This window comes from Hyperoodon ampullatus, assembly GCF_949752795.1.
Source record: "Hyperoodon ampullatus genome assembly, chromosome: 7".
Lineage (NCBI taxonomy): Eukaryota > Metazoa > Chordata > Mammalia > Artiodactyla > Ziphiidae > Hyperoodon > Hyperoodon ampullatus.
Genome location: NC_136920.1, coordinates 13,558,465 through 13,628,477, shown reverse-complemented (window position 1 = coordinate 13,628,477; position 70,013 = coordinate 13,558,465). Strand labels below are relative to the sequence as shown.

General features: G+C 40.3%; 2 protein-coding genes across 2 annotated transcripts; both read right to left on the bottom strand.

The window, feature by feature from the left end:
- Nucleotides 1-9,896: 9,896 nt before the first annotated feature.
- On the bottom strand, nt 9,897-24,743 carry CBLIF (cobalamin binding intrinsic factor; the record flags this gene model as incomplete). Its single annotated transcript, XM_079707742.1, has 9 exons — nt 9,897-9,958; nt 12,243-12,361; nt 14,512-14,713; nt 16,085-16,262; nt 20,365-20,546; nt 22,402-22,542; nt 22,929-23,066; nt 23,791-23,967; nt 24,665-24,743. The coding sequence occupies 9 exons, from the start codon at nt 24,741-24,743 to the stop codon at nt 9,897-9,899; spliced, it is 1,278 nt and encodes a 425-aa protein (XP_079563868.1).
- A 12,125-nt stretch (nt 24,744-36,868) lies between these two features.
- TCN1 (transcobalamin 1) lies at nt 36,869-50,544 on the bottom strand (the record flags this gene model as incomplete). The annotated part of the gene is made up of 9 exons (XM_079708364.1): nt 36,869-37,074; nt 37,244-37,362; nt 39,275-39,461; nt 40,768-40,954; nt 43,325-43,512; nt 44,792-44,947; nt 46,317-46,457; nt 47,481-47,660; nt 50,433-50,544. The coding sequence occupies 9 exons, from the start codon at nt 50,542-50,544 to the stop codon at nt 37,013-37,015; spliced, it is 1,332 nt and encodes a 443-aa protein (XP_079564490.1). The 3' UTR covers nt 36,869-37,012.
- Between the last annotated feature and the right edge of the window lie 19,469 nt (nt 50,545-70,013).

Sequence of the window (70,013 nt, the reverse complement as noted above, 5' to 3'; positions counted from 1 at the left end):
TGGGCTCTTGCACTGTGTCGGGCGATGAGTACCTTATCCTTGCGTCTAGTGTTCCCAACGAATCCATATGATAAGTAAGTCATTACACCCACTTTGCAGATTCCATCTCGAAGGTCAAAGGATTTAACTTTCCTAGGGTCACACAGCAGGAAAACAGTACAATCAGTATTTGAGCACAGTCGGTGTGGCTCCACAGACCCCAGTGAACGGACAGTATGACTCGATATCAAGTTAAAATGAAAAAAGGTATAATTATTCTGGGAGAATGTTGGGCAAATCATTTTTATGGGCATGAAGCTTTTTAATATTTAGAAAGAGAGAGTGTCTTTTTCCAAGCTTCTAGGATACCGATGGGATTACCAATTGAGGCTGATGTCTATTGTATTTAAATCATGCTAAATCTGTGCGTGGTCTTTCTCCAAGGGTTAATATCGTAAATGGCAACAAATAAAACCTGTAATCTCGCAAAGCTACTGGAAGAACTCTCCCTGTCCACAGTTTTATGTACTTCTTGATTATTTACACACCGAATCTGTATCAAAAAAGTTAGTGAATTTTATTACAGCCAATCATTTCTGTCCCAAGAGCAGTTTTAAAAGGTTAAACTGCCCCCGCCCCCTCAGCCCGTGTCGGATTCTGGGCAGCTCTTCAGTGCTCCCCTCTCTCTTCCACCGAAAGTGGGAGATTCAAATGTACTCAGGTATTTAAAAATCTCAAGCTGAATATTGTATAAGATTGGACGGAGAAGAAAGCTGCAGTACAATCACTCTTTGATTGGTCTCTAAGTCTTTTGGTGCCCTAAAACTTCTACCTCATTGCTTATTTTAAAATAACTAAAAATTAACTCATAATTCTACGTTTAAGGAGTACTGTAATGTCTATTTTTCTTTGTAAGAGTTGTGTTAAGTACAATGGAGGATACAAATATGAAAAATCGGTGATCCTTTTATGAATTTATGTAGGGATGATATGATGAGAATACAAATGGCTAACGTTGAGATATGAGAAGTTTAAATAAAGGGTTGTGAAAAATCGAAGGATGGACCTGAGGTCTTCCCTGATCACAGAAAATCATTTTTCCCTTTGAGTTTTCACAGCTCTTTATTTACTCTTCTCTTCTGATAGTTCTATGGCAGTTATTTGTAGGAAACCGAAGTTCAGGGATTAAACGATTTGCTACACAGCTAGTATGATGCAAAGTAGGATTAAGAACCTTGATGAACTTACTTTTATTGGAATGCATTTGCTAACATCTCCAAAAGTTGGTCTTTGGACTTTCCTGAGGCCTCTGTTAAAAAGGTAAATATCTGGTCCCCACTTACTAAGAAACTCTAAAGGTGGGGTTCAGGAAGTATTATTGTGAACTAGCCCCATGGGTGATTCTAATGCCCAATCAAGTTTGGGAATCAGTGCTCTATGAGCACTTTGAAAATTTAAAAAGTAGAGTATAGGTACCAGGCATTGTTTCTGGACTATACAGGCCAGTACTCACTGGGATGTATATTTTTCCCACCTTTATAAAAATTATCTAACACCTCAGTTTTTAATCTTCTTATTTAAACATCCAGAGATAACAGAAACTTGTAGCCCAGTCCCAGGCCCGGTTGTTGACTTAAATGACACACACACACACACACACACATACACATACACACCTTACTGCCATGAGAAAAATGAATGTGTCTACACATATTCCAGAGCTTTCCAGCTAAGTTAGAGACAGTCCCAACTTGGGGAGTTAATAGAGTTTTACACGAGAGCTATTTCCAGCATTTCTCAGGGAGTAAGTCAACAGGCACGAAGAATGGATCTAGTCCTAATTGTTTGGCCAAGAAGAGGTAACAGTGCCAACTACTGTTCATGCTTTTGTCTTGGCGTTTACAGACTAGATCCATGGTATTCCTATGAATTTTTTCACCATAATAAATGATTCCCTATTGTGGCTTAGTCAAGTTATTTACAAGTCTGTTATTATAGGCCATGCTGTAATAAACATCCTTATACATACCATTTTGGTACTGTTTTGGTATTTCTTTTGAGCAATTTCCAAAGAAGAATCACTGGATCAAAGGGATGTTCATTTAAAATCATTTTACCTCATAAAATTGCGTGAAACTGGCCTTCACCAACAATGTCTCAGCGTGACTGTTTATATACACCCTTTCTGAGGAAGGATATGAAAGTTCTTTTAGAGCTTTGCCAATATGAAAGGTGAAAAACCACACTCAATGTTATGTTTATAACAGGGTTTTAAAGCAGAATTGCTTCTGACTTAGTATTGCCTGAGGTCCCAAGGTATGTGGTAATCCCCGTATTCCAAAGTGAGGAGCTGGGCCTCCTAGGCTGGACTTATAAAGGAGCTGGTTGGAAGTGGCTTTGCTTTTCTTAGCTACCCACTCTCCTTCAGCCTGTAAAAAGCACTGGAAAAATCAAGAAAGGAAGTGGAAACTGGCAATGACAATAAAGATTTCTTTGGACAGAGTTGATATACTGTGAGTTTCACTTCCCCTCTCCAATGGTTAGGGATGAGGTGATCCATCAAGCTTAGTGAGAGACACTTCAGGATCACACAGAGAGCTTGATATGAGGCCTCTGCAGTTTGAATGGGGTTGGTGTTGACACAGGCTTGGGAAAGTCTATGTTTGGAGGCTGATCAAAGCAGCCTGTGACATCAGAGTAGAGAGAAGTAGCCACATTACTATTGATGGCAGGTCAAAGGTGTGAATATCCTGTTGACCAGCTGCAGACCCCAGTGTAGTGTGTGGGTTTACGGTTTTCTTATATCCTGTCCAACGGGACCCCATGGAGAGACAAGGAGAAAGAAGGTGGAAGAGGTGTTAAGGATAGATGTCCAGGGCCCGTGAGAAGAATTATATGCAAACAGCCAACCGTTTAGCAGAGATGAATTTGCCTGCATCAAGGGAACTGAGATATCCTCAGCAGTTAGGGTTAGGGTGTGTGTGTGTCCTCTGAAGACCCCATAAAGCACCTTAAGAGAAAGAGTATACTTTAAACTATACCCGGACCCGAGTCAGTACTGTTGGGTCCTGTAACAAAGTACCCCAGACTGGGTGGCTTAAACAATAGAATTTTATTGCCTCCCAGTTCTGGAGGCTTGAAATGTGAAATCAAGGTGTCAGCCGGGTTGGTTTCTTCTGAGGACTGTAGGGAAGGATCTCTGCTTGGCTGGTAGATGGCCGTCTTCTCCCTGTGTCTCTTCATATCATTTTCCCTCTATGTTTGTCTGTCATGTGTCCACATTCCCCCTTTTTATAAGAACACTAGTCTTATTGGATTAGGGCCCACCTTAATTACCTCACTATAACTTGATTTCCTCAGTAAAGATCCTTTCTCCAAAGAAGGCCACATTTTGAGGTGCTGGGGGTTAGGACTCCAACTTATGTTGTTTTCAGGGGAGAGGAGGATACAAGTCAACTCATAACAGGTGCCATGACGGTAAGCCATCCCAAAGGGGTCAGAGATGAGGAGTCAGGGGCAGAAAAGATCTTAAGTGATTGGTAAATGTGCAGAAGTGAGGAAATAGAGACCTCTTCCCTTGCCTCCATTTTTGTTTTCACCACTTTCTATCTGGAGTTGGGCTGAGCTGGGAGCGGGGAGCAGCTTTACCTTCAAATGCAATTCAGAGTTTTGATTTTTACATAGTTTTGGACATTTTAGTTACTGAAATCAATATGTTTTCTGTGGCTAGAAGTGACAACAACTTTTTTTTTTAATGTCAAAGAGTAATGAGAAAATGCAAAAAAAAAAAACACCCCAGCCTTACAGAGTTGATTTGGATAAATAGTAGCAAGGTAAGCTAAAGTTGATTTCTGATAGCCTTCTCTGAGTTCTCCTTAGTGATCTAACTTACATCTGGTTATACTTAGTTTGCTTTTTAGTTTTTAGTTTTTATTTTTTTGGCCAAACAACAAGTGGGATCTTAACTCCCAGACCAGGGATCGAACCCGCAGTCCCTGCATTGGAAGCATGGAGTCTTAACCAGTGGACCACCAGGGAAGTTCCTTAGTTTGCAATAACTAGCAATAAAAATTGTAAAAAATAACTAGCAATGCTGAACTTTTTCTCATTCTTTGGTTTCATTTGTTTTTGTCTGTTTTACTGTATGTGTGATTTGCTTGCTTGTGTAGTTTTCAATCATACTGTTCATTTTTTTTATCGATTCAAAACTGCTTGTTATATATAAGTACATTAACTCCTCTTCAGTTGTATATGTTTTGATTTTTTTTCATTTTTCAGTATGTCCTTTAATTTTTTTTTGAGGCATGACCATTATGATTTTTTTTTTTTTTTTTTTTTTTTTGCCTGTGCTGCGCAGCTTGCGGGATCTTAGTTCCCTGACCAGGGATTGAACTTGGGCCCTTGGCAGTGAAAGCGAGGAGTCTGACCACTGGACCGCCAGGGAATTCCCCATTACGTTTTTTTTTAAGCAGTAAAATCTGACAGTAATTTTCTTAAGAGTTTTTGACTTTGATCACATGCTTATAAGGGCCAGAGGTAGGGATCTAACATAATTCTTTTCCAAGTTGAAAATCCTCATTTAATATGTGACTTTATAACGTACTAAATTCCCACGTAATTTTTTTGATTCCTTTTGACAATTTATTCCCTTCTTATGTTCTCTCTGTTCTGAAACCAGTGATACACTGTTTCAATCATTGTTACTTTATTACACATTTTTATATATGTCTTGTCAAGGTCTCCATTTTTTGCATTTTACTTTGCAAAAAAACATTATGGCACGTTTTGCACATTTGGTCTTCAAGATAAAATTTAAAACTTTTTGTTAAGTTCCATTTTCTCTCCCTTTCCATTTTTATTTCCTTGGCCAGAATCCTTGTTCTTCATATCTTTGTGTGTGTGTGTTCATTTTAATCTCAGAATCATTTGCACTTCTGAGCAAGACTCAAGGCTTTTGCTATTTCAAAGAACTACAGGCTCTCAGCTGGGAGGGGCTCGAGGAGTCAAGTATTTAGTTCTACCTCCTCATCAGCATGTTATCCTCAATCATGAACTTGCTACAAGTCATTCAGATAGCTGGTTAAAGGCACGTACAGTTGCATATTGTTTTTATTTTATTTTTTATTAAAAATTTATTTATTTATTTATGTATTTAATGGTATTTCAGGAAATTGATTTATTAGCATAGGTTTCAGAGGTTAAAGCTGGCATCACTGAGACAACTCTAAAGAGTGTACCTGCAAACAAAGTCAAGGACTTGGTTCCAGAAGCAGGCAACTGTATGAAAGCTGATTGGCAAACCCAGACCCAAAGGAACAAGAATCATTTACTTGTGAAATTTAATTGTAGTCAGTTGTTTTGGAATATTTTTGGTTTTTTAAAAAATTTTTATTGAAGTATAGGTGATTTGCAATGTTGTGTTAGTTTCAGGTGTACAGTAAAGTTAATCAGTTATACATATACATGTATCCACTCTTTTTTAGATTATTTTCCCATATAGGCCATTACAGAGTATTGAGTAGAGTTCCTGTGCTGTACAGTAAGTCCATATTAGTTATCTATTTTATATATAGTAGTGTGTATATGTCAATCCCAATCTTCCAATTTATCCCTCCCCACCCTTACTCCCTGGTAACCATAGGTTTGTTTTCTACATCTGTGACTCTGTTTCTGTTTTGTAGATAAATTCATTTGTACCTTTTAAAACTTGTATTAATTGAAATATAGTTGACATACAATATTATGTTAGTTTCAGGTGTACTACATAATGACTTGACATTTGCATACATTATGAAATGTTCCCCACAAGATAAGTCTTGTAACCATCTGGACCCATAAAAAGTTATTACGATATTATTGACCACATTCCTTATGCTATATATTCCCTTGACTTTTTTATTATATAACTGAGGTTTGTACCTCTTAACCCCCTTCACCTATTTCACTGCTCCCCTTCTGTCAATCACCTGTTTGTTCTCTGTATCTGTGAATCTGTTTTCATTTTGTTTTGTTTGTTTGTTTGTTTTTAGATTCCACATATAAGTGAGATCATGCGATATTTGTCTTTCTTTGTCTGACTTATTTCACTTAGCACAATACCCTCTAGATCCATCTTGATTGTCACAAATGGTAAGATTTCTATTGATAGACACTTAGGTTGCTTCCATACCTTGGCTATTGTAAATAGTGCTACAATAAACATTGCAGTGTTTATATCTTTTTGAATTATATATTTTTATATCTTCATCAGGTCAATACTCAGAAGTGAAATTGCTGGATCGTATGGCAGTTCTATTTAAATTTTTAAAGGAGACTTCATACGGTTTTTCATAGTGGCTGCATCAATTTACAATCCTACCAACAGTACACGAGGGTTCTAATTTCTCCACATCCTTGCCAACACTTGTTATTTGTTGTCTTTTTGATGATAGCCATTCTGACAGGTGTGAGGTTGTATCTCATTGTGGTTTTGATTTGCTGATTAACAATATTGAGCATCTTTTCATGTACCTGTTGGTTTCTGTATTGTTTTCTTTGAAAAAAAAATGTCTATTCAGGTCCTCTGCCCATTTTAAAATCAGGTGGTTTTTTTTTTCATGTTGAGTTGTATGAGTTCTTTGTGTATTTTGGATATTAATCTCTTATCAGATACATCATTTGCAAATATCTTCTTACACTTAGTAGGCTGCCTTTTCACTTGATTGATAGTTTCCTTTGCTGTACAAAAGCTTTCTAGTTTGATGTAGTCCCATTTTTAAAATTTTTGCCTTTGTTTCTCTTGCCCAAGGAGACATATCGAGAAAAATACTGCTAAAGCTGATGTCAAAAAGCTTACTGCCTCTGTTTCCTTCTAGGAGTTTTATGGTTTCAGGTCTTACATTTACAACTTTAATCCATTTTGAGTTTATTTTTGTATATGGTGTGAGGAAGTAGTCTCGCTTGATTCTTTTGCACATAACTGTTAGTTTTCCCAAAACCATTTATTAAAGGGGCTGTCTTTTCCCCGTCATATATTCTTGTCTCCTTCATTGTAGCTTAATTGACCATATAAGTGTGGTTTATTTCTGGATCCACTATTCTGTTCCTTTGATCTATTTTTTGTGCCAGTACCATACGGTTTAGATTACTGTAGCTTTGAAGTGTAGTTTGAAATCAGGGAGTGTGATACCTCCAACTTTGCTCTTCTTTCTCAAATTGCTTTGGCTCTTCAGGGTCTTTTGTGTTTCCATACAAATTTTAGAATTTGTTCTAGTTCTGTGATCAGTGTCTTATAGTTTTCTGAGTACAAGTATTTTCCCTCTTTGGTTAGATTTATTCTTATTTTATCCTTTTTGATGCAATTATAAGTGGGATTGTTTTCTTAATTGTTCTGATAGTTTGTTGTTAGTATATAGAAACATGACATTTCTTTATATTAATTTGTATCCTGCAACTTTATTGAATTCATTTATTAGCTCTAGTTATTTGGTAATGTCTCGAATTTTCTATGTGTAGTATCATGTCATCTGCAAACAGCGATAGTTTTATTTATTCCTTTCCAATTTGGATTCCTTTTATTTCTTTTTTCTTTGTTTGACTGCTGTGACTAGGACTTCCAATACTATGTTGAATAAAAGTGGCAAGAATAGGCATCCTTGTCTTGTTCCTGATCTTGGAGGAAATGCTTTCAGCTTTTCGTGATTGAGTAAGATGTTGGCTGTAGGCTTGCCTTTATCATGTAGAGGTATGTTCCCTCTATATCCACTTTGTTAATTCCATACTATTTTTAAATAGGGGAAAAGTATTTGGTAGCACTCTTCCTTCCTCTTTCTCCTGCATCTTCACAAAAGTGGTTATGCATAACTGACCACTCCCTAAAGGAGGCTTAGCCTTTACCAGCCATGACCACTAGAGGTCACAAAAGCACTTATTGTAGTCACTGAAACAACGGAATGCAGTCTGGGGCATTACAGATTACGCAAAAATGAACCCACACAGACTACATTTAATTAAGGTGCTTCCTCAAAGGGGAATTGCAACTTCTCATAGCAGACCCATTGTCAACCTCACTCCCCTGTCCCCCACCCCTGCCAATACAGATGAACACAGCTGATTACTAGGTAGGTAGTTAAAATGAGGTTTTCATACATGAAACCAGCCTGAGATTCCCCCTAGTCTTTCATGCCCCTCTTTTTCCTTCAGTTTCTATCATTAGAGCAAACGCTGGGTGCGGAATACACACACACACCCCTTCCTTTGGTTGCCCAATTTTTTGTTAAAGGAGAAAAAGTCATCTTTGTTTAAAATAATTTCCCCCCATTTCCATTGCGCAATTATTATGTGTTGAATGGAGAAAACTTAGAGACCAGAGAAACAAATAAACAAAAAAAAAAATCAATCACTAATCATTCTATCATGCAGAGATAACCACTGTCACACCCTGGGACGGATGATATTGTGATGTTGTGTAGTCTGATTTCTTCACTTGGCTATGCATGAATGTCTTTTCATGTCATCAAGTATTTATCTTCAACATGAATTTTAGTGACTTATAAGAATCCCATCATACAGACCCACCAGGGTTTACCTATGCATTGCTCTGTTTTTGGACATACACATTGTTTCCATGTTTTCCATATTGCAAACATTATGATATGTTATGAGAGAGCACTTATTCACCACTCCCTGAGGGTTTCTACCATTGTAACAGCCCTGGTCTTTTTCGGAGATACAGTGACTTACCTAATAGCCGTGATGGGTGTGAGGATCTGGGCCTGTGTGGTTCACGCCTCTTTCTCCTGGGAGCCAGATTGTTACCAGAGAGCAGGTTCTTGCTCTGAGATGCCAGGAGGGGAGGCCTGTGATGGGGCCGTGAAGTCTGCCCACTTCTGGGCTTCAGTTTTAGGAATGTATTGAGGCTGCATATCTAAGTTTTCTTGTCTAATCGTCCCAGCTGACATTTAGATTCTTATATATATATGTGTCCTCTTATGATTTCCCCCTTTGTATAAATTTCAGAATTAGGACTTTTGGGGATCAAAGTGTATATCTTATGTCTTTTGATACAAATGTTCATATTCTTCTCTAGAAAGTTTCTTCCAGTGTTGACTCCAACAAGCAGAATTTACCAGTTGATTGTCTTAAATTTTTCTCCCAAAGATCTGTAACTTCAGTATTTATATACACATGTAGGACAGGGTGAAATTATAGACCTATATTTTATATCTAAAATATTATATGTATTATTTATGGGACAGTTATATATCTACATTTAATATATAAAACATACTATATGTTAAATTTATATTAATATTAAATACACACTATGTTCATATTAATATATTAAATACATAGATAAATTATATAGAATATATTTGAAATGTGATTTACACAGAACAAATATTGGAAATGGAAGTTTGTGATATATCGATAACATGATTTACCTAGTTCTGAACCATCTGGGAGCTTCATATGAAATAATTTTGGTCACTTTATGTATGGATGAATGTGTGTGTACATATATATGTTTACACTAGGTGATTTGAAAAGGAGTACTTGGTATAAGAAATAAAAATAGAAGTTGTAAAGATACATCATTTCCTTTATAGAATAAAAGAGTGTGTTGGTTAATTAATCAAGAAGATCAGAATGACCTTCCAAAATATCAGCCAGACGTCCCCTTTTCCCCCTCACCCTAGGTTTAAATGATGACTAGCTGTCATTGTCTTGAGAAGCCAGACTTTTTCTTTCATGGGTCACAGATGTTGAAACTCCAGTGAAGTTTGCATCATTTATTTTACATTGTGGTTTCCATGTTTTAACCAGGAATATGGTAGCATTGTAAATACCGACTTTTTTGCACAGATTTGAAATGAGGTGAAAAAATAATTCCAGCCATCCTCTGGGGACATTTGATAGAAGCTCAATCCTTCTCCTCCTTAGTACTTTGTGAAGTTGGCTGTGATGTGTTCGTTGTTGACGGGTATGTAGTCAGCAACTCCTGGAAACAAGCAGAGAACAACACGAGGTGCCCACGGTGCCCATAACCATGCCACCCTCCCACGGGACCAGCCCATTAAATTGGTTAGAGAGACAAAATCGCCATAGAGTTGATTAGTATGAAGGGAGCATGGAACTGAGATTCAGGGGTCCTTGTTTCCAGGCTCTCAGTTGCCATATGGAGCACATCTTTGGCCAAGCCCCTTAGCTTGTGCCAGCCTCCTTCCCTCATTTACACTATTGTACTACTAGTATTTATGCTGAAGAATTATTTTCAGGATTAGAAGTAATGACTGCCAAATGCCTCATACAGTACCTGACACATAATAAGTATGCAAGAAAGTAGTTACTATTAAAATGGCTTATGTAAGCCAAAATTAGAGCATTCAAGGCGGGAACTCATGTTCATTTCAGAAGATTTTGTAAGAAGTGAGGAAGGGCAGTGGGTTGAGAATTCTTGTCTTTCTGGGCAGGAAACACAGCTGATGACATAATCGATGATTAACTCTGAAGTAGCCAGGCATCAGAAAGCATGACAATTCCAGGCCCAAATCTTTTTGGATCTCAGAGGACTTTCTTTTCCCCAGAGAAGAAAAGTAACTGGCAGACATGAGAATTAGCCTGACTTAAGTTCCCAGGGCAGTTCTTGAGATGAAGGTGGTAAGAGAATTAATAACGATAGTGATTAGCATTTTTGAACAAATACCATGCAAAAGGCACTGAATTTACTCATTTCAAACACATTATTTCTAATCCTTACAATAAGCTAAGAAATAGTTGTTGCTCTTTCCATATTATAGCTGTGGGCACTGTGCCTCAGAGAAGATTCATTATTTGCCTAGTGTAGCTAGAAAATAAGAGAAGGGGCTTCAGGAATTCCCTGGTGGTGCAGTGGTTAGGACTCAGCGCTTTTACTGCTGGGCCCAGGTTTGATCCCTGGTCAGGGAACTAAGATCCTGCAAGCTGTATGGTGTGGCAAAAAAAAAAAAAGAGAGAGAGAGAGAGAGAGAGAGAAAGGGATTCTAACCAAGGCTTATGTGACTCTAAGATCTTTCTTAAATGCTGTGCTGCAATTCCACAAATTCTGACTGGCCAGATTTTTTTTGTCACATCCATAGTAGGCTCTAGGAAAAACGTCTCTCTCATTGTAATCTTGGATAATGAAGCATCTTGACAAAGAATGGTGACAATGAACATAAGGTTAACTAGGTAACATCATCCTTCGACAAAAACATAGACCAGTACTCTTTTTTTTTGTGTGTGGTACGCGGGCCCCTCACTGTTGTGGCCTCTCCCGCTGCGGAGCACAGGCTCCGGACGCGCAGGCTCAGCGGCCATGGCTCACGGGCCCAGCCGCTCCGCAACATATGGGATCCTCCCGGACCGGGGCACGAACCCACATCCCCTGCATCTGCAGGTGGACTCTCAACCACTGCGCCACCAGGGAAGCCCGAGCAGTACTCTTTTTAAGTTGCAGGATATTTTAGTATTTGCGCAAACATTTTAAAGATTGTTAAGGTTTTGCTGAAGTTTGAGTTTTATTCTTCCCCCTTTCCCCACACAAACATTCTTCTTTCTGGTGATTTTTAACAACACTACAACAAAAGAAGGCAAAGAATGGATTTTGAGTGAAGCTGTGGTCTTGATAATCTGCTGTATCACGTACTACATGTATGCCTTGGGCAAGTCCCTTTTTTGTTTGTGAGACTTAGTTTTTTTTGTTGTAAAAAGAGTCACTAATGCCTACAGAGTTGATGTGAGTATGAAATAACATAACGTTACTACATTAATAGATGTTATCTTATCCCTCTCATTTATTTCCCACTGGCTATGAATTCACTGTTCTTTTGCTTTACACATACGTGTTTAATTTTTTAACCCCAAATTGACCATCTTCTTAGATCACACACTTAAAAAAAAAATCTTTCTCACATCTGCTTTTTCCTTCTTTAGCTCTTACTACTTTAGGTCAATCCACTTTTCTTGTTCACTGGATATTTTCCCACTGGCTCGGAGTGTAGTTAGGATTCTTGCTTTTTTCAAAAGCTATTTTAGAGAGCTACCCATCTGTTCTATCTATCCATCTATCTATCAACACTGTATATATATTCATAATATATCTGCGTATGTACATACGTATGTAACAGCTATATGTACAATTATTGTATATACATAGAGTCTCACAGTTATTTATCGATTAAATAAATGAATAAATTAAATATGGACATGAAAGACTTAGCCTTCAAACGATGGAGAAAATGCCCACATTACTTTTCTTCTCTCACCTTCATTTAAAGGTATTTCGTCGCCCAGGAACTGCCAATACGTCTTGTCAGTAACATTTTCAGCGATATTGTTAATAGAAGAGACCATAAGTCCCCAGGATGTCATTGTGGTTTCAAATCTGTAAGAATAAAATCATATACGATTAATACCTCACTTTAAGTCAGGCAATAAGAAGTTAAGATGAAGGGATAGAGACCTTCTAAATGCTTTAAAGATCAGAGAAAATCATGTTTCAAAGAGAAAATGCAAATGACTAATGAACATAAAATTACTTCACTTGGAATTAAATAAAAATAAAATGAACAGATTTTTAAAAAACCTATCAATAAGGAGATTTTAAAAATGTAAATGTCCAACAATGGGCAAAAAAATTAGGTGAGAGATGGAATGAATATCCAAGATTGACTCTTTTGCAGTTATGAAAATCATATTTTTCAGTATTTTTCAGTGAAATGGGAAAATGCTTATGCAATAATATTAAGTGAAAATGTGGGATACACATTGTATCAGAAATATCTATCTATCTCGTATATTATGGATCACAACTATTGGTAATATGCATGGAGAAAATACCTATAAAATTATAAAAAATATCAACGGTGATTATATTGTAGATAGACTATAGATGTTTTGTTTTCTACTTTATGCTTCCCCCCTTCAAAATTTCTTCTATGTGTATTTATTACATTTAGAGTTAGGAAAAGTTAAATCAGGCAAAATTAAAGCTAAGCTTAGAGAAGAAGTAAAGTATATTCATCAGGTTGTTGGAAAATTAAGTATTCTCGAAATGCGATCTTTATCTTGACCTGTTCTACAGAAGTTAGGGAAGTTATGGAGCTGGTCTGTGGACAGCAGACATGTGTACTTATCCTAACCCTGGAGAATAGATCCCATGTCACTCGTCTATTCCTTGGCCTTTGTCAGTCTTCTGGACATCTCTCTGCAGAATTTGGATTGGGCCATCTTTCCTTTGAAAATATCTCCTCTTTTTCTTTCCATGACCTGTCATCTTCCCCCTCCTCCTCCTATAGCTTAGGCTTCTCCATATTTCTCTACTGTTCCCTCTTTTTGCAAACTATAAACATTCCCCAAAGTTTAATGTTCTCCTTTGTGATTTATTTCTGTATTTTCCCCTTTCCCAACTGGGTAGTAGAAAGAACATAAGAGTCAGTCAAATCTGGGTTTAGATCTGAATTCCAATAGTTGCATGTTATGTGATCTTCAGAATATTACTTAACCATTTTGGGCCTAAGTGGTTCTATCTGTAAAATGGGAATAATTATATCAGTCTCATGGTTTATTGGAAGCATTGTATCTGCCACCTACTACACTGTCCCTAACTTCAGTCGTCAACTCTATCAGATGACTACCCAATCTCTTTTGCTTGTCCTGACCTCTTTTTCTAGGACTTCCTTTATACCTCCAAAAGCTTCCTAATGTTTCTGTTTTGAATGCCAATAATTAATCATCTAAAGGAATTGGGTTTTTCTCTGAAGGACATTCTTTCTTCCTGAAACTCTTACCAATAGTTTTGAAGCTTCTTGCTCTTGAGCCCCACATGCAGTCACTCATGAGCCCTGGGGCATCTTCCTTGGTATGAGTACATTTCTCCAAGATGAATTTCTCATCAGTTTACAGCTTCATTTCTGTAGTCATGCCCTAGCTTTCCTCCTTGTCACTCCTTCCCCAAACCAATGAACATTTTACCACATGACTTTTCTTACTCAAAAACTTTTAGTGCTTCTCTGCAACATGAAGTCCGAATTCCTTAGCCTGGTAAGGAATATCACCAATCTATATCACCCAATCTATCACCCAATCTATCCTTCCAGACATCATTCATTTAATTCAGTCCTGTATTCTCTTGTCTGGTCAAGCTGGTCTACTCATTGCTCAGTCCTGTCTCGAGTTCTTTGTCCTCACCATCCCCCTCTTCCTAGAATACCATCCTTCCATATCTTCCTGTATGGTACCTATTCTTTGAATGTGGTCCAAAGCCACCAGCCTTCCTTGACTCTTCTAATCCACACTGTGCTCTCTCTCCTTTGAATTTCTGTTTTAAAAACTCCATCTTATATTGACTCCAATGATTTAATTTTTATGAGAGCCTTGCCTGGTTACTAGATTTCAGGCTCCTCAAGGGGCTATTAAATAAAGATCTGTTACATTATCAGAAGGGAAAAAAGCAAGAAAATGAAGGAAGAAGAGAGAGAATGGGAATTCAGGTTGGGCTTGGGAGGAATGGTGAATGTCACTTGTAACACTCACTTGAATGTGGGGTTTTTGCGCTGTGCTTCCTCTAGGACAACAAGTAGCACTGATCCTCCTTTTACAGTAACATTGATGGTCTCATTGAAGAAAAGCGCCACATTCCTCAGCTGGTTATTTATGGTGTATTTGACGGTGATATTGGATGCTGAGGTGGTAGCACGGCTAGGATGGTTGAGTAGAGTTGGTTGCACCTCATGACCTGGGAAGAGCAAAGAGGCCAAATTTGTTAAAGATTATGGGGTTTGTAGTATAGGTACAAATTCTCTGTTATTGGCAGCTTATCCCAGAACACATTTCAAGAGATGACAGTGGTTTTGTGTCCTTTGTGGATTGTTCTGAAGAACTGGTGTGACCTATGAAGCTCTCATTTCCATCCTAGAGAATTGATCGTAGCTGAAGAACTGACAGCTAGCTTAATAACGAACGTTTATTTTGTTAGAAGGATTTGTAAACTGAAGGGAGGATTGTGAGCCCTAAGTCATGTATTTTACACGGTGCTCACTGTTCACTTGGGGTTTTTTGTTAACCCGAAGAATCTGGAAGCAAAGGTAGTAAGTTTCAGACCATTTAACAAAATGCCTGGGCACCTAGTGCAGAATCCTAGGAAGGACTCCATGGCCACCTTGTTCAAGTTGGGAAATCTTTGGGAAGCAGCCTAAGGAGTTAGTGAATGTGGCTATGTTTGGTATGATAGTGTCAGATTGCTTAATTGTGGTCTCTGTAGATTCTGTACTGAGATAGACAAGGAGCTTACTAATCTCTGCTTATCTCAGGAAGTCCGTGCAACATAAGATGAATCATACTTTATGTTAGTATTTGATTAGAAAGAAGAGTTGGAGGAATCTATACCAAAGACTCTGGGGTGATAAATTTTTTTGCAGGACTCTACTTTCTAGATGTATATTTCTGCCATGTTTGAATTTTAAGTATCTCTGTATTATATTTGTAAATGGATAAAATAAAGATATCTCAAATAAAAAGGTAATGTGCCAGATTTCCACCCCATCCCTTTGGTGTGCTGTGAGCACATTTTTATATCTCCAAGTCTTGGCTGAAATGTCAACTCTGTTCTCCTCCTAAGTTTCCCAAACTCAATGATTGGTCATACTTTCTTTGCTTTTGCACTCTATATGGCTTCTATTTCTGTTTAATACTTATTTCATTCTTCCAAATATTGTAGTTTTTGTCTACATACCATCTCCTGACTTTGTAAAGAGCAGATATGATAAGATATTGCCTAATGTTTGGTGCATTTGTCAAATGAATGAATGAAGTCATATGTTATTTTACTGTTAGGACCATGGATCTTCTCTCTCCACAAGCATCCAACAAAATGATTTACCTATAGTAGGTACTCAGTAAATGTGTGTTGAATGAAGTGGATGTGAGAGCAGAATTCTGAGGGCAGGACAGCATGGCTGTGTGCTAACACACAACTCTTGGGAACTGGCCCTGCCTACATGGCAGTCATGGATATAACAAGACCTTATGCCACTTAAAATTGGTCCACGTATCATTCCTGGCATAAGTTGCCACTTTATAGGGAGAGACAGATGTTAAGAGTTCTTACCAGGGCTGCAAGACACATGGGGCACATCTAGGTATGTCTTGCCTTTCAGGGAAGGGAGGATTTGGGCAATGGACATGGGGTTGCGGAATTTCCCCTCCTTAATCTCATTCAGTACAGAATCCATGGTCTGCTGGCAGTTCCACTCCTTGTTAGGTGGTTCAGGTGTCACGGAGAGAGCCTGGGGCCGGGGCGGGGGTGGGAGGGTGGGTAGAGAGAGAGAGACAGATTAGGTATAGCTGAGAGTTGGCCTTTATTAGCCTTATAAGGGACAGACTTGATCACTAATCTTTGTGATCAACCAGAGTCCAAAACCGAAGCTGCACGAGGTTCAGGACAACATCTGTCTTATTCACGGCTGTGTCCCCACTGCTTAGTTCAGTGTCTGTCACATAGCAAGTCACACAATAAATATCTGAGCTACACTCAGTTTCAGGGAGTGCTATTAGGGCTGCTGTATTTACTAACAGTTCTTGCATGTAGAAGGAGGATGAGAGCTGGCAAGGCAAGCTCCTGGGGAAGCTTTATTGTAGGACAACCCGGCCATCTAACGGTAGTAGACTTCTTTTGTTTTTTGTTGTTCTACACACCCTTTTGTGGACTCTTCCCACACTCTTTGATCATGTCAGTACTGTCAGCTAGAGGCTCCACGATCCTGGCCACAAGGGTGGACTCATGGGCTGGGCTAATCGTAGAGTGCTATCCTCTTGGTGATGGTGATTAATGGACACATGCACTAATTAGAGTCCTTCCATGATACACAGACATTGGGAGAGAGAAAGATTTCTTCCCCCTTGCTGGGGTTAGTAATCATTGAGGTGCTAGTGACCATCTTTCTCAGCCACTCTGAAGAAGCCATACAGCAGGAGAGAATGAGAAAAACCATGGCTGAGAGATGATGAAAGAGTGATCCCTGATGTGATTTGAGCCCTTTATTCTGATTAATCCTGAAATCACCTAAATAATCGAGCCCTGGATCCCCCAGTTTATGTGAAATAGTGAATCTCCATTTTTTTTTTCTTAAGCAAAAATTATTTGGGTTTCTGTTATTTGCAAAATGAGTTTTGATGAATACACCAAGCAAGTCACTCTACTTTGCTGAGTTTTCTGTCTCACGGGTACAATAGAAATCATAGCTCCTGCCTACCTTTGGGGCAGTCATTGGAGGTTCAGATGGGATGCTATGCAAAAGCATTTTGTAATGGTGTGTTGCGGAAGCTGTCCTTAGTACCTCCCTGCCTTTAGGGTTGTGCTGACTCATCCACCAGAGCATGTTAGTGGTCTGGGGTTGCCGATGACCCATTCACTTGAAGCTTTGAATGGGAAATGGGTGAAGGGAGGGGAGCCAGAAATGGCTGTGAGCTAGAGGCAGCACTGTGAACAACTAGGCAGTTTTGACAGGCTCCGGTAACCTCCGTAACCATGACAGTGGCTCTTCCCAGAGGCTCCTTTACAGGGCAGTTTGGTTAAAGGGCATCAGTTAGGCTTTCCCAGCAATCGTATCTGTATCTTGTCCACTTGCCATATTCATATGCCAAATCCCACTAAGTGAGATATATCCCCTTGGGATAAAACATCACAACACCAACTCTTTAGAAAGGAGTAATGCATTAGCCAGTTAGAAGTCAATAATAACTTCGCATGAAGAAGTTTATGTCCCCAAGTTAGGTTCTTGTCAGAGGAACCTTGAAAGCGTTGGAATATTTACGGAAGAAAGAGGAGGAAATGCCTCTGGGAAACAATGTGGGTGGCCTAGGTCACTTGAAGGGCACTGACAGCTGGCAGAGGGTGAGTGAAGGCTGCAAAGGAAGCTAAATGTCACCTCTCTTCCACTGGGAGAGGTCACAAATAATTATCAAATGCCACATTGTGCCTGTGACTTTTTTTATACCTTTGCTATCGTGGGGAAAATGAAATTCCAGGAAGTTCAATATTTGCCTAAGATGGTGGCCAATCTGGGATGCACACCCAAGTTGTTACAGCCTTAGAAACCCTTTGTTTTTGACACCAGAACATTTTAGGTTAGAAAAAGTTTATATAGTAGATATCTGGTGATTTCAGACTTCGGACTGCCTGGGAACTCTGGCTTACAGTGGGTAGGGAGAGGTTATGTATCCTAACTGACAAGTAATCCGCCTTTGATATCTGGATATGGATGAGGTCCTGCCTTTTTCCAAGGAAAAACTTTAATTCCCAGGTACAGCTTTTCATGGTGTACTCTGCAGGTGCTAAAATCCCAAATAGAATTCACAAACCAAATTAGCAAAAGCAAACACTTCTCTGTCTGGCTCTAAGGTGAGCAAGGTTATTTTAAGTGAGTCATGAATAAAACTTGCCTTAGATTTCTTCAAGACTTCCTTTGTTCCCCCACAAAACTTTCTAGACCTGAGCCCTGGGAAAGCTTTTGTATGATTCAGCCATAAAAACAAACAGTGTTTTGCTCTCTGACAAAACTTTATTGACCACGACATGATGTAGAAACGGACTTTATTTTCATTAGTTGGTCCTGTGGCACATTGGAGTGGGGACTTTGTATTTACTCTTACGTTTAACATGAACGAATTTCTAGTCTATTTATGCCCTTTGCTCATTTTTTAATCTTAATTTAAAAAAAAATTTTTTTAATTGAGATGTAATTGACATATAACATTATATTTGTTTCAGGTGTAGTAACAAATGATTTGATATTTGTATATATTGTCAAATGATCACAGTAAGTCTAGTTAACATTCATCACCACACATAGTTTCACATTCTTTATATTGTGCTGAGAACTTTTAAGATTTACTCTCTTAGTAACTTTCAAATATATAATACAGTATTATTAACAATAGTCACCATGCTGTACATTACGTCACTAATTTATAATATATAGAATATCAGACCAGTCTCCAGCCCCCTGCACTAGTCCAGAGCTAAATTAGGTTTAGGGTAGGCATTGTAACTCCATGGTTCTGTTTCTTTATTTTTTATTGATGTATAGTTGATTTACAATATTATTTTAGTCTCAGGCATATGGCATAGTGATTCCGTATTTTTGCAGATTATACTCCATTATAGATTATTACAAGATACTGGCTATAATTCCCTGTGCTCTACAGTATATCCTTGTTGCTTATCTATTTTATGCATAGTAGTTTGTACCTGTTCGTCCTATACCCCTAATTTGTCCCTCCCCGCTTCCCTCTCCCCTTCGGTAACCACAAGTTTGTTTTATATATCTATGAGTCTGTTTCTGTTTTGCATATACATTCATTTGTATTATTTTTTAGATTCCACATATAGGTGATATCATGCAGCGTTTATCTTTCTTTGCTTGATTTAATTCACTAAGCATAATATTATCATTCTCTGTTTCTTGGGATTTCCAAGTTGGGAAGGTCATGATGTAGTTTTTCTATTAATCCCATGGGGCATTTTGAAACTGGAGCATAAATTTCTTAGTTTGGACTACAGGATTTGGCCACAGATGACCCTTTAATTTTTGATTCTAGTTGGTTCTCTCTCCCCGTTATTATTGGTGTGTTTTCTGTGGGAAGATGTTGCCCTAATCAACGGAAGGGGAGGGGTGTGTGTGTGTGTGTGTGTGTGTGTGTGTGGTTGTTGTATTTGGAGCTATATCAAGCAGCATCTTATAGAATCCAAGCCTGAGACTCTATACTAGGGAAACAGGACTGAGCATAGACTTGATGACCAGACACATCTGGCGCTGACATATATTAGGGATCTTTGTGAGGTTGAACTGAGACTGAGATAGTAAAAGACCTTGACAAATATTAGATGTCCAGGCAGTTTTAGATTATTTTCATTAATCATTTTGAATACAATCCCACCTTTTCTTGGATCAAGGTAAAGATCTGATAAAAGAACACTTGATTGGCAGCATGGAATCAGAAGATTCCAAATTTTTTGAGGACCTCCTTGAATATCCTTATTTTTTAATACACCAAACTTTCAATTGTCTGTAATTATTATGAACAAACTGATCATTATTCATAATAAACCAATATATTTCTTGGATTTATTTATTTCTTTTTTTTTCCCATGGAAGGGAAAAGAGTTCATGCATATTTGATTTTATACTTTACCTGTGAGGTAGGGATGAATTAACACATACCTGCATTTCACCAGTAGAGAAACTGAGGCACAGGTGCCGTAAGGAATCTACCTCTAGTCACAGTAGCTGGTCCTCCCCAGAGATACTACCAGAAGCCTGGACTCTTGGTCCTACAATCCAGGCTTAGGGACATGGACCCAGCGAAGTGTATCAATGACGCATTTACCTGCATGGCAAGGCCAGTGCTGTAGAGGTCTCCGATGGTGCCACTGGGTTGGATCCTCATGCTGATATTCTGCACAGCATTGTTTAGTACGTAACGGAACAGGTCTCTGTAACCATTCTCTGAATCTATGGGGCTCTTGTTGTACATACAGGTCAGAGCCAAGGTCTCCACTGCTCCTGTGTCTGAGAATCACAGCACGGGATAAGACAACCACCACCACCACCACAATATGAACAACTAAAATTTGTGTGCTTATTGTGTCCAGGTTCATTATCTCCTTTACCCTTCAGGACAGTCTGTGAAATAGGACCTATAATTATCTCCATTTAGGGGATGAGGAAATGGAGGCTCAGAGAGGTTAGGTAACTGCCTAAGGCCACACACCTGAATGCGGATCTGTATGACTCCACAGCTCACGCTTTGAATGAAAGTCGACTAGCAGCATTTTCAATCCCACTTCTCTTGTCCCAATGTTTATCTTTCAAAATGTCAGCAGTTGGTGAAGCTCCAGCCATCACCACCTCTCACTGAAGTCCTCTCTGTCACCCCACACAACAAGTGTCGTCTCTTTTCTGGATTCCTTTGGCATTTGTTGTTTGTGCCTGTTTTGCTATCTCAGCACTCTCCGCTGTTACTGTGCCCTGTGAGTTCTCAGATGGGGGGAGGGCGGTGATTTTCATCTCCCATAGTACCCAGCACAAGGGCTTTTTTCATTATTTCATTCTTATTATGGGGGAACTGAATGGGCAAACTCTGGCATGACGACACCAGAAGAAATCAAAGACTTGCCTGATGGCATTTTTTTCATCGATCTTTCCCTCCCCACCCTAATCTCCACCCAAAATTTCATCACCTCATTAAGGATGAAAATGTTGGCAAAGAAGCCCCAATTTCCTGAACTGGCAGAGAGGCCCCAGCAATGCATGAGGTCCCAGATGGGAAACAGAGGCCAGTCTGTGTTTGACCCATGGGGAGGGTACCTGAGTAAATATCTACCTGTGTGCCGGTCTGATAAAGCCTGAAAAAGAGAGAGGTTGCTGATGCGGCATGTATAAGGGGTGAAAACCTGAGATAATACTGTTGCTTAGATAGTGGTAGAGGAGAAAAGATGACCACCAATGAGGGACATAACAGTAGCCCCCACAGAGGGCATCATACAGAGAAGGGATCGTTATGTGCAGAAGAAGGACATGGTGTGGTAGGGGATAGAGCTTCCATTCACAAGCAGCCACGTGCTTGCAGGGTGAAGGAATAAGATGGTTCCAGTGCATCCTTGAAGGGGAGCATTATGGGTTTAGTGTTCAGAGAGTAGCTGTTTAGTATAAAGAGAATATTTGGGGACTTCCCTGGTGGGGCAGTGGTTAAGAATCCGCCTGCCAAGGCAGGGGACACGGGTTCAAGCCCTGGTCTGGGAAGATCCCACATGCCACGGAGAAACGAAGCCCGTGTGCCACAACTACTGAGCCTGCACTCTAGAGCCCGCGAGCCACAACTACTGAAGCCCATGCACCTAGAGCCCATGCTCCAACCCCGGTCACCGCAACTAAAAAAAAGCCCGCGAACAGCAACAAAGACCCAGCACAGCCAAAAAAAAAAAAAAAAAAAGAGAATATTTGGATGTAGTAAGGAGAAGCATCGAGAAGAATAGAGTGTGGAAGCGTCAGCAGCGATTAAAGAGGAGGTTCAGGGTGGGACTGAGTCCAGACACTGATTTAATAATTTAATCACTCGTCTGGGAACAACTCCTGACTTGGATGACATATTTATTGTTCTCAATGGAGATTCTGATTTGTCTGTAACTGTCAGACATGTCAAGTATTGTTCTGGTTTCTGTTTTATTTTCTGTCTTTCATTTATACCTTAATTCACATGTCCAACAAATATTTGCCAAGTATCTCTCATTTACAGACATTTTCATGGTCCTCAGCTCCTCTTCCATGGAAAGCTCCCTCCCTCCCACTTTCCCTCCAACTCTACCCTTCAGTGACCTCGATGTTCCCAGCTCAGGGCACTGTGTGAAAGTGGTGACCTACTCACCCACGTTGAAGGGAGTGGGATTGTTCTGCAGGCTCTTGGCAAAGAGGGCTGCTATGGGTAAAGTCGTCTCCGGGTGGTTCTGACACAGCGCCAAGATCGCCAGACTGAGCCCATAGAAGGTTGAAACGTGGGTATTGAGGCCTTGGAAAGGGATAGAGGGGCTTCATAAGACTAACATTCACCATAAAGAAGATATTTGTGAAAAAGGAAAAGCCAAACCTTTTAAAGAGACACTGCTAGAAAACCTGTGCAAAAAGAAGGATACCATATGGCAAGAGATAACTTCCATGTGTCTCAGAATAAGACTGTCATCTGGCATGAGAACAGAATAAAAGGGATGCTGCTGTCTTCAATGATGGCATAGAACTGTTGGGATAGTGGTCTTTTCTAGTTCATTAGATTGGAAGTGGAGATCTCACTTGTGGGATCATCAGAGGTACTTTGTGTCTCTTGCCTAAACTTCCACGCTCCCTTCCTTTTTCTTTATAGATTTAAAATTCTCAGGAAAGGCCCTTTGCCTCACTTACCCCTCCCTTCTGGTGAGGTCGTAGTGGAAGATGCCCAGTTCTCCATTCGGCTCTGTAGAATCGATACTTTGTTCCCAGGGTCTTGGCAGGAGGAGTTGAGGGCCATAATGGTGAGGGCTAGCTGACCAATGGTAAGGTCTGTAGAAGAGAGAACAATATAGTTAAACAAAGGCATTCTCAGGGGAGAGAGGGCACCAGGGGCCAGGCTGAGCTCTCTGCTTTCCAGATCATTTCGATTTTTTAAATAATGTGATTAGTTTTTTGATCTTTCTCAGGGAAAGAAGTATGGAAAAACATTAAGTAGGCCATTAATCTAGTGGCCTCTATGTGACTTGACAGTCCCATCAGGAATTCCTGCTATCTGTTTAGAAAAGCAGCAAGAATACCCATACAAATTCATATATAAAAAATGTATAGGTACAAGATAATTTTAACTTTACTCAAGTTTATCTAATTTGAACCTCAAGGCAACTCCTGTGAGGTAGGCAGAACAGAGATTTTATTATTATTGTTATTGTTGTTGTTACTGCTGTTAGTGCTATTGTTATTAGAATTATTTGCATTTCGCAAATGACGACCGTGTGGTTGATGGGGATCTGTGACTAGTTCGAGGTCACAGAATCAGTAAGTGGCAGAGCCAGACCTGGAAATCTGCTCTTTTCCATTTAATCTAGAGCTCTTTCTGCTTTACTGCCCTCCTGTGTGAATGCCCTGACTTCACACATGAGTCCTTCCAGGTATGCAGGGAAAGGTGTTTGGGTGATTCAGGTACCATCACAGGTAGCATTGGGGTGGGGGGACATGGAGGTGGGCCCTGGGGGTGGAGATTCAGGGAGCAGGCAGAGGGGCCCTGGCTTCTCACCAGCTGTGTCACTGTCCATGAGCTTGTGAGTCAGGTTCTTCTGGGCCTCCAAGTTGTAGGCTCCGGCCAGGTTCATGGCAATCAGGATGCTGGGGTTTGGGAAGGTAGAGTTGACCACGGAGCTCTCCATGAGCACTTGGATGCCATTAACCCAGGGCTGCTCTGCTAAGGGAACAGCTGCAAGGGACAAAGCCGTTTACCAAACCCCTCATCCTCATTCCCTCTTCTCAGAAACATGTTTCCTGTGTCTCTTAGGAGAAGACAGGATTAGCCTTGGTATCCTCAGGCATGCTCCCTTTGGAGTGATCATTAAAGAGCAATGGAGAAAACATTGGGCTTTTTCTTTTGAGGCCAGTTAGTCCCTACATCTTCCCAAATAACCCTTATCTTTAAGAAAGTGATTTTTCACTTAGTAACATCGAGCACTATGGCTCACGGACATTTCATGCTATTTCTAGCATGTTCCTAGAAGTCACTGATTTCCTTGCATCCATTTTTTTCTCCCTCTTACGTGAAAAATATGAAAGATGTGGGATATGACCTATCCTCAGCAGGTACCCAACATTCTCACTAGTAGTGGTACCTGGTCAGAACAGCCACTGAGGGTCTTTCTCTGTATCTTCAACCATCATTCCTGCAATGGTATTTCCATTTCTCTTAAAGTAAAATGCATAGACTTGCCTCTCCAAGAACTTATGCTATTAAGTCAAGAAAGATGAACCACAGACACTCACACCCTGACTCACCCGTTTTGGAACTCCTAGAGTGATCGCTGTTTTCAGGCACTATCTCATGAGCAGACGTCAGTGTCTGAGGTTTCTGCCTATCCCCAGGGTAACTGCTTCCCTGACCTTGGAAAAATTGCTCTACTCACAGCATGAGCTTCGGGTCTGGGTGCTGGTCCCAGTCATAGCCCAGAGAAGGGTCAGGAGTTGGAGGGTGATCCGGGTCATTCCACTCTCTCCTGTCCACATCTCTCGTTCGCAAGTCCCAGTGTTTGCAAGTAGAGTATTTCTCTACTCTTTCTTATATATGCTTCTCTTTGTAAAACAGTCTGTCCTCCTCCCCCATCCTCCAGCCACTCCTAACCACTTATGCTGACTGCTGTCTCCCTGATAAAACTAATTTCCATTTGCTTATCTAAGTTTACCTACTATAGAGCCTCCAAGGTGCCTGAAGGTCACCTGTAGGCCGCACAGTCATAGGAGACACTTAATATGCGGTGAAGGCAGCAATGACCAAGTGCCCTTTACTAAAATCCTGGCAGGCTGGCTAATGTGTGAATGTAACAGAGACCTTCTCCTAAGCCTTTGCACACCCAGACCGCCTCTTGGCTGTTTATCGGCAACCACTTCATTGAGGTTTGGGGGATTCCTAAGGCACCACCTCACAGTCTGAGGCACTTGCTTTATTACAATAAGCCCTCTTAGGCTCTCAAGTGAGCATCGGCCAGGTGAGGTCTGGCTTTATGCAATGAATTAAATTGACATGACCTGGGTTCCAGCCTAGGCTCTTTGAAGTTGTTTGATGTTGGGAAAGCAATGGGCCATAAATCGTTTTGTTTGATTTCTCTTTCCTTATCTGGGGATGAAAGCAGTTTCAAACACCCAGGGCTTTCAGATATTATTATTATTTTTTTTTTTTTTTTTTTTTTTTTTGCGGTACGCGGGCCTCTCACTGTTGTGGCCTCTCCCGTTGCGGAGCACAGGCTCCGGACGTGCAGGCTCAGCAGCCATGGCTTACGGGCCTAGCCGCTCCATGGCATGTGGGATCTTCCCGGACCAGGGCACGAACCCATGTCCCCTGCAACGGCAGGCGGACCCTCAACCACTGAGCCACCAGGGAAGCCCCAGATATTATCTTTGAAAGTAAGTAATTGCAAAATGCGAGCTCAATGAACTATATTAAGTAATATGTATATATTAAAAAATGTTTTTAGAATTGTAGCTGTATAATAAAGCAAAGTATATCTCCCCCTCACACAGAGAACTGGAAATAATGAGATTATGAAGGAGGGGGCTACTTTTTTTTTCTAACCACGGCATTTTAAGTAGCTCCTTTTAGGAGGCCATTCTCACAGTGACTCCCAGCTTAGACTAACACAATATTGTAAATCAACTATACTCCGATAAAAATGGAAAAAATATACCATATGATGAAAAAGCAAAAAAAAAAAAAAAAAAAAATTCAAATTCCTTTGAACGACCTCCAGGCCCTGTAAGATCTGGCATCTGGTTTCCTTCTGGACCTCACCTCCACCCACTTTCTCCTTTGTTCCCTCTGTTCCAGCAGCGCTTCTTGTTCCTTGAACCCATCAGCCACCTTTGCTCTTGCTGTCCTCTCTGCCTGGGAAATCCTTACTCCAAATCCTCTCATGGCGGCTCCCTCACTTCTTTCATGTCTCTGCTCAAAGGTCAGCTTTTAGAGAAGCCTTCCAGACCATTACGTGTGAGACAGCCTCGCCCCCCTGACACCCACCATGCCCCTTACCTGCTCTAGCGCCTCACCCTCTGTCATACTCTATGTGTAGTTCACTTACTGTCTGTCTCCTTCCCCACTAGCGTGTCTGCTCCAAAGGGGCAGGAGCTTAATCTATTTTGTTCACTGCTTTGTCCCAGGTACTTGAGACACTACTCAGCTCACAGTAGGAATCAAATGAATACTTTTTAAAAATTTTTATTTATTTTTTAAATTTTATTTCATTTTATTTATTTCATTTTATTTTTTAGTTTCTGGTGTACAGCAGAGTGATTCAGTTATATATTCTTTTTCATATTCTTTTCCATTTTGTTTACTACAGGATATTGAATATAGTTCCCTGTGCTATACAGTAGGACCTTGTTGCTTATCTATTTTATATATAGTGGTTTGTATCTGCTAATCCCCAAATCCTAATTTATCCCTCCCCTACCCCCTTTCCCCTTTGGTAACCATAGTTTGTTTTCTAAGTCTGTGAGTCTGTTTCTGTGTTGCAAATAAGTTCATTTGTATCATATTTTAGATTCCACATGTAAGTATCTTATGATATTTGTCTTTCTCTGTCTGACTTACTTCATTTAGAAAGTTACTTCATATTCATATGATAATCATCATATGATAATCATAAGTTACTTCATATTCATATGATAATCTCTCTAGGTCCATCCATGTTGCTGCAAGTGGCATTATCAAATGAATACTTTTTGAATGAGTGAATTAATGAACAAATATATAGCATGGGTGATAAAAAAAAGGCATTTTTTTTCTTTCTTGGATTAATTTGGTGGTTTCATAGGTGAGAACACAGGATACGTATTGGGGTGTGCTAGACAGCTTCTAACATCGACCCATGTTCCCACCTCCTGGCATTCATGCTCTTATATAATTAATCCCCTTCTCTAGCGTGTGGGCTGGCCTTGCCTCTAATAAATATAATACAGCAAAAGTGATGGGATGAGGTTGCAGTAGACTGGCTCCATCTTGCTTGCAGTCTCTCTGGCTCTTCTTGCTTTTTGCTCTGATGAAGCAGCTGCCGCGCTGTCAGCTGCCTTATGGAGGGGCCGGGGCAGCAAAGAACTGAGAGCAGCTTCCAGCCCACAGCCAGGGAGGAAGGAATCCTGCTAAGGGTCACGAGAATGAGCTTGAAAGCAGATCCTTCCTTAGTTGAGCTTTGAGATGTAAGCAGCCCCAGCCTATATCTTGATTGCAGCCTCATGAAAGACCATGAGCTAGAGGACCCAGGTAACCTGTCCCTGGATTCCTCACCCATAGAAACGGTGAGATAATAAGTGTTGTTGTTTTAAGCCATTAAGCTTTAGGGTGACTTGTTATACAGCGATATATCACTACTACACAGCATTTGGTGGGAGATGAAGCCAGAAAAACAGTTTTGGTCTGCGTGGTGGAGAGCCTTGTATGCCATATGAAGCAGCAGAATAATTCCCCCACCTCCAAGACGTCCATATCCTAATCTCTGGAATCTGTGAATATGCTAAGTTACATGGTAAAGGTGAGACAGGCTGGGGCCTGGGACCCTTTGTGCAGTGCTGCAACCTTGAACCTGGACAAACGTCTCCTTGAGCAACAAAATACAAAGAAACTATAAGGGTCTAAAAATAACTTCATGAATGTGCAGTTGGGGCAAATTCTGGACAAAAAATACAAAAAGACCAAACAAGCTCAAGTGGCACCTCTGAAGAGCTGGGAGCAAAAGCAGGGGGTTGGGAGCAAAAGCAGGGTACTGTGCATGCCTCCTGTGCACGATACCGCCAAAGGGGTGGGCAGACCACCTAGCCACCCCCCCGGCCCGAGCCCCGGACACATCCCTACCTTCACCCCCATAGCAGCTTGCTCCTGCTCGGGGAGTGAGCTAGCAAGGGAACATGATGCTTGTTCTTGCTCCCCCATGCTGTAGCAGGGGTCCCAATAAAGCCTTGCCTGAATTTCTTGTCTGGCCTCTGATCAATTTCTACTGACTAAGGAGGCCAAAAACCCTCGTCGATAACAAAGGGAATTAAGGTAGTTATTAAACTGACTTTAAAATAGGAAGACTATTGTAGATTATCTCGATGGACCCAATATAATCACAGGGGTCCATAAGTGAAAGAGGGAGGCAGGAGACTTAGAGTCAGAGAAGGAGATGTGATGAAGGAAGCAGAGGTCAGCATGATACAACTGCTGGCCTTGAAGGCGGCGGGGCCATGAGCTTAGGAGCGCAGGATTCCTCCAGAAGCTGGAACACACAAGGAAATGGATTCTCTCCTAGAACCTCTTGAAGAACACAGCCCTTTCAACACTTTGATTTTAGCCCAGTGAGTCCCAGTTCACACTGCGGACCTCCAGAAGTGTAGGAGAATATATCTATCTTTGTTTTAAGCCAGTACATTTGTGGTAATTTGTTAGAGCAGCAGTAAGAATCTAATACAGGATTAGGAACCAGCATGGTGCCGACCTTGGGTTCCAGAGCCTGCTCATAACCATCCTGAGATAACCCGTGCACACCTGGTGTGCCTGCTCTTTGAACATACACTTTCTTGTAAATTACCTTACAGCCATGGTTGCTTCAAGGCTAATGTTGCCACAGTTGTTTCCATTAGCAAATAACTTTCAGAACAGGAACCACAGAGGCTATACTTTCTTTTTTTAATTTAATTTAATTTATTTTTTTATACAGTAGGTTCTTATTAGTCATCCATTTTATGCACATCAGTGTATACATGTCAATCCCAATCTCCCAATTCATGCCACCACCACCCCCACCCCCGACGCTTTCCCCTCTTGGTGTCCATATGTGCTTTCTCTACTTCTGTATCTCAATTTCTGCTCTGCAAACTGGTTCAGCTGTACCATTTTCTAGGTTCCACATATATGTGTTAATATACGATATTTGTTTTTCTCTTTCTGACTTACTTCTCTCTGTATGACAGTCTCTAGATGCATCCACATCTCTACAAATGACCCAATTTCGTTCCTTTTTATGGCTGAGTAATATTCCATTGTATATATGTACCACATCTTCATTATCCATTCGTCTGTCTATGGGCATTAGGTTGCTCCCATGACCTGGCTATTGTAAACAGTGCTGCAATGAACATTGGGGTGCATGTGTCTTTTTGAATTATGGTTTTCTCTGGGTATAGGCCCAGTAGTGGGATTGCTGGGTCATAAGGTAATTCTATTTTTAGTTTTTTAAGGAACCTCCATACTGTTCTCCATAGTGGCTGTATCAATTTACATTCCCACCAACAGTGAAAGAGGGTTCCCTTTTCTCTACACCCTCTCCAGCATTTGTTGTTTGTAGGTGATCTGATGAAGCCCATTCTAACTGCTGTGAGGTGGTACCTCATTGTAGCTTTGATTTTCATTTCTCTAATAATTAGTGATGTTGAGCAGCTTTTCATGTGCTTCTTGGCCATCTGTATGTCTTCTTTGGAGAAATGTCTATTTAGGTCTTCTGCCCATTTTGGGATTGGGTTCTTTGTTTTTTTACTATTGAGCTGCATGAGCTGTTTACATATTTTGGAGATTAACCCTTTGTCCATTGATTCATTGGCAAATATTTTCTCCCATTCTGAGGGTTGTCTTTTCGTCTTGTTTATGGTTTCCTTTGCTGTGCAAAAGCTTTGAAGTTTCACTAGGTCCCATTTGTTTATTTTTGTTTTTATTTCCATTACTCTAGGAGATAGATCAAAAAATATCTTGCTGTGATTTATGTCAAAGAGTGTTCTTGCTATGTTTTCCTCTAAGAGTTTTATAGTGCCCGGTCTTACATTTAGGTCTCTAATCCATTTTGAGTTTATTTTAGTGTATGGTGTTAGGGAGTGTTCTAATTTCATTCTTTTACATGTAGCTGTCCAGTTTTCCCAGCACCACTTATTGAAGAGACTGTCTTTTCTTCATTGTATACCCTTGCCTCCTTTGTCATAGATCAGTTGACCATAGGTGCGTGAGTTTATCTCTGGGCTTTCTATCCTGTTCCATTGATCTATATTTCTGTTTTTGTGCCAGTACCATATTGTCTTGATTACTGTAGCTTTGTAGTGTAGTCTGAAGTCAGGGAGTCTGATTCCTCCAGCTCCATTTTTTTCCCTCAAGACTGCTTTGGCTATTCGGGGTCTTGTGTGTCTCCACACAAATTTTAAGATTTTCTGTTCTAGTTCTGTAAAAAATGCTATTGGTAATTTGATAAGGATTGCATTGAATCTGTAGATTGCTTTGGGTAGTATAGTCATTTTCACAATATTGATTCTTCCAATCCAAGAACATGGTATATCTCTCCATCTGTTGGTACTATCTTTAATTTCTTTCATCAGTGTCTTATCGTTTTCTGCATACAGGTCTTTTGTCTCCCTGGGTAGGTTTATTCCTCGGTATTTTATTCTTTCTGTTGCAATGGTAAATGGGAGTGTTTCCTTAATTTCTTTTTCAGATTTTTCATCATTAGTATATGGGAATGCAAGAGATTTCTGTGCATTAATTTTGTATCCTGCTACTTTACCAAATTCATTGATTAGCTCTAGGAGTTTTCGGGTGGCATCTTTAGGATTCTTTATGTATGGTATCATGTCATCTGCAAACAGTGACAGCTTTACTTCTTCTTTTCCAGTTTGTATTCCTTTTATTTCTTTTTCTTCTCTGATTGCCGTGGCTAGGACTTCCAAAACTATGTTGAATAATAGTGGTGAGAGTGGACATCCTTGTCTTGTTCCTGATCTTAGAGGAAATGCTTTCAGTTTTTCACCATTGAGAATGATGTTTGCTGTGAGTTTGTTGTATATGGCCTTTATTATGTTGAGGTAGGTTCCCTCTATGCCCACTTTCTGGAGAGTTTTTTTTATCATAAATGGGTGTTGAAGTTTGTCAAAATCTTTTTCTGCATCTATTGAGAGGATCATATGGTTTTTCACCTTCAATTTGTTAATATGGTGTATCACATTGATTGATTTGCGTATATTGAAGAATCCTTGCATCCCCGGGATAAATCCCACTGGATCATGGTGTATGATCCTTTTAATATGCTGTTGGATTCTGTTTGCCGGTATTTTGTTGAGGATTTTTGCATCCATATTCATCAGTGATATTGGTCTGTAATTTTCTTTTTTTGTAGTATCTTTGTCTGGTTTTGGTATCAGGGTGATGGTGGTCTCATACAATGAGTTTGGGCTTGTTCTTTCCTCTGCAATTTTTTGGAAGAGTTTGAGAAGGATGGGTATTAGCTCTTCTGTAAATGTTAGATAGAATTCATCTGTGAAGCCATCTGGTACTGGACTTTTGTTTGTTGGAAGATTTTTAATCACAGTTTCAATTTCATTACTTGTGATTGGTCTCTTCATATTTTCTATTTCTTCCTGGTTCAGTCTTGGAAGGTTATACCTTGCTAAGAATTTGTCCATTTCTTCCAGGTTGTCCATTTTATTGGCATAGTGTTGCTTGTAGTAGTCTCTTAGGATGCTTTGTATTTCTGTGGTGTCTGTTGGAACTTCTCCTTTTTCATTTCTAATTTTATTGATTTGAGTCCTCTCCCTCTTTTTCTTGATGAGTCTGGCTAATGGTTTATCAATTTTGTTTATCTTCTCAAAGAACCAGCTTTTAGTTTTATTGATCTTTGTTATTGTTTTGTTTCTATTTCATTTATTTCTGCTCTGATCTTTATGATTTCTTTCCTTCTGCTAACTTTGGGTTTTGTTTGTTCTTCTTTCTCTAGTTCCTGTAGGTGTAAAGTTGGATTGTTTATTTGAGATTTTTCTTGTTTCTTGAGGTAGGCTTGTATATCTATAAACTTCCCTCTTAGAACTGCTTTTGCTGCACCCCATAGGTTTTGGATCATCGTGTTTTCATTGTCATTTGTCTTTAGGTATTTTTTTATTTCCTCTTTGATTTCTTCAGTGATCTCATGGTTATTTAGTAATGTATTGTTTAGCCTCCATGTGTTTGTGTGTTTTTACCTTTTTTTCCCCTGCAATTCATTTCTAATCTCATAGCGTTCTGGTCAGAAAAGATGCTTGATATGATTTCGATTTTCTTAAATTTACTGAGGCTTGATTTGTGACCCAAGATATGATCTATCCTAGAGAATGTTCCGTGTGCACTTGAGAAGAAAGTATAATTTGCTGTTTTTGGATGGAATGTCCTATAAATATCAATTACATCTATCTGGTCTATTGTGTCATTTAAAGCTTGTGTTTCCTTTTTAATTTTCTGTTTGGATGATATGTCCATTGGTGTATTTTAAAGTCCCCTACTATTATTGTGTTATTGTCAATTTCCTCTTTTAGAGCTGTTAGCAGTTGCTATTGAGGTGCTCCTATGTTGGGTATATATGTATTTATAATTGTTATATCTTCTTCTTGGATCAATCCCTTGATCATTATGTAGTGTCCTTCCTTGTCTCATGTAACATTCTTTATTTTAAAGTCTATTTTATCTGATATGAGTATTGCTACTCCAGCTTTCTTTTGATTTCCAGTTGCATGGAATCTCTTTTTCCATCCCCTTAATTTCAGTCTGTGTGTGTGTCCCTAGGTCTGAAGTGGATCTCTTGTAGACAGCATATATATGGGTCTTGTTTTTGTATCCATTCAGCAAGCTTGTGTCTTTTGGCTGTAGCATTTAATCCATTCACGTTTAAGGTAATTATCGATATGTATATTCCTCTGACCATTTTCTTAGTTGTTTTGGGTTTGTTTTTGTAGGTCCTTTTCTCCTCTTGTGTTTCCCACTTAGAGAAGTTCCTTTAGCACTTGTTGTAGAGCTGGTTTGGTGGTGTTGAATTCTCTTAGCTTTTGCTTGTCTGTAAAGCTTTTGGTTTCTTCTTTGAATCTGAATGATATCCTTGCTGGCTAAAGTAATCTTGGCTGTAGGTTCTTCCCTTTCATCACTTTAAGTATATCATGCCATGCCCTTCTGGCTTGTAGAGCTTCTGCTGAGAAGTCAGCTGTTAACCTTATGGGAGTCCCCTTGTATGTTATTTGTCATTTTTCCCTTGCTGCTTTCCATAATTTTTCTTTCTCTTTAATTTTTGCCAGTTTGATTACTATGTGTCTCGGCGTGTTTCTCCTTGGGTTTATCCTATATGGGACTCTCTGTGCTTCCTGGAGTTGGGTGGCTTTTTCCTTTCCTATGTTAGGGAAGTTTTCAACTATAATCTCTTCAAATATTTTCTTGGGTCCTTTCTCTCTCTCTTCTCCTTCTGGGACCCCTATAATGTGAATGTCATTGCGTTTAATGTTGTCCCAGATGTCTCTTTGGCTGTCTTCATTTCTTTTCATTCTTTTTTCTTTATTCTGTTCTGCAGCAGTGAATTACACCATTCTGTCTTCTAGGTCACTTATCCGTTCTTCTGCCTCAGTTATTCTGCTGTTGATTCCTTCTAGTGTAGTTTTCATTTCAGTTATTGTATTGTTCATCTCTGTTTGTTTGTTCTTTAATTCTTCTAGGTCCTTTTTAAACATTTCTTGCATCGTCTCGATCTTTGCCTCCATTCTTTTTCTGAGGTCCTGGATCATCTTCACTATCAGTATTCTTAATTATTTTTCTGGAAGGTTGCCTATCTCCATTTCATTAGTTGTTTTTGTGGGGTTTTATCTTGTTCCTTCATCTGGTACATAGCCCTCTGCCTTTTCATCTTGTCTATCTTTCTGTGAATGTGGTTTTTGTTCCACAGGCTGCAGGATTGTAGTTCTTCTTGCTTCTGCTGTGTGCCCTCTGGTGGATGAGACTATCTAAGAGGGTTGTGGAAGTTTCCTGATGGGAGGGACTGGTGGTGGGTAGAGGTGGCTGTTGCTCTGGTGGACACAGCTCAGTAAAACTTTAATCCTCTTGACTGCTCATGGGTGGGGCTGGGTTCCCTCCCTGTTTGTTGTTTGGCCTGAGGCGACCCAACGCTGGAGTCTAGCAGGGCTCTTTGGTGGAGCTAATGGTGGACTCTGGGAGGGCTCACGCCAAGGAGTACTTCCCAGGACTTCTGCTGCCAGTGTCCTTGTCCTTATGGTGAGGCACAGCTACCCCCCCGCCTCTGCAGAAGACCCTCCAACACTACCAGGTAGGTCTGGTTCAGTCTCCTATGGGGTCACTGCTCCTTCCCCTGGGTCCCAATGAACACACTACTTTGTGTGTGCCCTCCAAGAGTGGAGTCTCTGTTTCCCCCAGTCCTGTCAAAGTCCTGCAGTCAAATCCCACTAAATTTCAAAGTCTGATTCTCTAGGAATTCCTCCTCCCGTTGCCAGACCCCCAGGTTCAGAAGCCTGATGTGGGGTTCAGAACCTTCACTCCAGTGGGTGGACTTCTGTGGTATAAATGTTCTCTTAGTTTGTGAGTCACCCACCCAACAATTACGGGATTTGATTTTATTGTGATTGCGCCCCTCCTACCGTATCATTGCAGCTTCTCCTTTGTCTTTGGATGTCGGGTATCTTTTTTGGTGAGTTCCAGTGTCTTTCTGTTGATGATTGTTCAGCAGTTAGTTGTGATTCCGGTGTTCTAGAAAGAGGGAGTGAGAGCATGTCCTTCTACTCCGCCATCTTGAACCAATCTCCTCTATAGTTTCTTAAAGCATATGTTTTGATAGTCTTTGTTTAACTCTTGACTGGACTTATTGATTTATTTCCTTGTTTGTTTTTTCCTGTGCCTAATTTTCTGGTATCAAAGCACTGAGATTCTCTCTGGACATCTGAAAGGTTTATTTGTGTTGATTACTTCTTTGCAGGTATAAGTTTCTCCCCTCAGACTCAGTCTAGGTTCTGACATAATCTCAAGCCATAGGATCTTCTCAGAATGCAGGTGTGGCCAGAGCTAGGTTTCACTGGCCAATGTTAGTGGAATGCTAAAGAAACGTTATTCCATTGACCTTCATGTCTGTTTCAGAGATTGAAGGCATTTCTATCAGACAACAGTGTTACTACCTTCTACTTAAAGACCATGGGCTCATCTTTCTCCATCAGAAACGGAGGTTAGCAGTGCTAGAGGGGAGTGTTGGAAAACATAGTGGCATAAAGTGAGGTTTGATATTTAATCCAATCAGAATTAAATGAGAATTGAAAAGAAAATGACTTTAATGTTGTGATGGCATATTATTTGACTCCATGTTGGTATACCAATGAGATTAATTTCTTGTACCACATTTGGGAAAATAGGTCTAACACAGATTGGGTGCTTTACTGGTATTGACTGAATATTACAGAAAATGAGCTAGAATCATTGAGAGAGAGTTAGGGATGTTGGAGAGACCTAGTCCAACTTTGTTATATTGAGATTCAGTTTCATTGGTTATTTCAGGGGCAATATTTTCTGTTATTTTGACATATTTGTGTTTATATTTTTTGCTTGAGCTTCCTTTATGGACAACATTGACCCTATGTTCTGGTTTTCCCAGGATAGTCCCAGTTTTTAATCTGTTTTTTTTTTCTGAGTATATTTATTAATAATGTTCACTTTCACTCTTAACAGAGTTATGGCTGGATGATAAACTGTATGGTCACACTGTGATGGACAGCATTCAATTTCACATAGATTGTATAGTCTACAAATAGATCTGACAGCTGGTACTGCATGCTCAGAGTACCATGGAGATCCCCCTGTCTCTAACTTAGCTTTCAAGATGTGACACAGACCCAAGAGGATGGAATCCCTTGCTGTGTAGTTGTGAAGGTATCTGTCACACCCGGTTAATGAAGGCCAGGGCAGAGCTGAACCTGAGAGTTGAAGATCAGTGCCAGAATGCAGTGTGTAGGAAGAGGGTTCAAACCCTGACTATGAATGCGTCAGGGTTGCTGGTGGAGGGGGAGAAGAGAAGAGTATCATCAAAACACAAGGAGCAATGAGGAAGACATTTTTGAAATAAGTTAACTAATTCTACCTAAAGGGCTCTTCCTTTTGGAGGTTATTTTAAATGGGTTACTTTATGCCTTATCTGAAGCACCTTTTGTCCTCCGGCTTCTTAAAGGCACTTCTGGTTCCTGGCTGAATGTGCACATAGCTCAGGTACTCAGTAAAATGTGTAGCCCAGCTCATGCTAAGACATGATTCAACTTTTTTTTTTAAGTGAATTCTGCTGAAATGAACATTGGAGTCATTTGTTTTTACATGTGTATTTTGATGATATGACTATAAGGATGATTTTTATGGTGAAATGAAAGGAAAATAAATGTGGGAGAACAAGTGGGACCCCGGGGAGGCAGCCGGAGGAGGGGATGAAAGTGTTCCTCAAACTTTGTGGACTGAGTTTTATGTGTAAACCTCACATTTCACCCTTTCTCCAGGGCAATATTTTTCTCTCTACCCACTGCCTGTATGAGGCCAATATGTCCACTCAGTTCCTCCCTTGCATCTGGGTCTCAGGGAGCTCAGTCTCCCTACGAACTTTCTCCTTGATCTCATTGGTTGCTGCTGCACCATTAGACCTAGAACTTTATCTCCATTTTCCCCAGTTGCCCAAGGTCAGCCAGATAGTTAGCAGGGGAACCTTGAGTAGAACTCAGTTTATTAGACAAGTGGGTCTAATCTCTTTCACTTTGTTTCCTCCTGAGGTAGTCTTCTCTCTAATAGTAATTCTCTTTTGCTATGAAATTATTAGAACATGCTCTTTTTGTATAGTTGTTGATCTTTTATTGAACATGCAAAGAGAGAATTAGAGGTTATTGACTATGCTATTGGGATCGAGATAAGTGAAAAGGAAGGTGTAAGATCAATTTCCATGTGGAATCTCACTACAAAAGGGTTAGACCCAGCTGAGGACGGTTTGGGTTTATTAGTATGTGCTCCAACGAACCTCCAAATATTCTCCATTTTTGACAACATAGCTCCCAGCTCCTGAAAAGGAAGAAGAAGAAGTGGGTCAAATGATTTGACCACCAAATCATCAGATAATGGGTATGGCTCTCCCAGCTCCTTGGCACGTTCCCCGCCAAAGCTTACACCCTCACACCTCAGTGCTTTGGGCATCTCACTCTGTAGCGTTGTTTGTCGTACTCTCCCTTACCTTGGCCCAGTGGTTGGCCATTGCTCAGAAGTTGCCAGTAGGTTCTGTCACTATTGCTGGCGCTTATGCCCTGAACAGAGGTGATGTAGGGCCCCCATAGGCTGTCCTCCATTTTGAAACTGTGGGGGACAGTGAGTGGGTTACAGGAACTTAGAATGGTCGAAGGCAACTCTCCATGGGCGTTTCTCAAACTTTAACATACCTAAGAATCACTTGAAGATGCTTCAAAATACACAGATCTCCTGGCCCTATCCCCAGATACCTTGATTCTGTCGGTCTGGGCTGGGACCAGGAATCTGCACATTTTATCAACATTCCAGGTCATTCTGATGCAGGCCCTCTACAATCCATGCAACATGAGATAAATGGTTCCCCTGGTTTCTGCCCCTCCTTCCTGCCATAGTAGACACTTTGCCATCAACAATTTCGAATCTTCTACCCAAGACAGTAACTGAGGAAGACACTAAAGCAGTACAAGAAAGTGTTAATTGGTTGTCCTAGAGGCACTTAGGAAAGAGGAGCAGGAAAGGGTAATTTAGTAATTCATACCTGTTTATTACACAGTGACACAGTCAGTGTCTTTTTCACATGTTTTACTCACATTTCTCTACCTTCCTGGGAACACTTGAAAGCAGGCTTTATAGTTATATATATACACATAGACATATATTTTCTCTGTTGCATCTTACAGCATGTTATTAAACACAATAAGCTACTGTCAGTTAGGTTTAAGGAGCCAAATAAGCCATATTTTTCAGAGGCAAAGTCAATATCTTAATTTTAATATTTGAACTCTCTAGGTCAGGGAACCTTAATCTAGGAGTCCATGAACCTCCTGAAAGGTGGGGGAGGCATGGAAAAGCTTCTGGGCATTTGTAAAACCTCTGATTTCAATAACAAGTTTGGGGGACTTCCCTGCTGGTGCAGTGGTTAAGAATCTGCCTGCCAATGCAGAGGACACAGGTTCGATCCCTGGTCTGGGAAGATCCCACATGCCGCGGAGCAGCTAAGCCCGTGTGTCACAACTACTGAGCCTGTGCTCTAGAGCCCACGCGCCACGACTACTGAGCCTGTGCTCTAGAGCCCACGAGCCACAACTACTGAGCCTACATGCCACAGCTACTGAAGCCCGCGCACCTAAAGCCCATGCTCCGCAACAAGAGAAGCCACTGCAATGAGGAGCCAGCGCACCACAATGAAGAGAAGCCCCCACTTGACGCAACTAGAGAAAGCCCGTATGCAGCAATGAAGACCCAACGCAGCCCAAAAAAAAAATTAATTAATTTAAAAAACGCACATGTAAAAAAACATAAATGACAAGTTTTGCACTCACAGACTTAGAGAATGAACTTACGGTTACCAGGGGTAAAGGGTAAAGGGTAGCGGGGGTGGGAGATAGATTAGGAGTTTGGGATTGACATGTACACACTACTATATTTAAAATAGATAACCAACAAAGACCTACTGTATAGCACAGGGAACTCAGCTCAATATTCTGTAATAACCTAAATGGGAAAACAATTTAAAAGAATGGACACTTTTATGGGTATAACTGAATCACTTTGCTGTACACCTGTAACTAACACATCATTGTTAATCAACTATACTCCAATATAAAATAAAAATTTTTAAAAATGACACATTTTGTGTGTATATTCCTTTTTCTGGGATGAGAATCCCACTTGTCTGACTTTCAAAGGGGTCAGCGATTCAAAAATAGTTAAGAACCACTGTTCCAGACACGAAATGTCTGACTTAAGAGGTTCTATTTATTGAAGGAGTTTTACTGACAGAAGAGGGATCCCTGGTACTTATTTGTCTATTCAGTGAACAATAATTTAATACTTACTACATGCTAGAAGAGGAAAAATTTCACCTCCCTTTTTTTAACCCCGGCCGTGCGATGTTGGTGAACAGCAAAAGTACTGACTGAGAGGTGTTTTAAATGTACATTGTATTCAGGTGCAGATGTATTCTTGCTGAGTCATAATCACATTAAATTCCTTAACCTTAGGTTATGTACAGACATACCGAAATGCAGCCTCATTTTGTTTCTGAGCTGCCTTCATCACATCGAGGAAGACAGAACCCTTTCTCACGGTGACTTCGGTAGAATTGAAAATTTCATTGATTTGCACAGAGTAATTGACTGAAATATTCGAGGGTGAGACAGTAGGTGTCACAGATACAGGCTCATCAGTGGAGATGTTGAATTTATCTGGCAGAGACAGAAAGGCAGAAAAGAATTATTATAAGGAATAATAAAAATGATGTTAGAGTCTGCACACCTCTCCAACCCCTATGCAACGATTCTTTCCCTTTATGCAGAGGAAGGTTTGTACAAGGAGCAAGGGTCAGCAATCGAGGGGCAGATCTCTCATATGACTAAAGCACAAATTAAAACCACATACTCACCAGCTTGTGCAGGCTTGTGCCTGCATCAATTTCCAGCTGTTTCAGCAATTCAATTGCCCCATCTACCATTTCCCACAGAGGCTCCTGATTTTTTTTTTTTGCTTTGGTGCAGCATACAATAATGCTCCCCACCCCCCCCTTTTTTTTTTTTTGCCTTTTAATTTTTTTTATTGAAGTATAGTTGACATACAATATTATGTTAGTTTCAGGTGTAAAACAATGATTCGACATTTATATTCATTACGAATTGATCACCATGGAAAGTCTAGTAACCATCTGTCACCATACAAAGTTATTACAATATTATTGACTATATTCTCTATGCTGTACTTTATATTCCCATGAATTATTTATTGTACAACAGGAAATTTATATTTCTTAGTGCCCTTCCCCTATTTTTTTCCCAATCCCTGGCCTTTTTATTTCTTAACATTTATTGAAAACATTATGTGCCAGGCACTGTACTAATCATTTTACATGGATTTTCTCCTTCAGTCCTTACAAATACCTATGTTACATACTATTATCATTTGCATTTCTTATAGTAGAAAACTGAGGCTTAGAAGTTAAACATTTTGTCTGAGATCCCTAAACCTACATGTGCCTGAACCAGAAATGAACAAGATAGATAGAAGGAAAAATCTTCTTTCTTTGTACGTTGTTGCAAAATCAGTTGTTTGATTAATGATTCATGCTGCAATTTTCTTATAATACTGCCATATTCTTTCCACATTAATGTCTTATGTCTCTGAGGGACCACTCATTGAGCATAATGAAAAGTCAGAGACACCATACTTTTTAGGACAGGAATGATGCTCGGAAAATCTCTGTCCAGCAGTCAGAAAACATCCCTTTGGAGATAGACGTCCTTTAATAAACTCTACCTTGTTCATCACTGTTTGAACCAAGAACAGTATCTACTTACTCTGTTAAGGACAAATCCTTAGGTGGTTATGATCACATATGGAGGACTGAGTTCTGAGTTCTATCTGGGAACTGTTATGCTTTAGAGGTTTAACTGGTCACTTTTGGTCCCTGAGGAAACCTAAGTCTCACACACTTTGGGTGTTATGCTGAAAGGCAAAACAGTTTGCTCATTAGTGCTATACCTGGACTGCAGGCACAAGAACAGTTTTTGTTGACATCCAAGTAGGTCTTTCCCATCAGGGCAGGTAAGATCTGGGCTGCAGCAATTGGCAGATGGAATGCTCCCTGAAAAATGTTGTGAAGTACTGTGTGCAGAGTTTCTTGGCAATTCCCTTTATTTTTGAAATAGTTTGATGAGACAAACAGAGCCTAACGTGAGAGAGAGAGAGAGAGAGAGAGAGAGAGAGAGAGAGAGAATGAGAATAAATGAGAGAAACTTCACATAACGGGAAAGCCTGCATCTAACTAATTTAGTAAATCTTTATTGGACATTGACTACATAGGAACCACCTTAGACCACTAAAATACCTTTCCCACCATGAAGAAGCTTATAAGCTAGTTTGGGTGGGGAGGTGGGAATTGTTAAATCACACAAACTCTCATAGCGTCAATGAGAACAGACTTTCTCTACCGTATTTACTCTTTTTTTTTTTTTTTTTGGCAGTACACGGGCCTCTCACTGTTGTGGCCTCTCCCGTTGCGGAGCACAGGCTCCAGACGCACAGGCTCAGCGGCCATGGCTCACAGGCCCAGCCGCTCCGCAGCATGTGGGATCTTCCTGGACCGGGGCACAAACCCGTGTCCCCTGCATCGGCAGGTGGACTCTCAACCACTGTGCCACCAGGGAAGCCCCGTATTTACTCTTGTATCACTGATGCTGAAACAGTACTTGTCATATAGGAGGCAATCCATAAATAGTGTGAACAGATTCTTGTAAAGGAGTCCCTACGATGAATGCCCTAAGAGAAGCATCTAGCAGCATGGCCTTTCCAAAGAGGAAGAGCTCATAAACATTTAGCGAGACTGAAGAAAGGCTTGGTGGAGAAGGCAGTACTTGAATAGGCTTGGTGGTATGATGACATTTCAGTAGGTGACATGAGGAGGCAACAACCTGACCAAAGGGGATAAAGTAGGAGTGGCCAGTGCCTGGCCTGGCCATGATGAGAGTATCTGCGTTTTAGTAAAATCCCCAGAGGATTCCTCCTGGCTTAGGAGAACTGGTGTCGAGGGAACACTCAGGGCAATTGTGGAAGGACAGCCCGGAGAAGGAGGTTGGGACCAGATTGGTAGGCTCTTGAATTTCACGGTGCGGTGTCTGCCATCATTTGCTTGACAGTGGGACGTCTAACAGGTTCTTGAACAGAAACTATCCAGGCAGCAGATATAAACTGGACTGAAGGGGCAGCATTACAGGGTAGGAAAAATTAAGAGGGTATTAGAGCGAGTAAGACAAGGACTAAAATGGACTAAACGTGAAGATGTTGCTCCGTGGTTTCTCAAGGAAGGACCATTCTCCTTTTCATTTTTTCTTGAAGACTCTTAAAGATAACCAAGTAGTCAACCAGCATTTGTGGGATATTAAAAAAAAAAAAAAAAAAAACCTCATCCTATTATATCTTCTCTTATAAACTGTCTGGTAGGTAAGCAGCTCTTGGTCCTGCTGTGAATGAATACCACCTGTAGGGTTTTTAAACAAGACCAAGGCCCATGTTCCACCCCTAAATTTCTGTATTAACTGGTTGGTGTGGAGTGTAAACATTAGTATTTTATAAAAGCTCCTCCAGGTGATTCAGATGTGCAGCCAGAATGGGAAACCACGGTTTTATATTAATTTCAAACTTATCAAGTGTGAATAGTAACAACAATATAAACACTCTTTATGATTGGACCCTTGCTTACATCATCAGCCTCATCTTGTAATTTTTCCCAAGCACCTTGTGCTGAACATTTTGATCTTCCTAAAATATGGAATGTTCTTTTGTGCCTTTGTCCTTTGTCCTTGCTTCTTCTCTCCCTTTGAAAGTTCTCTCACCCTGAGTCAGCCTAGCAGACCCAAATTCATACCAAAGACTCGGTGAAATCTTTTTTTTTTTCTTCTATGAACCTTTCTTCATCTCCTCTTGTATCTACCTCTTAGAGTTGAGTAGATCAGTGAGTAAATGCAGGAATAAATTCTCAGTCTTCAAGGAACATATACAGGATAGTGTTGGCATTGAGTATGAGTTTTGAAACCAATTGTTTCAGTCCTATCCCGATCTGCATCGCTCTTTGGCTTTGTACTATTAGGCAAGTTACCGGTACTCCATGATTCACACTCATTACTTCCTAGGAAATAGAGGTAATAATTCTTTCTTCACTGGGTGGTTGTGCATTAATGACTTAGTGTCAATAAATACCAGCTGCCACTACCACTTATTATTTCCATACCAGTAACCTAATTTGGGAGGTAAGGTGAAACGCCAAACAGTGGTATATGGTGAAGTGTGAAACTGCATGTGATGAAACAACAAGACAGATTGTAGCAGGCTTTAGAATTTCTTAAATGTAGTCAGGAAGAGCTTCATAGAAGCATCAAATATGGAAAGGTAAAGGTGAGGAGAATACATTTCAGGCAGGGGAGGGGAATCACAGGAGTGGAATCAAAGTCAGTATAGGAAACAGAATGAATAGTAAGGGAGGATGAGGATGTTGCTTTCCTCCTTGAATCCATTCTGTCTCCTGGTTTACGCTCTGACTTACCTGCATAGCTTCTCCTGTGCTGAATATGTTTCCAAAGAGACCATCATTTTTTGCAGACAGAATCTTATTTACCAGTGATGTTATATAAACATTGGTTTTGTTTAAATCCTTTATATCTGCTTCAATCTTCTCCTTTTCTATACTCCTCTTCACACAGGTTAGAGCAAGAACAGCCATTGCTCCAGTATCTGTCAGGAAGCAAAACACTGGTGATAGGGTGACTAACCATCCTGGTGCACCCTGGACTGAGTAGTTTCCTGGTATGTGGGACTTTCAGTACTAACAACAGGACAAATCTGGACAAACTGGGATGGTTGGTCATGCTCGTGAATGATGGGAGAGAAGAATTTCAAGGTACAGCAGTCATCCCTCTGGCACTAACCTCTCAAATATTGCAAGATTCCTTCCTTATGTTGAATAGCCATGTACCTTGTACTCAGAAGCTCACATCTTGGTCATAGAAACACATGGATTTGTAGGTGCAAACACATGAATGGTCTGCTTTTACATACTGGTTGTTCTCATCTTTTTTCTCATCTTTGCCATATTGGCAAAGAAATTGAGAAAACCCAGGATAATACTCCAAAGAAATATGTCTTTGTAAAGTTCCAAGGTTTCCATTAGACTGATTAAGAAATAGCGCTTGAGAGCAGTTTATTCAGTAAACCTACTTAATGGGGAGGAGGAGGCAAGAGATTGGAAGAATGGAGGATAAGGTATTTTTTTTCTGGCTCGTTACTTGGTTTCCTCTATGTTCTTTAGGCATGGTGCCTTCCCTCTCTCATAGAAGAAGGAGTGTAAGAAGCTCACTTTCTCCTTACTATCCTGAGACACTGAATGGTGGTTTTCTTTGAACTTCTTGGAGAAAAATGAGCTTGTGGATCTGGGCCCCTAGGGACTGAGCAACAACACCACTTGTCTAAAGGGGACTTCTTTTTGGATGTGTAAGCTGATCCAGTGGGAAATTTCTGGTCCTTCTCCATGGTGGATACACACTTTATTGATCAAAATATTGGGCCTGACCACTGGAGAGGTTGTATTATTCAAGTAATCCCGCACATCCAAATGGTCCCAGTAGATTAGAGAAAGATGCAGGGTTGAGATAAATGAATTCCACTGCATTCCCTTTCTCTAATATTTATACTTCCTAAGATGTCTTATCTGAAGAGTCTCATGATCTATCCTCATTTTAAAGATGGGAAAATTAAAGTCAAGAGTTAACATCCGTTGGTTAACTTTCAAAGGAAAGTGTGAGTAGGAACCACGTCTTTCTACTATACTGCACATCTATAAAGAGGCTTAAATACTACTCAGTATCCATTCTTCTAAACAAAAATTCTCTTCTGAGGAGACTAGGGTAAAGAGGATAGAAAAGATTCAAGTACTTACTGGTAGAAAAATTCAAAGGGCAAGGCCTATTGGTGCCTATGTCCTTGAAACCAAGGGAATTGGGTTTAAATGACTCACCTACTGAGAACTGGCCACCAAAATAATAGTTTTTATTTTCAGGAGTGAAGTAAGGAATAACGTTGGTGATTGAGTAGTTCCCATTGAACAGACACAAGGCCAAGAGGGCCAGGCTGAGCTGGTAATAGTTAGTCAGCGGATTGTCACTGTGTGTTTCTGGCAGAGAGAAAAGAAATGCCTTATTCACGGAAGTGGTACTGGAATAGTACATTTTAAACTTATTTCTACTTACTTTATCTCCATTTCTTTACATTTAAAGAGAGGTGAATAAGAGAGGGGAGATATTGCTCATAGAATCGGCAAACTTGAGAAATTTAAAGGTTCTTAAGGGCCACCAAATTCAACTCAACTCGTTTCATTTTATAATTGAGGAGATTCAGCACTAAAGGTATAAAAAGTACTCCTGGCAATCCCACTTCTAGGCATATACCCAGAAAAAAAACATAATTTGAAAAGATACATGCACCCCAATGTTCATTGCAGCACTATTTACAATAGCCAGGACATGGAAGCAACATAAATGTCCATCAGTGGAGGAATGGATAAAGATGTGGTACATATATACAATGGAATATTACTCAGCCATAAAAAAGAACAAAATAATGCCATTTGCAGCAACATGGATGAACCTAGAGATTGTCATACTGAGTGAAGTAAGTCAGACACAGAAAGACAAATGTTATATGATATCGCTTATATGTGGAATCTAAAAAAAAGGGTACAAATGAACTTATTTACAAAACAGAAGTAGAGTCACAGATGTAGAAAACAAACTTATGGCTACCAAGGAATAAGGGGGGGAGGGATAAATTGGGAGATTGGGACTGACATATACACACCACTATATATAAAATAGATAACTAATAAGAACCTACTGTATAGCACAGGGCAATTCTCTGTAATGACCTATGTGGGAAAAAATCTAAAAAAGAGTGGATATATGTATATGTATAACTGATTCACTTTGCTGTACACCTGAAATGAACCCAACATTGTAAATCAACTATACTCCAATAAAAATTTTTAAAAAATACTATCCTGATGTTCAGGTGGTTACATAGTTAGGACTAGAATGCACAAATATACTTCACTAGCAGCCGTGATGGTCAACCTATTTTTCCCAGTGATAAAGTACTTTTTGCCATCTTTAACTCTTGTAATATTATAGAATCATATGTATATGCTTTGATACTTATGACACAGTGTCTCGTATTGCTCAGCTATTTCTGGTGTAATTTGTCTAAATGCCAAGCTTCTGGAGGACTAGAGAACTGTGACCTGTATGTTTGTGTGTTGGTGTGTGCATTCATCATCCTACGTAAGGTCAATGCTCAGTTGAACATATTGGAAAAGAAAACTCAAGATGCATGTTGAAAGAAGGAAGAAGGGAAAGTGATCTTCAAAGGTATAGTGGGATGAATGAAGTGAAGAGGAGATGGAAAAAGTAGGGGGAAACTTCATACAGTTCTGAATCAGTGGAGGAGAAGACAAGGATGTCCAGGGTCTCTGAACATTTGATTCTCACCCATATTCTCAATTTCTGCTTTGAATTTCTCTCCTAGTTTGCTAACCAGACGAGCATCACGTATAAACACTTCACCAGAGTTATTACATGCTCCCAAAGCCAAGATAACCAAGGCAAGCTCTCCTGAGGTTATCTCTGACTCTGAAAAGAAAAGTATTCAAGTTAAACAAGGTACATGCTTATAATTTTTTTGGCCTCCCGTCTTCCTTGAGACTTATATTGCTTGTCACTCCTTTCTCCTGTTCTACTCTTTACTAATATTTTATTGTTCTCTTCTTTATCCCCAAAACAGAGCCTTTTCTAGCAGTACTGTATAAATGCAAGTGAGCTCTTAATCTTTCCCATGAAATTATGGGTTCTTTTTGGAATCATGTAATCCTTATAAAAATGAACAAAGAATAAAAATAGATAAATAATAAAGCCTTGGGATTTTCTCTCCTTGTGGGTGCCATCTTTCCTGGATAGGAATAATTGACTTGTATGTTCTGCCTTACAGAGTGTCCAAACTCTCAGGCTGCTCCTAATTCTCACAATAATATTGTTAGGTAGGTAGGGGTGGTATATTTCCCCCTTATACTCATTAGAAAGCTAAAGCTCGATATTGAAAAGAAAGGCTCAAAGTGGAATCTGGTCTCAAACCCAGTCCACATCTCTGTTGCTCTATGGTTGCCTCTCTACTGTCAGCTTTCTTGGTTGTGGTCCACACCCTCTCTGGTCATGAACTCAACTATATCATATAGCAGTCTTAATGGATGAGAGTCTATAATTTCTTTTGCTTTTCCTTGTAACTTTTTGAAGGAATATGATTTTCAGGGCTCAAAGAAGGAAGGCCTAGCTCTAGAGTAAGTGGCAGGGGATTGATGTCTTGAGGTACCTTTGTGTCATCTCAATTTTTTTTTGAATTTCATGTGAACTTCATCAAAAAAAAACCCACTACATACTTGTGTTAGATTTTTTTTTAATTTAGGTAATATTGGTTTATAACATTAAATAAGTTTCATGTGTACGACATTTTATATCTACCCCTGTTCACCTCAAGTTTTCTACAGCTAAGACTGATGTATCAGGGATGTTTTGGACACACAATTTTTAGAACTCACTGGAGATCATCTTTATAGATAGGTAAGTCTTTTCCTAACTCTTCCGGGGAATATAGGCACTCACCTCTCCTTTTCATATCTTCTTGAATTTGTTGAGTCAGCTGTTGTTCTAGCCTTTGGTTCTGAACCTGAACAAGTCTGAGGGTCAGCAGGATGTTGGCACTTTGGATTCCTTTGGCATAGTTTGAATTTACCATTGTGTTTACTAGAGGATTTAGATAGGAGCAGTTTTCTCTGCTTACCTCTGTGGCAAGGGAGGGAGGAAATAAGAAACACACACTCATGAAATGTTAGGGCTAGGAACAGGGATGATATTAAAAGATTTAGTAACAGATATGGCACAGACATAGACCCTTCCAGTAGTCGCTGGCAGTGTTGCTGTAACAATACAAAGGTGGGTCTGGAGCCCCGCTCTGCCAGGTATTACTTTTTTGCCAACCAGCATGGAAGTGTTAGCTATTTTAACAACTATTTAGCCTTACCATTGTGTCCTGGCAGAATATAAGTCCTGCCTGGTAGATCTAGTACCGTTACCTAATTTGAGGCCTAGGGAGGGTATCCTTAAAGAGACCTTGGTAATTGGAGCCTAGCCCAATCTACTTTCTAGATTCAGTTATTTCCTTCTCCATCTTCTTCTAATTCACTTGGGTTAATGCTGAAGGGAAGAAGAGAGAAGAGAAAGAAGGCAAAAATTCTGCGTGTCATTGGTGATTGAGCCTAAAGCTGCATTGTCTGATTGCCCAACTGGCCAGGCATCAAGATCATTATTCAGCATTATGGAGCCTTTAAACCTTCTGGTTTTAGCCTCGACGTGTCCAAATCCCAGGGGCAAGGATGGAGGGAGTCCCATTACATTGTGGAAATAAAAGGAGAATCCAGACCCCCAGGAACTGGAGAATAAGAAGAGTTAACTATCACTGAAAACATTTCTAAATATTCTATGACCATAATCTTAAGAAAATCCTACCCGGGCTTCCCTGGTGGCGCAGTGGTTGAGAGTCCGCCTGCCGATGCGGGGAACACGGGTTCGTGCCCCGGTCCGGGAAGATCCCACATGCCACGGAGCGGCTGGGCCCGTGAGCCGTGGCCGCTGAGCCTGCGCATCCGGAGCCTGTGCTCCGCAACGGGAGAGGTCACAGCAGTGAGAGGCCCGCGTACCGCAAAAAAAAAAAAGAAAGAAAAGAAAATCCTACCCATCTCCAGATTACCTCATGGGTTTGTGGAATAGTGAGAAGAATATGAACCCTGAGTTCAGGCAGACCTTGGCTGGATTATTTGCTCCTTAACTTATAACTGGGGGTAAGTTACATAACTTTTTTTTTTTTTTTGGTTGCATTGGGTCTTCGTTTCTGCACACGGGCTTTCTCTAGTTGCAGCGAGTGGGGGCTACTCTTTGTTGCGGTGCGCTGGCTTCTCACTGCGGTGGCTTCTCTTGTTGTGGAGCACGGGCTCTAGGCGCGCAGGCTTCAGTAGTTGTGCATGGGCTTAGTTGCTCCGTGGCATGTGGGGTCTTCCCAGACCAGGGCTCGAACCTGTGCCCCCTTCATTGGCAGGAGGATTCTCAACCACTGCGCCACCAGGGAAGTCCCAAGTTATGTAACTTGCTTGACTTCAGTTGAAATGGTGGATATTAACACCTACTCCATGGATACTGGACAAAAAAAACCCTCTAAGTAAACTATAAAATACTGTACATATTATTACCTCTAGCTCAACTCGAGTTTCTAAGGATCACTATACTTAGAGAGTCCAGGAAATGTTATTTTCCTTGTCCACCTTTCTTCACTTTAAAAGAGAGAGTCAGGAAGATCTGAATGGAGTGATTGTAGAAGGGTCATGGTTTGTTACAGGCACAATTGGACAATTGTGAGTCACCTCTGAGATTTCGTGGAAGCATCCAGTTCAGCAGATTTTCTGGCACTGAAATAGACTTTTTAGCTCCTGGTCAACAGCTCAAATCAGCTTCCTTAACCACTAAAAACAAAGTTAATTATTGTGTACAATGAATGAAACTCCAAAGCCTCCATGGAGACCCCCTGTTCTTAGGATACAACAGGAGAAATGACAGGCCAGGAAGAACAATTAGAGGTGGCAGATTCAGAACTTTAGTGTTTCTGCTGTGGGATGGATCGCTTCTTGTGGGCTGTAGAGACCGGGAAGATGTAGCCGCAGCTGACACCACATTGTGGCACCATCTTTGGACTGGTTTGAGGCTCAGTTCCAGGGTAAAGACTTATAATAGAGAAATCATGCACCTGTGAGCTATACCGGACTTTAAGAAATCACCTGCTTCAACACCCTTCCCTGATTATCCTCCATTTATGGATGAAGCTAAAAAAATTCAGAAACATTGGATCATTTGGCTATTAAGGGGTCAGACTATACCTGAACCCAGTTTTTCTTTCTCTTAGTTAGTATTTTTGAAATAGAATCACATACTCTCTGGAGCCTACACCCAGAGGAGAGATGATGGGTTTCTACCCACGTCCTGTGGGGAAGAGTTGAAAAGAAGAAGATGTGTAGCTTGGAATATCTGAACTCAATAATGAAAAGAGAGCAGCCTTCGTTATTTGAAAGAGATTATTAACATTATTTTTTTCTTCGTAGTTAAACAAGGAGTTAACCTAAAACCCATAGGTTGAACTTCAGAAAAAGAGATTGCATCTCAGAATCAAAGATACTTTTCCATGATCTTGAATAATTTCTGAGTCATGAATTTTCTATCACTGAAAATGAACAAGAATAGACAGTTACTGGGCAGGCCCGTTGTGGTAGAAAGGATCTTAGCATAGGAGGAAGACTTAGGCAGGTTAATGTTGAATCTATGATCCCTCTTAAAACAACGTACATTGTGGAACTTTCCTCACCATCTCCTGCCACCCTTTACATTACTCATAGAGCCCAACAGCATACAGAATTGGAATAGGGTCTTTTCTCAGGTAACTCTACACAAAGCTCCCTGTCAATAGCCTTCAGACTATCATGCTAGAGCAATTTTAGGTCAAACCATACTCACCACAGATCTGGCATAGTTGACTTGGAATAAGAGAAAACAATAGCAACCCCAGTAGGCGCAGCTGGTGTGATGGTCTCATCTCTCCAACAGTGTACAGGAATGGTGAGGACATGGCTGGCTACTTACTGGGTGATGGACAGAGGGTAGTGAGAGCTGCTCCTTCAGTTTGCCTCAGTCTCTTTCACTCAAGCAAATATTGAGTAATGTCAGGAGGTGTGGTCAAGTGTGTTTGTCCAAATAACGTAATAAACCAGGAAGAAGACTTGAAAGGTATAGTCAGGGAGAATGAGGAAATAATTTTTCTTTGTTTCCTATCCCAAAACTTTAGGATTCATATTCCCTACTTGCCTTCAGCCCAATGAGAATAAATTATGTGAATGACTGTTTTCAGTAATGTTCTCTCTTTCCCATTCCCCTTTGGTTGTATTTTATTTATGTCTCCTGAGAGATTAGATTTGATGGGGGCAAGGGCTTACAACATATAAAAATGGAAGTAGAAGTTGGAAGTCTGAAGTTGGAACAGGCAGGATGGGGGAGCCTGGCACATGGGAAGGTCTTTGGCATAGTGTTTTTTTTAATTTATTATTTTTTTTTATTTTAAGCATAGTGGTTTTTGACCTATGATTTTTTCCTAAGATAGATGCCCTGAGAGTTTTCTAGCCCAGGAGGAAAACCATAGAGATATACATCAAATGTGGATTTTGGGTGTGCCAGGAAGGATGCTACATGCAACATGTAGGAAATATTGTCTATCATAGTTCTTCCAAAAACTATTAGAGAATACTCTGTTTGGCTTTACAATGTTTGCTCTGGGTCAGCAAGATGGTGGAATAGGAGGTCTCTCATATATAACCCCACAGCAATAGTAATCTTAGCAGCCATCCATGGACAAAAGTTCCTATGTAGAAACTATGGGTTCCAGGTAGGAGGTTGTACAACGCCAGTGGAGCCATCAAGGAGGACTGTATTGAGAAAGCAAACCAAAGGAAACAGACTTGTGTTCACAAAGAAGCAGGCAAACGTGACACCACCAAATGAAACTAATAAGTAGACCTAACAGACATGTACAAAAAACATAGGGAAGAAGCTCCTTGACATTTGTCTTGGCAATGATTTTTTTTGGATATGAAACTGAGAGCATAAACAGCAAAAGCAAAAATAACAAACGGGACTATATCAAACTGAAAAGCTTCTGCATAGCAAAGGAAGCCATCAGCAAAATAAAGAGGCAGCCTAGGGAATGGGGAAAAAATATTTATTAGATACCATATACCTAATAAGGTATTAACATCTAAAATATATAAGGAACTCCTACAGATCAATAGCGAAAAACCCAAATAATCCCCCTGGAATATAGGCAAAGGACCTGAACAGATATTTTTCAAAGAAGATACACAAATGGCCAGTAAGTACATGAAAAGGTGCTCAAATCACTGTCATGAGGGAAATGCAAATCAAAACCACAGTGAGATATCACCTCACGCCTGTTAGGATGGCTATTGTCAAAAAGAAAAGAAGTAACAAGTGTTGGTGAGGATTTGAAGAAAAGGGAGCCCTGGTGCCATGTTGGTGGGAAGGTAAATTGGTACAGTCATTATGAAAAACAGTATGGCATTTTCTTAAGAAGTTAAAAATAGAACTATTTTTTGATTCAGCAATCTCAATTCTGGGTATATATCCAAAGGAAATGAAATCAGTATTGTGATGGAACTCAGTTTCTGTTGCTTGTTGCTCAAGAAACCAATACTGAGAAACAAGCATTGGGTAAAGGAAAAGTAGCTTTATTTTAAGGAAGCCAACAAGCTAGGGAGAAAATGGACTACTGCCCGAAAGAACCCACTCCCAACTCTTCAAGTGTTAGCAGGATTTATATAAGAAGGGAAGCAGGAGACGGCTGCAGGCTACTTGCTGGGGGTGGGCTGCTCTTCTATTTTCGGAGATGTGTACACTAATCACGAGGTACCTTGCTGATATTAGAACTTGAGTGTGGTCATTACATTGTCCATATCAGCATATCTGTTCTATGGGTCAGTGGTCATATAGTTCTGTAAAAACAAGAACAAAGGCAGAAACAGAGCAAAAAACTCAAAGTGAAACAGGAACCAGTCCACCAAACCCCTGAGCTTTAACTATTAACCATTCTTTGGTTGAAAAACAAGCACAGTTACAATATCTCAGAGATATCTGTACTCCTACATTCTTAGCAGCGTTGTTGCCAACGGCCAACTGATGAATGGATAAAGAAAACATGGTCTATATATACAATGTGATATTATTCAGCCATGAGAAAGAAGGAAATCCTACTATTTGTGACTAAATGGATGGACCTTGAAGGCATTATGCTAAAAGAAATAAATTAGAGAAAGACAAATACTGTATGATATCACTTGTATGTGGCATCTAAAAAAAGTCAAAGTCATAGAAGCAGATGGTAGAATGGTGGTTGCCAGGGGTTGGGGATTGGGGGAAAAAGGGAAATGTTGGACAAAGGGTACAAACTTTCAGCTATAAGGTGAATAGATTCTGGGGGTCTAAGGTACAGTATAGTGCCTCTAGTTAATAACACTGTATTGTATGCTTGAAATTTGCTAAGAGTAGATCTTACGTGTTATCCCCCCACATACAAAAAAATAGTATTATGTGAGATGATGGAAATGTTAATTAGCTTGATTATGGTGATCATTTCATAATATATATGGATACCACATCATCTTGTTGTTCACCTTAATATATATACAATTTTTGTTTGTCAATTATATCTCAATAAAGTTGGGAAAAAAGAGAATATGTCACCTTAGTTATGGGCTTAATTATGACATCTTTTCCTCCATTTTTTTCCTCTGCTAATGCTAATATGTTGATCACTGATGGGTTTGCCTCTGTTGTCCATTACAGTGGACAGATCCGTTTATTGGTCACATTCTACTACCTCTAATTCATTCAGTCTGCATTACTTCCACAGTTTTCCAATCTAAGGGGGGGAGGGATAAATTGGGAGTTAGGGATTGACATATACACACTACTATATATAAAATAGATAACGAATAAGGATCTACTGTAGAGCACAGGGAACTCTATTCAATACTCTGTAATGACCTATATGGGAAAAGAACCTAAAAAAAGACTGGATATATGTATATGTATAGCTGATTCACTTTGCTGTACACCTGAAACCAACACAACATTGTAAATGAACTATACTCCAATAAAAATTAGAAAAATAAAAAAATGTGTCATTTCCTAGTTATTATATCAGAAGCAATGTCCTGCAGCTAAAAACTGTTTTCTCATTTCTGGCTTAAAACTATTCTATTTAGGCTTGAATACCCTCACCCTTTCGCTGAAACTGGTCTTATCAAGATCACAAGTCACTTCCACACTGCTGGTTTCATTGTGAATTTAAAATTCTCATTTACTTCACCTGATGATTGATTGCTCTTTTCTCCTCAAATACTTACTTTACTTGGCTGGAACACCATCCTTTTATGGAGTTTTTTTGGTTTGTTTTTTGGGTTGTTTTTTTTTTTGCCGTATGCGGGCCTCTCACTCTTGTGGCCTCTCCCGTTGCGGAACACAGGCTCCGGACGCGCAGGCTCAGCGGCCGTGGCTCACGGGCCCAGCCGCTCCGCGGCATGTGGGATCTTCCCGGACCAGGGCACGAACCCGTGTCCCCTGCATCGGCAGGCGGACTCTCAACCACTGCACCACCAGGGAAGCCCTATGGAGTTTTTTTCCTACCTTTCTGAGTGATCCTTTTTTCGTTTTCTATTGCTGGTTCCTCGTAACGTGCCTGATTTTCTAAAAGTTGTAATATTCTAGGGTTCAGTTCCTGGAACTCTTCTTTCTCCTTTAGTGATCTCGTTAAATCTCAAGGCTTTATGCGACACCTGTAACATTTGTAAAATTTATATTTCCATACAGGAGATCTCCTTAATCCTAGACTTGACTTTGGTCATGTGACTTACTTGGGTCCATAGGAAGTTAGCAAATATGATGTAAGTGGAAGGTTGAAAGTTGCTTTTGCACTGAGTTCTGTTGTGTGAATCTGGAGACCCACCATGTGTATGAACATGAGCTAGCCTGCTGGAAGGGCCATATTGTGGAGAACTGAGACAGTCTAGCCATCAGCCTGCCAACCTCCGCCAAGGAGTGAAGTGATTCTAGATCATTTTGCATTAGTTTAGCCACCAGATGAATAAAATAACATGAATAACCCCAGGCAAAATTAATAGAATAACTATCCAGCTAAATCCAGCCCAAATTGATGACCCATAGATTTGTGAGAAAATGATTGTTAATCCACTAGGTTTTGGAGTGATTAGTTACACAGCAGTCAATAACTGACATGTGATACTTAGAATTTTTTCCAGTTATATATTTCAAGCAATACTTTTGTAAGCTGACCATCTATTTCATTTCTAGCTACCTCATTATTCATTAGCTGATGTCTATCAGTCAAAACACTTCTATTGTCGCTCTGGTTCTGTTACCAGTTATAGTAATTGCTCCAACCTTGTCTTTGATGGTTAAGTAGTGTTATCTAATCTTGGCTAATTTAGGATCACATCAGACTGACTGAGATAATTTCAATGGTCAAGTCTCTCACTATCATTCTCAACCATTTCCCATCACTAGTTCATTTCCTAATGTCATAGTTAGGAGAGTATTCTCTGGACTTTCCCAAGGAAGAGAGAGGCTAGGTGAGTGGGTTGCACATGATATAAATTCTCTTCAACATTCCCATCTCCTTAAGCATTTGACAGTGCATTTCTGGCCTCTCATTCTTCCTAATGTAGGTCACTATTAAGTCCTGCTTTCAACCAAGTAAAATGTTGGGGTCACTTCCTATAGCTAAAGTTAGCACAGTTCATAGTCTCTGGTAACTGCATCTACATTAATATTTGGCATGATCCAACATTATATTCTGTTTTCTTTGATCTAATATGCCAAGAATCCAATTCCAAATATCTTTCCTAGGTTTCTGCAAATGTAAATTAGAAAGAGCTCGTAATTATTTTTGTGTTTAAGCTGTCTCCTGTTGGATCAAACTTTGCACTTGTCTTCCTGGGGCATAGTGGGATCTAACCCTAGTGATGGTTCCAGAGAAAATGAGTGGTCATAGGTCTAGGCTTTAAGGAGAACAGCCATATCCTTACAGGAAAACTGCCTCAAATTAGGTTATTATAGGGTCTTTAAGCAAAGGAAGCCTAGGCTGTTCAGCCAGGATAGGAGAAGCTAATTCTTTTAACAAGAAAGTTTCAAATTGAGTAGATGATTAAGATTCTCAGGTCCTTTCAAGTATATTCAAAATACCTATCTTGATTCTTAGGATCCCACTCCTTCCTAGTCAGTGATCAAATCCTTACAACAGAGACTTTAGTGGGCTGTAAGCTATACTTGCATTGTAATTCTGCAAGCTGTACAGTTAGCTCTTGGCATTAATTCTCAGCCTCCTCTGGCCTGTGGGTATAAGAAATAATGACATCTTGTCAGGCTTGTATAGAAGGTCTCTGGTTTTCTGAACATAAGTCAAACAGAGAACTTAAGATCTTAAATTTAAAATTTTATTCCTGTAAGCTGGTCCATGATGTCAGAAGTAGCACCCCATATTCTCCTAGATCATTATTGTTGCTGTCATAGCCAACTGCAGAAGCTAACTGATCTTCAAAGGTCTTGCCTTCAACTGGCTCATCGTTATAAGAAGCAATGGGTGACAAATTAAGTAGTGTGATGCCACCACATGCCACAGATTATTATCTCATTTTCTGGTAATAATGAGGGGTTTTAGAATAGCTGAAAGAGTAAATAGGAGATGAGGCACCCCAGAGTTTAGCAACTGCAGACTGTCACTACCCTAGACTTGGAGGGGCCAACGGAAGCCAATGGAACTGTGGAAGGTAGGGCTGTCTGGCAGGGGTACCCTCACTGGAGATGTCTCATGAGGAGAGATTAAGGGGGAGAAGTACCCTAGATCCTCCTTTTCTCCCACCCTCCAATCTCCTGCCAGCGATGTCTACTCTGCTCTACCAGCACCAGTGAGGTTGGATACAGATTCATGATCAAACTCATGAGGCACAGTAGGCTTCACCCAGGATCAAGTCTACCTAGCCATAAGAAAGGATACAGGACGTGAAAGTACCAGCAAGCACAATATCTACATAGAGCAGACGTTACAAGTCCCAGGCACAGCTTCTGATGTTCCGGTCACTCTGTGCTTGATACGAGCATGGCCATGAGTGGCTTGAGGAAGGTGGACAACCTTGGCTCAAGGAAACCAGCAGTGCTGGGGTCTCTTCACCTTTTATACCTACCTAGTTATACAACTCCTCAAGTAGACGTGACTAGCTCTTACTTTCTGGGGGCAGAAACAACAAAGCAATACGTAGTCTTTATCTAGATTGTCATTTATTTCATACCTGGTATAGGTGAATTTATAACAATTTCTTGAGTTAACGTTAGGAGAGTTAACTGAGGGTCAGATTCCCAGGCATCCGTGAAAGCGAGATAACAGGCCATAGACCCAGCTGTAAATCCTTACCATCTGGCTTCCCACTGATTACTCCTAACTGGAAGCCAGTTAGGAGAGGGGTGTGGTGGCGTGTGGGGTGGATATTGGCAGGGATCAGCCCTCTGATTCAGAGCTGAGCAGAGGAAGGGCAGGGAATGGCTCTTAGAGTAGACAAGTGACTGGCAGACTCTCTTAACTTCTACAATTGTCTTCGGCTTCTACCATCACATCAAACTCCTCAGCTGACATTACGAACAAATTGTTTCCAAATGCAATGGACAAATTTCAGTTTTCACTTAACTTGGCCCCCTTTTGAAAAAACAACTTTTTTTTTTTTTTTGAGATATAATTCACATCTTATACATTTCACCCACGTCAGGTGGTTTCAATGGTTTTTGGTTCAGTGGTCTTTCACGTGTTCACAGATATGAGCATTCACAGATAGGTGCAACCATCACCACAGTCAACTGTAGAACATTTTCATCACTCCAAAAAGATCCTTTGCCTATTCTTATTTATTTATTTATTTATTTTATTTTTTGCAGTACATGGGCCTCTCCCTGTTGTGGCCTCTCCCGTTGCGGAGCACGGGCTCCGGACGCGCAGGCTCAGCGGCCATGGCTCACAGGCCCAGCCGCTCCGCGGCATGTGGGATCTTCCCGGACCGGGGCACGAACCCGTGTCCCCTGCATCGGCAGGCGGACTCTCAACCACTGCGCCACCAGGGAAGCCCCCTTTGCCTATTTTTAAATTGGAACATTTGTTTTTTTATTATTGAATTGCAGAGTCCCTTATATAGATACAAGGTCCTTATCAGATATATGATTTGCAAATAACTTCTCCCATTCTGTGGGTTGTCTTTTCCACCTGAACTCTTAAAAGCTTTGAATATAGTTGATTCTCCAGTTTGAGACACATTTCCCACATCACTTTTGTGGCAATAGCATCAACCTCCACCCCTGTTGTCCTCCCAGTTTTTTTGACTACTCCTTCTTTGTACTCACTACCAATATATATATTTTTAAACTTTAAATGTTGTGTGTTCTCAGGGCTTTGTATTAAACTATTCTTTTTTCTCATGCTACGTACTCTAGATGTTCTCACATCCAACAGAATCCAGAATCTAAACATTTACGTACTCTAGATGTTCTCACTCAGCACCTGTCAGGGTTATCAGATCCACTATTGTGTTATCACAGTGCTCATGTTCACGTGACCCTTATTTACTTAATGGTGGCCCCAATGCCAGAGTAGCAAAGCGCCATGCTAACAATTCGCATACGCCAAAGAGAAGCTATACGTGCTTGCTTTAAGTGAAAAGATGAAAGTTCTCCACTTAATAGGGAAAGAAAAAAAAATTGTGTGCTTAAGTTGCTAAGGTCTACAGTAAGAACGAATCTTCTACCCATGAAATTATCAAGAGGGAAAAAGAAATTCGTGCTAGTTTGACTGTCACGACACCTCTGACTGCAAAAGGGAAGCCCACGGTGCATGAAAAGTGCTTAGTTAAAATGGAAAAGGCATTACATTCTTACAATAAGGTATTCTGGGAGAGAGAGACCACATTCACCTACTGTTTATTATAGTATATTGTTATAATTGTTCTATTTTATTACTAGTTATTGTTCTTAATCTCTTATTGTGCCTAATTTATAAATTAAACTTTATTATAGCTATGTACGTATAGGGAAAACAGTATATAAAGGGTTTGGTATTATCCTCTGTTTCAGGCATCCCTTGTGGTTACGGGGGGCTGTACTTCCTCAGGGACACTCTCGTGGCACCTCCAGACTCGGTTATGTTCCTCTGTTATCTACACCCTTGGCACCCTGTACTTTCCTTTGTAGCACATACGAGAATTGCAATTAGTTATTTGCAGAATTATCAATATTTCTTAACTGTGTTTGTTTAATGTTTGTTTCCCTGCCAGTGAGGTCCTCAAAGGCAAGGGTCAATCTTCCTTGTTCACCATTGTATCTCCTACTGCACCATGCAGGATGCCTGCTATGTTAGAGGTTGTCAAATATTGCTGAAAGGAAGCGCCCCCAGATGCTTAAACCAAATAATAAATTAATAACATATATTGGCCTATAATCACACTGCAATAAATGTTAGAAGTTTACATAGGAACAAACTAGAAAATAAAAGTAAAAGATTGAGGTGGTTTCCAGCAAGATTGAGAGAGAATTCAGGATTTAAGCATCTAGGGTCTGGAGTCAAGGTCACCCAAGTATTAAGTACGTTAGAGTCATTTATTATTCAGTTTTTCTTTATCTAATCAGGTAAATGCACTATGAGATAATCTGTACTCCTTTTGTTTCTCCTCTGTACCTGCTGTTAAACACGACTTATGTAATTCCGTTTATTCGCTTGATTTACTAGAGGTGAACACTGAGGGGTGAACCAAGATGTCTAGTAAAATCCAGGTCCTTCAGGGTCGTTGGCTGAGCTAGACAAGGTCCTAAGAGCTTCCAAGGAGATCAGTAGATATGGCCCAAGACCAGCTACTCTGAGCTGAGCCCAAATGGCCCAGGTCCATTCCTATCCAGCATATATGGGGATAGGAGCAAGGGTACAAGTGGAGGCACATGTTCCAGATATCTTATAAAAATTATAAATCAATCAGAGAAACTGTTAAACAAGATATGTTCTGGCCTCCTATTTTGACGAACCAACTTTCATAATGAGATAGAAAGGCAGATTTTAATTTGGAATTTTCAGAGTCCTCAGAGTTCTGTGTTGGAACATTGCAGTGTGGTGAGAGCCACCATCTGTCTCCACTCCACTTCACTCTCCTACCCACAGCCTGTGGCCCAATTTCTCCTCTCTTCCCAATCCCACTCCAATCTGTGTTGTGAGGGGCCCCACACACATGGAGAGCATGGGTGTGGACACTACCAATGACGTGTCCAAGCTCTGGTCATATTTCTAGTAGGCAACTACCTTTTGGTCACCCACTGGGCCAAGGGGGTACCCACACCAGGGAGGACAGACTCAGGGGAGAGACCCATGTGGGCCTTGGGTGTGAAATGAGGGCCATTTGGGTAGAAAATTCTGGAGGTTTGGGCTCTTGGTGGCTTGTCCTCTTTTTTTTTTTTGGTGGGTGAGCGGGCCTCTCACTGTTGTGGCCTCTCCCGTTGCGGAGCACAGGTTCCGGACGCACAGGCTCAGCGGCCATGGCTCACGGGCCCAGCCGCTCCGCGGCATGTGGGATCCTCCCAGACTGGGGCACGAACCCGTGTCCCCTTCATCGGCAGGCGGACTCTCAACCACTGCGCCACCAGGGAAGCCCAAAACCCCATACTTTAAATGTGATCTCTAAGGACCTGTACCTTCTGACCTTGGCCTGTCTCTCCAGCGTTACCTCACTGTCTGGTATATTAGGTTCCAGCCTCACTCTTTCCAGTTCTTCTATTGTGCCATGTTCCTTCCTGCCTCAAGGCATATTTGCATGTGTGGTTTTCCTCTTTTGAGTGCTGGCTTTTAGGTGGCAATGCTTCCTGTTCCCTCAGATGGCCTGCTCATCCTTCATCTTAAATACCACAGTAGTCCCCCCTTATCCATGGTTATTCTGTTACCTGTGGTTTCAGTTACCTGTGGTCAGCCGTGGTCCAAAAATATTAAATGGAAAATTCCAGAAATAAAAAATTCATGAGTTTTAAATTACGTGCCATTCTTAGTAGCATGATGAAATCTCATGTCTATGGCTCACTCCCTCCTGGGACCTGAATCATCCCTTTGTCGGGTGTATCCTGCCCATTAGTCACTCAGCAGCTGTCAGGGTTATCAGATCCACTATTGTGTTATCACAGTGCTCATGTTCACGTGACCCTTATTTACTTAATGGTGGCCCCAAAGTGCCAGAGTAGCAAAGCGCCATGCTAACAATTCGCATACGCCAAAGAGAAGCTATACGTGCTTGCTTTAAGTGAAAAGATGAAAGTTCTCCACTTAATAAGGAAAGAAAAAAAAATTGTATGCTTAAGTTGCTAAGGTCTACAGTAAGAACGAATCTTCTACCCATGAAATTATCAAGAGGGAAAAAGAAATTCGTGCTAGTTTGACTGTCACACCTCTGACTGCAAAAGGGAAGCCCACGGTGCATGAAAAGTGCTTAGTTAAAATGGAAAAGGCATTACATTCTTACAATAAGGTATTCTGGGAGAGAGAGACCACATTCACCTACTGTTTATTATAGTATATTGTTATAATTGTTCTATTTTATTACTAGTTATTGTTCTTAATCTCTTATTGTGCCTAATTTATAAATTAAACTTTATTATAGCTATGTACGTATAGGGAAAACAGTATATATAGGGTTTGGTATTATCCTCTGTTTCAGGCATCCCTTGTGGTTACGGGGGGCTGTACTTCCTCAGGTACACTCTCGTGGCACCTCCAGACTCGGTTATGTTCCTCTGTTATCTACACCCTTGGCACTCTGTACTTTCCTTTGTAGCACATACGAGAATTGCAATTAGTTATTTGCAGAATTATCAATATTTCTTAACTGTGTTTGTTTAATGTTTGTTTCCCTGCCAGTGAGGTCCTCAAAGGCAAGGGTCAATCTTCCTTGTTCACCATTGTATCTCCTACTGCACCATGCAGGATGCCTGCTATGTTAGAGGTTGTCAAATATTGCTGAAAGGAAGCGCCCCCAGATGCTTAAACCAAATAATAAATTAATAACATATATTGGCCTATAATCACACTGCAATAAATGTTAGAAGTTTACATAGGAACAAACTAGAAAATAAAAGTAAAAGATTGAGGTGGTTTCCAGCAAGATTGAGAGAGAATTCAGGATTTAAGCATCTAGGGTCTGGAGTCAAGGTCACCCAAGTATTAAGTACGTTAGAGTCATTTATTATTCAGTCTTTCTTTATCTAATCAGGTAAATGCACTATGAGATAATCTGTACTCCTTTTGTTTCTCCTCTGTACCTGCTGTTAAACACGACTTATGTAATTCCGTTTATTCGCTTGATTTACTAGAGGTGAACACTGAGGGGTGAACCAAGATGTCTAGTAAAATCCAGGTCTTTCAGGGTCGTTGGCTGAGCTAGACAAGGTCCTAAGAGCTTCCAAGGAGATCAGTAGATATGGCCCAAGACCAGCTACTCTGAGCTGAGCCCAAATGGCCCAGGTCCATTCCTATCCAGCATATATGGGGATAGGAGCAAGGGTACAAGTGGAGGCACATGTTCCAGATATCTTATAAAAATTATAAATCAATCAGAGAAACTGTTAAACAAGATATGTTCTGGCCTCCTATTTTGACGAACCAACTTTCATAATGAGATAGAAAGGCAGATTTTAATTTGGAATTTTCAGAGTCCTCAGAGTTCTGTGTTGGAACATTGCAGTGTGGTGAGAGCCACCATCTGTCTCCACTCCACTTCACTCTCCTACCCATAGCCTGTGGCCCAATTTCTCCTCTCTTCCCAATCCCACTCCAATCTGTGTTGTGAGGGGCCCCACACACATGGAGAGCATGGGTGTGGACACTACCAATGACGTGTCCAAGCTCTGGTCATATTTCTAGTAGGCAACTACCTTTTGGTCACCCACTGGGCCAAGGGGGTACCCACACCAGGGAGGACAGACTCAGGGGAGAGACCCATGTGGGCCTTGGGTGTAAAATGAGGGCCATTTGGGTAGAAAATTCTGGAGGTTTGGGCTCTTGGTGGCTTGTCCTCTTGATCCAACACATCTTCTCCCCCAGGCGAAGGGCACAGTGGAGAAGGCCAGAGTGAAGCCCTCTAAAGCCTGAGTCATGAGCAGAGGTCCTTCCTTCCCAGATCTGGAAGTGATACACAATGGCCTGGTGGCATGCTGATTTATCCCACCTCTTTTTTCCTATTATAATATGTGGATGTCTAGAAGAAGCTACAGTTGGGAGGAGGGAAATGCTGCCTTGGGTGAAGTTTTTTTTTTTTTTCCTCTTATGGAAAGGCTTTGTTCAGATTGCTGATTCTGGAATTAGGCCCAATATCATGCTGGTTGGACTGGTCTCTCTGTTTTCTTTTAGGTCATTCCAGATCCTCAAAAGAGCACAACTACTAGCACAAATAACATAAATGTTTTACATTTATAAATGTATAAATTATAAATTAATACATTTTTACATTTATAAATTTATAAAACATTTGTTTTACATTTATAGCATTTATATTATATAGGTGTTGGAAATACCAGGAGAATATATGAAGGAAAGTAGGATTTGGAATCATTTTTTTATTCCTCATTGATGTATCAAAGATGACATTTATGGAGCAACCTCTAGTCACATCTAGTTTTTAATTTAATATTAAGATCTTATACTTCAAAGGACATAGAGGATTTATAACGTTGGTGGTTAAAAAAAGAAGGCTCTAACGTAAAACAGATGAAAATGAAATGGAAATCACTGAAGGAGAATAGGAGGCCTCCCTCCCTCCCTCCCTCATCAGTAGTCCTGAGGACCTCTGCTCCAGGTTTCTCAAAGTATGAGCCTCCACAAATCACCTGGGGCAATTGTTAAAAATGCAGATTCTTGGGCCTTGTCCCTCTGGTTTAGACTCTAGAAATGTACATTTTTTCAGAAGAACCTGCAGTGATTCAGATGTACTCTAAAGCTTTCAGCTACAATTAGATCCCATTGGACTGGAGTGGAACTAAGACATCTACATTTTTAAGTAACTCTCCTGATAATTTTGATAATTAACCTAAAGTTTGTGAGCCATTGAACTGTGTGGTTCTCTAAAGTAATATTATCTGAGTCAGTGGTTCTCAAAGTGTGGTCCTGGGACCAGCACATCAGCATCACCTGGAACTTTCAGAAACACACATTCTTGGGCCCCTTGGCAGCCTCGAATTGGAATCTGGGGCACAGCCTAGCCATCTGTGTTTTAACAAGCCCTGCAGGTGATTCTGATCCTGCTAAGGTTTGAAACCCACTGGCTTAAAATATCTCCCTAAATGTCATTCCCCAACAATTCGATAAACACACACTGACACTCTGAACATCTTCTCCCAGGAACGTCAGAGGGCCTGGAGAAGTCACAGTTCTCAAAGATTCGCCGGTGGCACTTTCTTTGCATTCCTGATTTCGGTACTGGAGTGATCAGGAGAATGTCAAGTTTCAGGTGGTAGAAAGAAGTCTTTCTCTGAATATAAAAAATGGTGGCTTTTATAAAGAGTTTAATTTCATTCTTTGTGCTTTCCATATTTTCCAGATATTAAGCAATTTGAATCAGCAAAAACAATCCATATTCCTGGAAAATAAAATCAATCAGCACAAAGTGACTTGTAAACGCAGTCAGCTGTGTGTGGCATTGGCTATAAAATTATTCAAAACAGGCCAGGTGCTACCAATTTCCTGTGTTTTTCCAGGGTCTTTGGTTGGGGGCTGACATCGTGAAGGCTTCTGTGGGGTTACGATCATCTTTACTTTTCTGCATAATTTTGGCGTTTTCTGAGCACGAGTCAGGTACAAGAGCAGCCCTCATGTTTTGCTGGGTCTTTTGCCGTGTGCTATTTTGAGTAGAAGTGACTTGCCGTTTTATTTTCCTGACTTCTGTAGTGATGTTGCTTCCTCCCTTTTGCCTTCTACCTCCCCACCCTCCCAAAGCAAGTGATTTATCTAGTTTATCCTCATGCTTGAGAGAAGAGCTGGGTTGTTTTTTTTTTTTGAAATTTATTTATTTATTTTTATACAGCAGGTTCTTATTAGTCATCAGTTTTATACACATCAGTGTATACATGTCAATCCCAATCGGCCAATTCAGCCCACCACCACCACCACCCCCAGCGGTTTTCCCCCCTTGGTGTCCATACGTTTGTTCTCTTCATCTGTGTCTCAATTTCTGCCCTGCAAACCAGTTCATCTGTACCATTTTTCTAGGTTCCACATATATGTGTTAATATATTTGTTTTTCTCTTTCTGACTTACTTCACTCTGTATGACAGTCTCTAGATCCATCCACGTCTCAACAAATGACCCAATTTCGTTCCTTTTTATGGCTGAGTAATATTCCATTGTATATATGTACCACATCTTTATCCATTTGTCTGTTGATGGGCATGTAGGTTGCTTCCATGAGCTGGCTATTGTAAATAGTGCTGCAATGAACATTGGGGTGCATGTGTCTTTTTGAATTATGGTTTTCTCTGGGTATATGCCTAGTAATGGGGTTGCTGGATCAGATGGTAATTTTATTTTTAGTTTTTTAAGGAACCTCCATACTCTTCTCCATAGTGGCTGTATCAATTTACATTCCCACCAACAGTGCAAGAGGGTTCCCATTCTAACTGCTGTTAGGTGGTACCTCATTGTAGTTTTGATTTTCATTTCTCTAATAATTAGTGATGTTGAGCAGCTTTTCATGTGCTTCTTGGCCATCTGTATGTCTTCTTCGGAGAAATGTCTGTTTAGGTTTTCTGCCCATTTTTGGATTGGGTTGTTTTTTTTTTACTATTGAGCTGCATGAGCTGTTTACATATTTTGGAGATTAACCCTTTGTCCATTTATTCATTGGCAAATATTTTCTCCCATTCTGAGGGTTGTCTTTTCGTCTTGTTTATGGTTTCCTTTGCTGTGCAAAAACTTTGAAGTTTCACTAGGTCCCATTTGTTTATTTTTGTTTTTATTTCCATTACTCTAGGAGATAGATCAAAAAATATCTTGCTGTGATTTATGTCAAAGAGTGTTCTTCCTATGTTTTCCTCTAAGAGTTTTATAGTGCCCGGTCTTACATTTAGGTCTCTAATCCATTTTGAGTTTATTTTAGTGTATGGTGTTACGGAGTATTCTAATTTCATTCTTTTACATGTAGCTGTCCAGTTTTCCCAGCACCACTTATTGAAGAGACTGTCTTTTCTTCATTGTATACCCTTGCCTCCTTTGTCATAGATCAGTTGACCATAGGTGCGTGGGTTTATCTCTGGGCTTTCTATCCTGTTCCATTGATCTATATTTCTGTTTTTGTGCCAGTACCATATTGTCTTGATTACTGTAGCTTTGTAGTGTAGTCTGAAGTCAGGGAGTCTGATTCCTCCAGCTCCATTTTTTTCCCTCAAGACTGCTTTGGCTATTCGGGGTCTTGTGTGTCTCCACACAAATTTTAAGATTTTCTGTTCTAGTTCTGTAAAAAATGCCATTGGTAATTTGATAAGGATTGCATTGAATCTGTAGATTGCTTTGGGTAGTATAGTCATTTTCACAGTATTGATTCTTCCAGTCCAAGAACATGGTATATCTCTCCATCTGTTGGTACTATCTTTAATTTCTTTCATCAGTGTCTTATCGTTTTCTGCATACAGGTGTTTTGTCTCCCTAGGTAGGTTTATTCCTCAGTATTTTATTCTTTTTGTTGCAATGGTAAATGGGAGTGTTTCCTTAATTTCTTTTTCAGATTTTTCATCATTACTGTATAGGAATGCAAGAGATTTCTGTGCATTAATTTTGTATCCTGCTACTTTACCAAATTCATTGATTAGCTCTAGGAGTTTTCGGGTGGCATCTTTAGGATTCTTTATGTATAGTATCATGTCATCTGCAAACAGTGACAGCTTTACTTCTTCTTTTCCAATTTGTATTCCTTTTATTTCTTTTTCTTCTCTGATTGCCATGGCTCGGACTTCTAAAAGTATGTTGAATAATAGTGGTGAGAGTGGACATCCTTGTCTTGTTCCTGATCTTAGAGGAAGTGCTTTCAGTTTTTCACCATTGAGAATGATGTTTGCTGTGGGTTTTTCGTATGTGGCCTTTATTATGTTGAGGTAGGTTCCCTCTATGCCCACTTTTTGGAGAGTTTTTATACAAATGGGTGTTGAGTTTTGTCAAAAGCTTTTTCTGCATCTATTGAGAGGATCATAGGGTTTTTCTTCTTCAATTTGTTAATATGGTGTATCACATTGATTGATTTGCGTATATTGAAGAATCCTTGGATCCTTGGGATAAATCCCACTGGATCATGGTGTATGATCCTTTTAATGTGTTGTTGGATTCTGTTTGCTGGTATTTTGTTGAGGATTTTTGCATCTATATTCATCAGTGATATTGGTCTGTAATTTTCTTTTTTTGTAGTATCTTTGTCTGGTTTTGGTATCAGGGTGATGGTGGCCTCATAGAATGAGTTTGGGAGTGTTCCTTCTTCTGCAATTTTTTGGAAGAGTTTGAGAATGATGGATGTTAGCTCTTCTCTAAATATTTGATAGAATTCACCTGTGAAGCCATCTGGTCCTGGACTTTTGTTTGTTGGAAGATTTTTTTTTTTTTTAATTATTATTTATTTATTTTTTGCTGTGTTGGGTCTTCGTTTCTGTGCGAGGGCTTTCTCCAGTTGCGGCGAGCGGGGGCCACTCTTCATCGCAGTGCGCGGGCCTCTCACTATCGCGGCCTCTCTTGTTACGGAGCACAGGCTCCGGACACGCAGGCTCAGTAGTTGTGGCTCACGGGCCCAGCCGCTCCGCAGCATGTGGGATCTTCCCGGACCAGGGCTCGAACCCGCGTCCCCTGCATCGGCAGGCGGACTCTCAACCACTGCGCCACCAGGGAAGCCCTGTTGGAAGATTTTTAATCACAGTTTCAATTTCATTACTTGTGATTGGTCTCTTCATATTTTCTATTTCTTCCTGGTTCAGTTTTTGAAGGTCATACCTTGCTAAGAATTTGTCCATTTCTTCCAGGTTGTCCATTTTATTGGCATAGAGTTGCTTGTAGTAGTCTCTTAGGATGCTTTGTATTTCTGCGGTGTCTGTTGTAACTTCTCCTTTTTCATTTCTAATTTCATTGATTTGAGTCCTCTCCCGCTTTTGCTTGGTGAGTCTGGCTAATGGTTTATCAATTTTGTTTATCTTCTCAAAGAACCAGCTTTTAGTTTTATTGATCTTTGCTATTGTTTTCTTTGTTTCTATTTCATTTATTTCTGCTCTGATCGTTATGATTTCTTTCCTTCTGCTAACTTTGGGTTTTGTTTGTTCTTCTTTCTCTAGTTCCTTTAGGTCTAAGGTTATATTGTTTATTTGGGATTGTTCTTGTTTCTTGAGGTAGGATTGTATTGCTATAAACTTCCCTCTTAGAGCTGCTTTTTCTGCATCCCATAGGTTTTGAATCATCGTGTTTTCATTGTCATTTGTCTCTAGGTATTTTTTGATTTCCTCTTTGAATTCTTCAGTGATCTTGGTTATTTAGTAACCTCTATGTGTTTGGCCTCCATGTGTTTGTGTTTTTTACATTGTTTTCCCTGTAATTCATTTCTAATCTCATAATGCTGTGGTCAGAAAATATTTTTTATATGATCTCAATTTTCTTAAATTTACTGAGGCTTGACTTGTGACCCAAGATGTGATCTATCGTGCAGAATGTTCTGTGCACACTTGAGAAGAAAGTGTAATCTGCTGTTATTGGATGGAATGTCCTATAAATATCAATGAAATCTGTCTGGTCTAATGTGTCACTTACAGCTTCTGTTTCCTTATTTTTCATTTTGGATGATCTGTCCATTGGTGTAAGTTGCCTTATGTATTGAGGTGCTCCTGTGTTGGGTGCATATATATTTATAATTATTATATCTTCTTCTTAGATTGATCCCTTGATCATTATGTAGTGTCCTTCCTTGTCTCTTGTAACATTCTTTAAAGTCTATTTTATCTGATATGAGTATTGCTACTCCAGCTTTCTTTTGATTTCCATTTGCATGGAATATCTTTTTCCATCCCCTCAGTTTCAGTCTGTGTGTGTCCCTAGGTCTGAAGTGGGTCATTTGCAGACAGCATATATATGGGTCTTGTTTTTGTATCCATTCAGCAAGCCTGTGTCTTTTGCTTGGAGCATTTAATCCATTCACGTTTAAGGTAATTATCGATATGTATTTTCCTATGACCACTTTCTTAATTGTTTTGGGTTTGTTTTTGTATGTCCTTTTCTTCTCTTGTGTTTCCCACTTAGAGAAGTTCCTTTAGCATTTGTTGTAGAGCTGGTTTGGTGGTGCTGAATTCTCTTAGCTTTTGCTTGTCTGTAAAGCTTTTGATTTCTCCATCGAATCTGAATGAGATCCTTGCCAGGTAGAGTAATCTTGGCTGTAGGTTCTTCCCTTTCATCACTTTAAGTATATCATGCCACTCCCTTCTGGCTTGTAGAGTTTCTGCTGAGAAACCAGCTGTTAACCTTATGGGAGTTCCCTTGTATGTTATTTGTCATTTTTCCCTAGCTGCTTTCAATAATTTTTCTTTCTCTTTAATTTTTGCCAATTTGATTACTATGTGTCTCGGCATGTTTCTCCTTGGGTTTATCCTGTATGGGACTCTCTGCACTTCCTGGCCTTGGGTGGCTATTTCCTTTCCCGTGTTAGGGAAGTTTTCGACTATAATCTCTTCAAATATTTTCTTGGGTCCTTTCTCTCTCTCTTCTCCTTCTGGGACCCCTATAATGCGAATGTTGTTGCGTTTAATGTTGTCCCATAGGTCTCTTAGGCTCTCTTTATTGCTTTTCATTCTTTTTTCTTTATCCTGTTCCACAGCAGTGAACTCCACCATTCTGTCTTCCAGGTGAGTTATCCATTCTTCTGCCTCAGTTATTCTGCTATTGATTCCTTCTAGTGTAGTTTTCATTTCAGTTATTGTATTGTTCATCTCTGTTTGTTCTTTAATTCTTCTGGGTTTTTGTTACACATTTCTTGCATCTTCTCGATCTTTGCCTCCATTCTTTCTCTGTGGTCCTGGATTATCTTCACTATCATTATTCTGAATTATTTTTTTGGAATGTTGCCTATCTCCACTTCATTTAGTTGTTTTTGTGGGGTTTTATCTCATTCCTTCATCTGGTACATAGCCCTCTGTTTTTTCATCTTGTCTATCTTTCTGTGAATGTGGTTTTTGTTCTGCAGGCTGCAGGATTGTAGTTCTTCTTGCTTCTGCTGTCTGCCCTCTGGTGGATGTCAAGAGCTATTTTTTACTTTTCCTTTTCGATGTAGGTATTTCCACTGCACAACTCTCCACCGCATTCACCCTGCCTAGGGGAAAAGATTTCCCTGCTTGAAGTTTCAGCTTTCTTTTCCATGTCCCATTCTGATCTACTCATTATCCAGCCCC